We start from the raw sequence: 72,089 nt of genomic DNA, 5'->3' as shown, positions 1-72,089 counted from the left end.
GTATTTAGTAAGATTGATACCAGAGTTGATTAGACCCTTTACAGCAGCCACTAGCTCTGCATGTCCATCTTCTGGACCTACTAAAACAACGAAACCAAAAGTGAATAATGATATAGCTGTATTACAAATGGAAATTTAACTTCAATATGTTTTTCTTGACACTTAAACCAGTACCATGGAAATCTGCTGATGCACTAATAGCTGAGTGCTTTTGACGAGTATATGCCTTCCGATCAGAAAGTTTCCTGGTTGGTGGACGACCTGCCTTGCTGCACGGATTTCATAGTAAGATTTTAGTCCGTTCCCAAATAAACAACTTCACAATACTTTCTTCAGAGCTTGCATAATTTTTATAACTTTTGGAAATAAATCTATAATTAAAGGGTATATGTTCTTTTAAAAAAACACAAACAGGCCCTGTAGCAATGATTTAGAAAGAGGGATTCTAACCTTTCACTCTTTTCAAATCCTAGTCTTGAACTTCTGAGCTGCTTTACGGTCCCTATGTTTCCAAGCTTCTCAGATGTCATTGGCGTCAATGACCTTGTAGCAGGAAAATTCCGCCCTGTTCTTCCTTGCCTCCGAACACCGTCTCCACGTTCTTCCCTGGATGCAAGCTTATTTTTTTTCGTTGGAGGAACCATGTTAGAAACCTTTTGAACATTTTGTCCAGCTTTCTGGTCTATCCCATCCGGTTTCCTGCCCTTCTCTTTAGGCTTCATCTCAGCCACCCCTGACTCTTCACTTTCAGAGAAGGCAGCTGAAGATGACGGATCGCCTTTTAATCTTATTTGCTGGGGAGAACCGCCAGACAAACGTTTGGCAACTCCTAACCCAAGATCACTGCCAGACGCATCAGACACAGAATCCAAAGCAGGGGAATCGGCATTACTTGAAACAACGGGAATAAAATTTGTTCTTCTGGCAGTACGGGAGCTCTTGTGTGGCGGCTGCCAGAGGGGGGCAACAGGTGGAGAAGATGAACGCGCTGATGCTGCACGTTTGCGATTATTTGTGCTAACACCAGCAGGGGGCTTGGTTGTAGTGGTACAATTAGATAGTTCCCAATCATTAGGAACAGTTTCTCTGTTAACAACTGGTGACATCTTGGAAGCAGAAACTCCTGAACCTGATCGTGGCGCCCGAATAGATGTATTCAATTTTGCGCTTGAATTAGGGCTAGTTGAATTGAATTCATCACGGACCGTTGCCCTGGGAATATAAAAAACATAAAAACTAAATCAATTATCAATTATAAAATATGTTCAAAAGAAAGACAGAGATCATCCTTTAAGAAAAAAGTAAAAGTAAACAACTAGGACCGATAAACATCAACAAACTATAGTTACACTATCCCACAACAAATTTCAAACATAAACCTCTTTAAAAAGACGAAACCAACCACTTATTCTTATCCTAGAGCAGTTGCTTAATTCAAAACATCTAATCAATTAAAGAATTAAAACACAATAAAGAAGGTAACTATCAATACTGATGACAGTTCATAAGGATCGACAAATACACGGAAATGAAACAACTGAACAACCCCGCAAAAGCAAGGAAGGGGCAATATGAACATGATGTGGGGAAAATTGTTGCTACGGATAAAATAAAGCTTTCTTTCCAGAATCAATAAATCATAAGGCTCTACAGTGTGCTTACTTGTTAGCAGCTCTGAAATTCATCCTTTCCTTGTCTGAATTAAGAGGACGATCCCGCCTATCACTGACAGCAGAATTGCTATCGGTGTCATTTCTAGGAGTAGAGACGCGTGTGCCCAACCCAGCTTGCTGAGAGATGCCATCTGATTTTCCAGCTCCAGCAGTTCCATTAGGAAGGCCCAACCTAGACAAAATACATGAAATTTTCATATGCATAGCCTACAAATTACAAAAAATCAATTGAAATTCAGAAGAAAAAAAAATTACATGTCATCTCCCATTGAAGATACTTAAAATCATTGAGCAAAATCTCTCCAGTAATGTCCAATTTATAGACTAAGCCTTTCGCCATAAAAGGAAAATTTGTTTATTTTTTTAATTTTTAAATACAATGTATATATCCTAAAACGTAATTGGTAACAAATTACCATTGGAAGACTAAGTAGAATGTATATAATTTAAAATGTATTTTTTAAATTATATTTTTTTCTGATCAATATTTACGATGGCAATTCTTTATTGGCACTATAGTCGACTAATGCCAAATAATAAGTTGACCAAATTGCATAAATATTTGATATAATAAGAAAAACCAATTACGTTTTAGGATATATACATTGTACTTGGTCTTCCAATGGTAGTTTGTTACCAGTTACGTTTTAGGATATATACATTGTATTTAAAAATTAAAATAATAAACTAGAGAGCCGTTGCAAATTTTCCTTTTATGGCGAAAGGCTTAGTCTATAAATTGGACATTACTGTGAGTGATTATGCTCAATGATTTTAAGTATCTTCAATGGGAGATGACATGTACATATTTTTTCTTCTTCTGAATTCCGATTGATTTTCTATAATTTGTAGGCTATGCATATGATATTTTCATGTATCTTTGTCTAGGTTGGGCCTTTCTACTGGATCCATTAGAAAGGCCCAACCTAGACAAAGATACATGAAAATATCATATGCATAGCCTAAGAATTAGAGAAAATCAATCGAAATTAGAAGAAGAAAAAATGTCTACATGTCATCTCTCATTGAAGATACTTAAATCATTGAGCATAATCCCTCACAGTAATGTCCAATTTATAGACTAAGCCTTTCGCCATAAAAGGAAAATTTGCAACGGCTCTCTAGTTTATTTTTTAAATTTTTAAATACAATGTATATATCCTAAAACGTAATAGGTAACAAACTACCATTGGAAGACTAATTACAATATATATATATATATATATATATATATATATATATATTGGTTAAATATATTTTTGTTTATTAGTACATTGCATCTAAACCACAATGCGTATTGTGATTTAGATGCAATGTACTAATAAACAAAAACATATTTAACAAATATATATTGGAGAATATTTATATACATTGGGAATATATATATATATATGGAGAATATTTATATACATGGGGAATATTTATAAACGAAATTGGTTTTTCTTATTATATCAAATATTTATGCAATTAAGTCAACTATTATTTGACATTAGTTGACTAGTGCCAATAAAAAATCGCCATCATAAATATTGATAGGAAAAAAAATGTAATATAAAATTTACATTTTCACTGACTGAGAAAAGACAAAGTGTATTAGTACATTGCATCATTAATTGTGGTTTAAATGCAATCTACTAATACACATTGTCTTTTTTCAACCAATATAAAACATTGTAGTTTGAAAATGTAAATTTTAAAGTTAATTTTTTTTCTATCAGTATTTATGACGTCAATTTTTTACTGTGCTATAGTCATTTAATGTCAAATAATAAATTGACCAAATTGCATAGATACCTAATGTACTCAGTCTACCAATGGTAATTTATTGGATTCTCTTCCATTCATGGACAAAATACAATCATAAAAAAAAAAATAATAATAATAATAATAATAATAATGAAAGTCATTTCAATTTTTCATTTATATTGTAAATGGTGAAAGGCTTCAAACCCTTCTTTATGTATAAATTGGACATTACTGTTAATTCATCCTGAATTGGTGCATGTAGTACTAATATCACAGTTTACCCAGCAATGGAATTCCGCCAATGAAAACCTCATCCTAAGAACAATCATTGAAAATTTTCCTCTACTTGAAGTTCAAAATGCTAAATAATACTTTATCAGAGCATATATAAGCTGATTCTTTGTTTATGAAAAGATAAAGGCACACAATTACACTCATACCTGAAAGAATGAGAGTCGTTACTCAATTTTGACCGAGCATCAGTGGCTAGTCTTTGTTGCATTCCTTGCTTAGTTTCCTGGAAATTGTTAACAGGTTTTGCCGATGTTGTACTTGAAGACCCGTCTGGTTTGATGCCTGAACGCTTCTTCTTTGTTTTAGACTTTTCCCAACCATCACCTACAATGGGAAAAATCCGTTCCTCGCCATGAACTGTACCATTATTAGCAAGTCGTAGGATATCCTTCTCTCTATCTACAGTTCCAGATGATCTAACGAGCGAATTAGTCCGCACATCCATCTAGAATTAAACACGCCCCAAGTCAGATTTGCTCAACAGAGTTTGAAGCATACCAAGTTAATATGTAATATGACACTCCATATAAAGAGTAGTACAAACAAAGTTGTAAAGCCATATTAAAACAAAAAAACCATAAAATATAAAAGAATATTCGACGCTTCTTTGATTGTGTTTTGGATTTAGTTTTTAAAATTTGTTTGGTAAAATAGTTTTTCAAAACTGTTTTCCAAAACAAGTATTATTTGTTTGATCTTTTTTTTAGTTTGAAAACAATAAAATAAGGATGAAAGAGTTCATTACAGACATACATACATACATGCTTAAGGGTGAAACACATATATGCAATAAACATAAAAATAATTTTAGAATAGTCAGCATAAATCTTTTTGACACATGCATTCAATTACACCTTACCACGTAAACATTTATGGAGATAGTTTAGGAACTGACATAACAAAGTGACATCATGGTGATTTGATTGGATGCATGTGTAAAAATAAATTACACTTATAGTGCATAGCCATTCATCTCATAATTTTATAATAGGTTTATACACATAAGGTGGTAACTCCACCAAATAACAGAGGTAAAATGTTATAATTCGCAACTTATGCAAAGACAAACATAAAACAGGCTTCATGTCAGACAAAGATATATCGAACTTTTTGGATTTTATGAATTCAGTTTATATATAGTCATATATTATTGCTTACTATCATGCATTATTAAGTTGAGAGCAGCAAGAAACCAAAGATATACCATTAGGAGGCACAAAAGACGAGAAATACCTTGACATCAACCAAAGAAGTTCTAGTGCGCTTGTTTGGAACAGCAGTTTTGGTTCTTTCTTCCAACTTTTGCTGGTCATGTTCAAAACTACCCGTTACTGCATGACCATGAATGCCAATTTTACCTATGTTTGGGCCCAAAACTGGCCGATCACTTAATGTAAAACTAGAACGATCAGTAGAAAAATTTTCCGAACGAGCTCTCTTCTTTGAATTTATATTTGGGAAATCTTTGTTGAATCTAGATAAGGCTTCACTGAACATTTTAGCACGATCCCTGTTGAGTTGTACAGTGTTATTAAATAGTTGTAACTTCAATGCAAGTAAAAGAGCATTTAAAAAACTACCTTGCCCTCCTAAAGTTTGCATGTAAACCATCCCTGAGTCTTTTGATATCTTCTGGTACTATGGATGTCAATTGCTTGCCTTTTGCATAACTAGATGGAGATTCATCTGGTGAAATTCCCAGAGCAGCACTGACATGTCGTTTATAATCCATGGGACGATTAGACTTATGATCTAAAGCAACTAATTTTGGATCAAAACGCACACAACTGAAGAAGTTCATCACATCCCCTTGTGTCGCTGAAGAACTGCTTCGTGACATGTTTGGAAGAGAGGACAAAATTGGATTTTCTATGCCTTCACGAAAGCTACCTGATCTATCTAATGAAGCAGCTATGTGGGATCCTCGCTGCCCAGTGTACAAAGGTCTATCTGGGCTGGTGGAAGATACGTCAAACTTGTTGGATGCTGCCATTGCACTAATTTCCGCACATCTTTTAAACAAAAAATACAGAACAGAGAGTATTGCATGACACAGATGTGGCACTATAGCACATAAAGGGCAAATTTGATTCGCAAGGGAACAATTGGACAACGTACCTGAAAGGTTCAAATTAATAGCAGAGAATCAAACTCCATTGGATATGATGCAGAGATAATCATGTGGACAATAAATAAAAGGTTTAAGAATCAGCTCTGTTAACTTCAATTTCAGAGTTAACATCTAGTACAAGATTTTATTTTAATAGATATACCCTAAAGACTGATAATACAAAGACTCCATAGACAATGAACCTTGAACTAAGTTTAAATCAGCTATATGATATCTAAGTAACAGTTTAATTCAGAAACAATGAAACATTTTTGCAAAAAAAAAGGTCCAAGTTATTAGATACGGTATAAATATCTCTAGTCTTATTGACACCACTAGAAACCCTTTCTGATATAAATGAAAAAATCTTTTGTAACAGAAGATTATTGAATGAAAAAAAACTTTCTGCAAGTTCGTCTCAAGTCTCAAGCTCGTCACATGGATTGTAAATATATAATAAATCAAATAAATACACAACCAAACTTGGCTTACACAAGTCTAATAATGACAGCATAGTACCATGCAGAAATGTACTTTAATAGACATAAATGCTCAACACAGCATCAAGACGAAAACTACATTATTATGACAAATGTTATAAAGATTTTGTCAACAACAAACTTCATTCAAACCAAATACTACTACAACTCACTGTCTACACTTCAAAAACCAATTGCTACAACAGTGTACAGTTTCAATTTCTAACACCAATTACTACAACTTATTATCGTCTGAATTTGAAACACAAGTCATGGCCCTATTAACTAGACTTCATTATCATACTTCCAACAAAAAAACAAGTAGTCAATCTCATGACAACTACTGTTTCGTTATCTAGAAACTATCAAACATTCCCTAACATTCACTTTACAAATGAACCCATCAAAACATTTGAATTTTACTCCTGAATTTGTCAGCCTGTATGAAAACATATAGAACACCATTGATTACAAGCTATAAAACACTGACACAGACATGAACACGACACTGACTCATTAACACCGGTAATTTTTTTTGAAAAATTAATTAATTGAACTTAATCACATGTGCCGTTGTCGTGTCGGTGTCAAACACCAGACATGCCTTCCATTAGTAGTGTCCGTGCTACAGATGTTAGAAATGCATTATTTTCCCTCCAACACCAACTCCAGTCTACTTTTTCGACTATGTTTTTTCCTCTGATCAAAGCATTATTTGCCATCATAACATGAAATCACCACACAGTATAAAAAAAAAACCTACTCCTCTGATTAACCTCAAGCTTTTTCCTAATCACAAATTTCACTATACAAAGTAATCAGATAAATACCATTAAAATTAAATTAGATCATGAATTTAGCTTAATTCATACAAACAGATACTATTCAACCTCTACTTCATAAAATTCAGTTAATTCATAAGTTCAAGTTCATAATTCAAAACAAAAAAAAATACATAGAAAATTAACAACATAAATAAACCCTAATTATACAATCAATACAATAAAAACGAAGAATTTAATACACAAACTACCCCAATAAAGCTAAAAATCAATACCAATTAAAAAATCAAAACCCTAGAAGTTGAAATTGAAAACCAAATTGAACAAAAGCAGGCTCAAAATTGACGCAAAAAAACAAACAAACACGTAAAACAAACCTCAAATCTTGCAATGGTGTAATTGAATAATCGAATTCAGAAAACTGGGAAAAAATTGGGGGAAAACGTGTTAGAATTTGATTTTGCTTCAAGCTTCAAATCCATGGTGGACGAACGAGCCTCTGGTGTTTTGATCGGCAATGTATTGGGTTGAGTGGAATTTACATTTGTGCCCATGGGTTTGTTATTTTGGAAAATTGGAATTCGTGTTTTGTAAAGGGTGTTTTGGGGAATGAGTGAATTAATACGGTATAACTGGCATAGAGTTATACATGTGATTATATATGCTATGCTACATCAATCATCAATGATGTGGTATAAATACAACTATAGTGATAATTATCACAATTTATAATTTTTTTTTTGAAGAATCACAAATTTTCAAATATATATGGTATATTTTCATGAATTTAGACTTTTTTAATTATAGTTCATGAATTTAGACTATTCATTATGAAAAAAAAATTATCTAACTTTTACCTTTTTTTACAATATTTGATTTCACATTTTATCACAATTTATCAACTTTTTTTTCTTTTTGAAGAATCACAGATTTTAAAATATATATGGTATATTTTCATGAATTTTGACTTTTTTTGTTAAAGTTCATGAGTATAGACTAATCATTATGAAAAAATATTTTGTCTAACTTTTACCTTTTTTTACAATATTTGACTTCACATTTTATCACAATTTATCAACTTTTTTTTTTGAAGAATCAAAAAATTTCAAATCATATAAAATTTTTCAAATCATATGGTATATTGACATGAATTTTGACTGTTTTTATTAAAGTTCATGAATATAGACTAATTATTATGAAAAAAAATTTGTCTAACTTTTACCTTTTTTACAATATTTTATTTCACATTTTATCACATATTTATCACAATTTATAAAAAAAAAATTTGAAGAATCACAAATTTACAAATATAAATGGTATATTTTCATGAATTTTGACTTTTTTTGTTAAAGTTCATGAATATAGACTAATCATTATGAAAAAATATTTTGTCTAACTTTTACCTTTTTTTACAATATTTGACTTCACATTTTATCACAATTTATCAACTTTTTTTTTTTGAAGAATCAAAAAATTTCAAATCATATAAAAATTTTCAAATCATATGGTATATTGACATGAATTTTGACTGTTTTTATTAAAGTTCATGAATATAGACTAATTATTATGAAAAAAAAATTGTCTAACTTTTACCTTTTTTACAATATTTTATTTCACATTTTATCACATATTTATCACAATTTATAAAAAAAAAATTTGAAGAATCACAAATTTACAAATATAAATGGTATATTTTCATGAATTTTGACTTTTTTTGTTAAAGTTCATGAATATAGACTAATCATTATGAAAAAATATATTTTGTCTAACTGTTACCTTTTTTTACAATATTTGATTTCACATACTTATCACAATTTATAAACTTTTTTTTATTAAGAATCACAAATTTACAAATATATATGGTATATTTTCATGAATTTTGACTTTTTTTGTTAAAGTTCATGAATATAGACTAGTCATTATGAAAAAAATATTTTGTCTAACTTTTACCTTTCTTTACAATATTAATATTTGATTTCACATTTTATCACATATATATAGTATATTTTTTACAATATTTGATTTCACACATATATATAGTATAATTCATGAACCTTTCTTTACAATATTAATATTTGATTTCACATTTTATCACATATATATAGTATATTTTTTACAATATTTGATTTCACACATATTTTTTTGATTTCACACATATATATAGTATAATTCATGAATATAGAATAATTTCTTTTGTGTATCTTCTAGTTATATTTATTCTATTAATTTCATTTTGTATCACTCTTTTCTAATATTTTCATATGGTATATTTTCATGAATTTTAGACTAATCATTATGAAAAAATATTTTGTCTAACTTTTACCTTTTTTTACAATATTTGATTTAACATTTTATCACATATGTATAGTATAATTTAATGAATATAAAATAATTTATTTTTCTATCTTCTAGTAATATTTATTCTATTTAATTTCATTTTGGATCACTTTTATTTATTTTATATTTTACTAAATGTTAACTAATATTTACAAAAAAAACAATTGTTTGTATTTTAGTTATATATATATATATATATATATATATATATATATAAATGTTCATGAATTTTGACTAACATTTATGAAGAAAAAAAAATCATCTATATTTTTGTTATATTTATTAGTCTAAGTTCACGAATGAGTGGTGTTCTCATGACTTTAGCTCAGTTGGTAAGAACAATACATAATATATGCAAAGTCCGAGGTTCGAAACCCGGACACCGTCAAAAGACAAAAAATATCATAAAAATTAGTCTAAATTAACGAAAAATTTAACGAAAAATACACTATATATGTGTGTGTGAGTGATTAGTTGTAATTTTTCAAAAAACTAAATTGATTAGCCTAAGTTCATGCATATATAAAAATTAGTCTAAATTAACGAAAAATACACTATATATGTGTGTGTGAGTGATTAGTTTTTTTTTTTGACAAGAGAGTGATTAGTTGTAATTTTTCAAAAAAATAGTCTAAATTCATTAAAATACACTATATATATGTGTGTGTGTGTGTGATCAGTCGTGATTATTCAAAAGACTAGATTCAATTCATGAAATTATACTTTAACGAAAAATACACTATATGTGTGTGTGTGTGAGTGATTAGTTGTAATTTTTCAAAAAACTAAATTTATTAGCCTAAGTTCATGCATGTGTGTGTGTATATATAATTTAGGCTAGAAAATTATAAAAATTAGTCTAAATTATGTGATCAGTCGTGATTATTCAAAAGACTAGATTCATTTTTTTTGAGGGAAGCATATATTATGCATTGTCCTTACCATTTGAGCTAAGCTCACGGGGACTATATATTATTCAAAAGACTAGATTCATGAATATTGGTTTAAATTCATGAAATTATACTAATATTCATAGTATAATTTTATGAATTTAGACCAATATTCATGAATTTAGTTTTTTGAAGATCTAGAAATTGGGTGGAATCTAGTTTTTTGAAGATCTAGAAATCGGGTGGAATCTATATGTGACGATTATGGGGAAAAATTTGATGATGAGGAAGATATTGTCAGAGTTTTTAATGATTTCTTTCAAGATCTTTTCTCTACAAGTCACCCAGAAAGAATTACTGAAGTTGTGAAAGTGGTCAAAGATAGATTGTCGGATGCTATGCGTAACATATTGGAAGCTGAGTTCACAGAAAATGAGGTTTTCCTAGCCGCTAAAAATTTAAAGCCTCATGCTGCCCCAGGGTCGGACGGAATGCCTGCTTTATTTTATCAACAATTTTGGAGTACAGTTGGCAAAGATGAGACTTCTTTTGCTTTGAGGATTCTCAATGGTGGTTGAAATCCGAGCAACATTAATTATACATATATTTGTCTTATTCCAAAAAAGAAGAAGTCGAAGGTGCCAGATGATTTTCGACCTATTTCTCTTTGCAATGTCATTTTTAAAATAATTACGAAAACAATTGCAAATAGGTTGAAATTGATTCTTTCGGATATCATTGGAAAATTCCAAAGTGCTTTTGTGTCAGGACGTTTAATTACTGATAATGCCTTACTAGCTTTTGAATCTTTCCATTATATGAGGAAAAAAAGAAAAGGCAAGACGGGGTGTGTGGCGTTAAAGCTAGATATGTCAAAAGCATATGATCGTATCGAGTGGAAATTTTTGATTGAGGTGCTTCAGTCTATGGGTTTTTCTCAGAAATGGCAGAACTTGATTTTCAATTGTATTTCCACTGTTTCTTTCTCTGTGTTGTTGAATGGCAGTCCTTGTCAGAAGTTTTATCCTCAGCGAGGTCTCCGTCAAGGGGACCCTTTATCTCCTTACCTATTTATCTTATGTGCTGAGGTTTTTTCTGGGCTTCTAAATAAGGCACAAGCAGAAAAGGGCCTTCATGGAATTCAAATAGCTAGAGGAGCTCCAAAAATTAATCATTTATTTTTTGCAGATGATAGCCTCATTTTCTGTAAGGATTCTTTTCAAGATTCTCAGACCATTCAAGAAATTCTTAATACTTACCAATCTGCTTCTGGTCAACTTATTAATTTGGACAAATCTGAAATCTCTTTTAGCCGAAATGTACCTGATGATCGAAAAATTTTGTTCCAAGGTTGGATGCAAATTAAGGCTGTTGAGTGTCATTCAAAGTATCTGGGGCTGCCTGCTTTTGTTGGTAGGTCTAAGAAACAGGTTTTCAATTTTGTCCAAGATAGGGTGTGGAAGAAGTTGAAAGGTTGGAAAGAAAAATTTCTATCAACTGCTGGGAGAGAAGTTTTGATCAAATCAGTGGTTCAAGCTATTCCTACGTATGTGATGAGTTGTTTTCTACTTCCGATGGGTTTATGTGAGCATATTGAAAGTATGATTAGTAAGTTCTGGTGGGGTAGCAAGCAAGGTGAACGTAAAATCCATTGGATTAAATGGGAGACATTATGTAAGGAAAAAAAGAAAGGTGGAATAGGCTTTCGAACATTTCATGAGTTTAACCTTGCAATGTTGTCTAAACAAGGTTGGCTTTGGATTGGATCAGTTGGTTATTTATTTTTATTTTTTTGAGATAATATAATTTTTAGTTTCCAACATTAAAATCGAGTTTTTTTTACAAAGCTATGATACAACATATTTCCAGTTGTGTTTCTAACAATGATTTAAATTTCATCCAACATTACAATTTTATTTTCACAAAATAATATGGATGAAATTAAAAAGGTGAACAAAAATAATCACATTATGTAAGAAATGTAAAAAACTAAGATTAATCATTCTATAAAATTTTAAGTAGCATATAAATACATTTTTTAAGTAAAAAGCAAAGAAGAAACTTAGCAAGAGAACAAAATGTCATTTTATAAAAAAATTCATCGAGTTTCTTCAGTATTGGTTTAGGTGACATAGGTTCAATTAGCGTTTTTCTTATGTTGCGGTTTGGTTCGGTTGATAAGATACAAACCACAAACTGAACCAAACCATGCGGTTAAGTAAAAGTGATCTGAATACATTGCGTTTTCGGTTTTGATTGGTTTGGTTTGCGGTTTTCTCTAGTGGATTGGTTCGGTTTTGAACACCCTTAGTTGGAGCCCTTGTGAGGCCAAAGTGGTAGTTGATGGACCGTGAAGAGAATGGAACCGGCATCCCTCTGACCATTGCTGCATCTTGCTTCTGAGTCAGAATTTAGGATTAAAATTTCTTTACCCATGTTTCATTATAGGAATTTTGATGGGACATCATATTTTTCCAATGCAAGCTATCAAGGGTTGTAGCTAAGAAGGTGGATAAAAGGTACGGGAATGGAATGGAGAAATCCACCCCTTTTCTGAGAAAATCTCCCTCTTATCTATTTAGCCTGGAATTTAGTGAGGGTCAGGTCATTTTGGAAATGGGATTCAACCGCTTGGAGTTGATTCATATCACCAGAATGCAAAGATGTATCCTGGTGTTCAAACGATTCACTGCGTGAGAGGGCTTGTGAGGCTCTTGAAGTGGTGGCTTTGGAGAATTTCATTGTTGTAGGAAGAGCAATAATCTTCAGGTTTTGTGGTTTGAGAGGATTCGAAAGAAAGTTTAAGTTTTTAGGGAAATTTCGCAAACAAGAAATGAGGGAGAAGAGCTTTCAGAGTTGGTATTTATAAGGGTTGGATTATAAATGAATCGGGCAGTGGAATGGTTGAAAAGTTGACACTTTTCAGAGAGGAACAATGGTTTTGAAAGTTGTAGGGGTAACATATTTATGTGTAGGTACTGATGAATGGAGTTATAGCTCTTGGGAGTAGTGAGTGCGTGAAAAATGGAAGATACAGCTTCACAATCCTCCAATGCAACGTGTCCGAGAGAGTACCCCCTCTGCAGTAGTGCACAAACCATATCCCTTTGTAATTACAACTTTGAACCACGATCTAACCATTTCAGTTCCTCTCTTGTCATTTCAAATCTGGTTATCCCCCAATACCAACAATGTGACATGCTATAGCTCTAAGACCACGCTGTTGCGTCAGAACCAAAGCTATATCTCTCACATGTTTTAAATCAAACTAACAAAAACTGTAACAGCCCGATTTTTTGCTAGATTTATTTTTAATTGTTTCGTTATGTGTTATGTGTGCTCATATGTGATTATATGCCTCTGTGTGTATTTTTGGTCGAGAATTGTAGAATTCGGTGTTAGAAGGGTATTTTAGTCATTTTGGACTTAGGGGCATTTTGGTCATTTTGAGAGTAGGAGTAATTTTGTAATTTTGCTGAGGATTATTTTTAGTGCTTAGTGAGAGTTGTTATTTTACTAAGCCACTAGAGTGAGTGTAGTAATTATTTTATAACCGGTAAGTGACCGTTAATATTACATTTTATCGTTAAGTGAGTAGTAACATTTTGGGTTAGAATAGAAATGGGTTAGACCCATTAAGACTTTGTGAGTTGAGCCTATTTAGGTGGAACCTATATAAACTCTTGTTTGTAGAGAAAATATGGTTTTTACCATCATTTTTCATTATTAAGAGAAGAGGTAGAGAGAGAAAGAACAAGAGAAGAGAAGGGCTGAAGAGGAGATCTAGAGAGAGCTAGAGGAGGCTAGAGATTCAAGCTTTGGGAGCTAAAGTGAAGCCTTAGTGTTGATTTTGAAGAATTAAGGTAAGAGGGTTAGTCTTTAATCATAATCTAGTAGTTTAATTTCTACCTTAATTCTTTTGCATAATTGTTGTTAAGTGGTTAATTTGATTTTAGATGTAGAAATTCGTTTTTAATTTTGATGATATGATTATATGCATGAATTGAATGATAATTGTGTTGTTGTTGTTGAATTTGTATGTCAAAATAGGTATATATGAACATGATGAGTTTTTGTTTGAAATTGATGATGAATAATGTTGTGGTTGTTAGATTGATGATAAATTCATGTTCAAATGTTGTTGTTGTTGTTGTTTAAACATGTGTTGTTGATGAATTGATGCATTGGGAATCATGATTTGGTGACTTATGAGGAGATTTGTTGTTGTTGTTGAAAGTTGTGAGAGTTTTGGTGAATTGGTGAATTTTGATGAATTGATGTTGTGATTGCAAGTTGTATGCATGTTTAAGTGTTTTGAAGCATATATGACCTATAAACATCTTTGGGATTGAGTTTTGGGTTTGGAGTGATCAAAATTGGGATTTTTGGGTGATAAGGGGTTAGAACCCGTAAGTGTTCATCAGAAACATGGCCCAGTTCGCTTAAGCGAAGCCCCAAGCGAATTTTCAAGCGAAATTGGGTTTTCTCTCGACATTGATTTCGCTTGCGCGAGATTGATTTCGCTTAAGCGAAATGCTCTCTGACAGCATTCCTTGTTTCGTGTTCTTACGTCTTTTTCACACGTGTCTGTTTTGAATTGGTCTTCGGTGTAAACATGAAAGTTGTAGATAATTTTGTTAGCTTTCCAGTGGCTTTGGTTTTACTTGAAAATGATTTTTAAATTTTGAGTTATGAGGAAAATACTCCAAGGAGGTCTTAGGGAAATTTAACGAAAAATCCGCATAACTATTTCTAAGTCGACGCAAACCTTAAGGATTGTTTCTAAACTTCGAAACTCGAGTTTTATGAGTTCAATTAAGGTGTTTAATGGTATTTAAACAATGATATGATCGATCTAACTTGTTTTTATTTTGAAATAGAAATTTCTTGAAAGGTGATAAAGGAGACGGACTTTGAGATTCTCATGAATTCGTCGTATTTAGCCGGTGAAATGTAAATGTATTCTCTACTGCACTTATATGTGGCCTAGAGGTATACTTAGTTGAGGCGTTGGATCTTGTTTACTTGGTTTGGTTCAATTGCTTCAATTATTTTGAAAATGGTAGAATGATAGACGAACTTTTTTGAAAATGGTTCTTTTGAGCCGATTACTTTATAAATCTTTAGTGAATGGTTTCATATGGTTAATTGAGGATATGTGAATGATTGTTAGGTGTTGAATATGATGTTTATCATGATGTGTTGTATTTTCTCCATTAATTGAATTGTGAGGATTGGTATGGAGTTGTGGAACTATATGATATAGTTGATGTTGATGTATGTTGATAAGTACGATGATGATGATGATGTTGATGTTTGTTGATAAATTATGTTGATGATAATGTGGTGATGACTCTTAATTGAATTATGACTTGATTGATTGTGTGGACGTAAATGCTTGATAATGCAATTGTTGTTGAGTTGATTAATGTAAAAGGAGATGTACTTTTACATTGTTGTTGGTGGATATATATGTTAGAGTTTTTGCATTATTGCGTCTTTACTTGTATGTCCATGCATCATAGTCATATTGAGTCATATGTTGAAATGTAAAAGGAGGTGTACTTTTACATAATTGGTTGTAAGAGGAGGTGTACTCTTACATGTAAAAGGAGGTGTACTCTTACATATGATGTTTTTGTTGCATCATGGGTGACGACTTTGAGGAGATTTGGTACCACATGCATATATGTGTCGAGTATAGGCGCATTGCATATTGAAATGTTATCTTGTTGTTGCATGTGAATGGTGATTCTTGATGATAAGTGTGTTTGATGAATACATACTTGTGACATTTGGAATTTAATGGTTGATGGGTTGTGACATAATTGAATATGTGACTTGATGAATTGTGTATCGGTGAAATTTGGTGAATGTTGTGATTGTGTGGATTGGTGTATATGTACATTGGTGGATTTTGTTGATGGTTGTGAATAATTGAACTATGTTCTAATTGCATGTCTCACTTGCTTGTACTTATACACTTGGTGAACCTATTTGATGATAGTTACTTTGATAATAATGATGAAGTGAGAATTGTATATGTATATACATATGATGTGGTGATCTCTTTATTGATGATGATTACTTGCTTATAACTTTAAAATGATGAATTGTACTTGTTAAGTTAAGCATGCTAGATGAGTAATGAGGTGAATACTATTTTAATTGGTTGATGTTGATAATGATGAACTCTTGCCGATGACTTGATTAGAGATTAAGTATGTCTGTTTTGTTATGATAATAATGTGATAGCTTGAGGTGCAAGTAATGGGGGATAATAATCGTGTGATGCTTGTATTCTAGGAGGGATGGTTATGTATATGTGATATATATGAATCCTTGAATGCTTATGTTTTCATATGTTGATTATGATTAATGTAAAGCTTACCCCAAGTGGTTTTTGCCGCCTACCTGTCTGTATGGATGGGTAGACGTTGCGCAGGAGTAGTTGGTTTGTGGCGAGTGCTTGATAGCGGGAGCTTTCTCCGTTATCGTCTGGAGTCGTAGTTTTAGGCTCTGATTAGGTCGTAGAGTCTTTTATGTCTTGTTGATTCCTGTTTTATCTTGCTGATGTTGTCCATTTGTCGGACATGAAGGATTTTTAGTTGAGGTTGTATTTGACCATGGCATGCATGTATATGTTGGAGTTATTTGATTTGTATCCGCTGCGACTGTTGAGATATTATATATATATATATATATATATACACACACACATGTATGTTTGGATTTTGGATTTTGTGTTAGACGTAGCATCTATTTCTTGAATATTTGTTATATCCGCGTGTTTTATCGCTTTAATAGAAATATGGCGTTACAAGTTGGTATCAGAGCCGTGGTCGGTCTTGTCCGGACTAATATTCGTTGAATTTCCTGTTTGTATGCGACATGTACAAAAGTATTGTCGGAACTTGTTGTCTTGTTCCGTTCTTTTAGGTGGGTTTGAGCATAGTGGGGGAGTAGCAGGTTGCTTCTAGTGTGTTTGGTCTGGCAAGGGAAGATATCTTTGGCTGTAGAGGCTTAGTTGGTTGTGGTTTGTGTTAAGGTTCCTGTTGATTTTGAGTTGGAAGAATTGCTTGAGAAGCAGTTTATCAGGCCGAGTGTTTCTCCGTGGGGTGCTCCTGTGTTGTTGGTTAAGAAAAAGGATGGAAGCATGAGGTTGTGTGTGGATTATCGGCAGTTGAACAAGGTGACGATTAAGAATTGGTATCCGCTTCCGAGGATTGATGATTTGATGGATCAGCTAGTTGGTGCGGAAGTGTTCAGCAAGATTGATTTTAGATCATGATATCATCAGATTAGAGTAAAGGCGGAAGATATTTCCAAAACTGCGTTTCGAACAAGGTATGGACACTATGAGTATTCTGTGATGCCATTTGGAGTGTCTAATGCGCCAGGTGTCTTCATGAAATATATGAATAGGATATTTCATCCTTTTCTGGACCGTTTTGTGGTGGTGTATATAGATGATATTTTGGTGTATTCGAAGTCGGAAGAAGAGCATGCCGAGCATTTGAGGGTTGTGTTAGGTGTCTTGAAGGAGAAGAATTTGTTTGCTAAGTTGTCGAAGTGTGAGTTTTGGTTGCGGGAAGTAAGTTTCCTTGGTCATGTAATTTCTAAAGGTGGTATTGTCGTGGATCCGTCGAAGGTTGATGCAGTGTTGCAGTGGGAATCACCTAAGTCTGTTTTTGAAGTTAGAAGCTTTCTTGGTTTGGCAGGTTATTATCGGAGGTTCATTGAGGGATTCTTTAAGTTGGCGTTGCCATTGACGCAGTTGACTCGGAAAGGACAAGCTTATGTTTGAGATGCCAAGTGTGAGAAGAGTTTCCAAAAGTTGAAGAAGAGGTTGACTTTAGCTCCAGTGTTGATTTTGCCGAATCCGAAGGAATCGTTCGTTCTGTATTGTGATGCTTCTAAGATGGGTCTTGGTGGTGTGCCTATGCAGAATTGTCAGGTTGTGGCTTATGCATCGAGGCAATTGAAAGTGCATGAGAAGAATTATCCGACTCATGACTTGGAATTGGCAGCAGTGGTGTATGTGTTGAAGATTTGGAGGCATTATCTGTATGGTTCTAAGTTTGAAGTGTACAGTAACCATAAGAGTTTGAAGTACTTGTTTGACCAGAAGGAGTTGAATATGAGGCAGAGGAGATGGTTGGAGCATCTTAAGGATTTCGATTTTCAGTTGAGTTATCATCCTGGAAGGCGAATGTTGAAGGTGACGATTAATATTTTGCAAGAGATTAAGAATGGTCAGAAGGAAGATTTGGAACTTGTAGATCGAGTGGTGTTGGTTAACCAAGGTAAAGGTGGAGATTTTAGATTGGATGAGAACGATGTTTTGATGATTCGTGATCGTGTTTGTGTACCAGATGTTCTTGAGTTTAAGAGACGGATTTTGGAAGAAGGTCACAAAAGTAGTTTGAGTATTCATCCAGGAGCGACTAAGATGTATCAGGATTTGAAGAGGTTGTTTTGGTGGCCTGGAATGAAGAAGGAGATTGCGGAATTCGTTTATGTTTGTTTGGTTTGTCAGAAGTCTAAGATTGAACATCAGAAGCCGTCGGGTTTGATGCAACCGTTGTTTGTGCTAGAGTGGAAGTGGGATAATATCTCTATGGATTTTGTTGGAGCTTTGCCGAAGACTGTTAAGGGTTTTGACTCGATTTTGGAGATTGTTGATCGGTTGACGAAGTTGGCACATTTTGTTCCTATTAAGACCGGTATGTCTGTGGCGAAGTTGGCTGAGATCTACATTGAGCAGATTGTTAGATTGCATGGTATTCCTTCTAGTATTGTGTCGGATCGGGATCCGAGGTTTACTTCTAAGTTTTGGGAGAGTTTTCAAGTTGTTTTGGGAACTAAGTTGAGGTTGAGTTCTGCTTATCATCCCCAGACTGATGGTCAGACGGAGAGGACTATTCAGAGTTTGGAAGATTTGTTAAGAGCTTGTGTGTTTGAGCAAGGTGTCAGTTGGGTCGAATGTTTACCGTTGATTGAGTTTAGTTACAATAACAGTTTTCATTCTAGTATCGGAATGGCACCGTTTGAGGCTTTGTATGGTCGGAGATGTAGAACTCTATTGTGTTGGTATGAGTCAGGTGAAAGTGCTTTGTTAGGACCGGAGGTTGTGCAAGAGACTACGGAAAAGGTTAAGATGATTCAAGAGAAGATGAGAGCATCTCAGAGTAGGCAGAAGAGTTATCCTGATAAGAGGAGGAAGGACGTTGAGTTTCAGGTTGGTGATCATGTGTTTTTTAGGGTGAATCCTGTAACCGGTGTTGGTCATGCTTTGAAGTGTCGGAAGTTGACTCCTCGTTTTGTTGGACCGTTTGAGATTATTGAGAAGGTCGGGTTTGTAGCGTATCGGATTGCGTTACCACCATCTTTGTCGAATCTTCATGACGTGTTTCATATGTCTCAGTTGAGGAAGTATGTGTATGATGCGTCTCATGTGATTCAAGTGGATGGTTTGGAAGTAAGGGATAATTTGACCGTTGAGACTTGACCAGTTAGGATTGAGGATCGGGAGGTGAAGCGTTTGCGTGGCAAGGAGATCGTTTTGGTTAAAGTGATTTGGGTTGGACCAACTGGTGAGAGTGCCACTTGGAAATCGGAGAGTAGGATGAGGGTTTCGTATCCAGAGTTGTTTCCTTCAGGTAATTTTCGAGGGCAAAAATTCTTTTTAGTGGGGGAGAGTTGTAACAGCCCGATTTTTCGCTAGATTTATTTTTAATTGTTTCGTTATGTGTTATGTGTGCTCATATATGATTATATGCCTCTGTGTGTATTTTTTGTCGGGAATTGTAGAATTCAGTGTTAGAATGGTATTTTAGTCATTTTGGACTTAGGGGCATTTTGGTCATTTTGAGAGTAGGAGTAATTTTGTAATTTTGCTGAGGATTATTTTTAGTGCTTAGTGAGAGTTGTTATTTTACTAAGCCACTAGAGAGAGTGTAACAATTATTTTATAACCGGTAAGTGACTGTTAGTATTACATTTTACCGTTAAGTGAGTAGTAACATTTTGGATTAAAATAGAAATGGGTTAGGCCCATTAAGACTTTGTGAGTTGAGCTCATTTAGGTGGAACCTATATAAACTCTTGTTTGTAGAGAAAATAAGATTTTTACCATCATTTTTCATTATTAAGAGAAGAGGTAGAGAGAGAGAGAACAAGAGAAGAGAAGGGTTGAAGAGGAGATCTAAAGAGAGCTAAAGGAGCCTAGAGATTCAAGCTTTGGGAGCTAAAGTGAAGCCTTAGTGTTGATTTTGAAGAATTAAGGTAAGGGGGTTAGTCTTTAATCATAATCTAGTAGTTTAATTTCTACCCTAATTCTTTTGCGTAATTGTGGTTAAGTGGTTAATTTGATTTTAGATGTAGAAATTCGTGCTTAATTTTGATGATATGATTATATGCATGAATTAAATGATAATTGTGTTGTTGTTGTTGAATTTGTATGTCAAAATGGGTATATATGAACATGATGAGTTTTTGTATGAAATTGATGATGAATAATGTTGTGGTTGTTAGATTGATGATGAATTCATGTTCAAATGTTGTTGTTGTTGTTTTAACATGTGTTGTTGATGAATTGATGCATTGGGTATCATGATTTGGTGAGTTATGAGGAGATTTGTTGTTGTTGTTGAAAGTTGTGAGAGTTTTGGTGAATTGGTGAACTTTGATGAATTGATGTTGTGATTGCAAGTTGTATGCATGTTTAAGTGTTTTGAAGCATATATGACCTATAAACATCTTTGAGATTGAGTTTTGGGGTTTGGGGTGATCAAAATTGGGATTTTTGAGTGATAAGGGGTTAGAACCCGTAAGTGTACATCAGAAACAGAGCCCAGTTCGCTTAAGCGAAGCCCCAAACGAATTTTCAAGCGAAATTGGGTTTTCTCTCGACGTTGATTTCGCTTGCGCGAGATTGATTTCGCTTAAGCGAAATGCTCTATGACAACATTCCTTGTTTCGCGTTCTTGCATCTTTTTCACACGTGTCTGTTTTGAATTGGCCTTTGGTGTAAACATGAATGTTTTAGATAATTTTTTTAGCTTTCCAGTGGCTTTGGTTTGACTTGAAAATGATTTTTAGTTTTTGAGTTATGAGGAAAATACTCCAAGGAGGTCTTAGGGAAATTTTACGAAAAATTCGCGTAACTATTTCTAAGTCGACCCAAACCTTATGGATTGTTTCCAAACTTCGAAACTTGAGTTTTATGAGTTCAATGAAGGTGTTTAATGGTATTTAAACTATGATGTGATGGATCTAACTTGTTTTGATTTGAAAATGGAAATTTCTTGAAAGGTGATAAAGAGAGACGAACTTTGTGATTCTCATGAGTTCATCGTATTTAGCCGGTGAAACGTAAATGTATTCTCTACTGCACTTATATGTGGCCTAGAGGTATACTTAGTTGAGACGTTGGATCTTGTTTACTTAGTTTGGTTCAATTGCTTCAATTATTTTGAAAATGGTAGAATGATAGACGAACTTTGTTGAAAATGGTTCTTTTGAGCCGATTACTTTATAACTCTTTCGTGAATGGTTTCATATGGTTAATTGAGGATATGTGGATGATTGTTAGGCATTGAGTATGATGTTTATCATGATGTGTTGTATTTTCTCCATTAATTGAATTGTGATGATTGGTATGGAGTTGTTGAACTATATGATATAGTTGATGTTGATGTATGTTGATAAGTACGATGATGATGTTGATATTTGTTGATAATTATGATGATGATTATGTTGATGATAATGTGGTGATGACTCTTAATTGAATTATGACTTGATTGATTATGTGGACGTAAATGTTTGATAATGCAATTGTTGTTAAGTTGATTAATGTAAAAGGATGTGTACTTTTACATTGTTGTTGGTGGATATATATGTTGGAGTTTTTGCATTATTGAGTCTTTACTTGTATGTCCATGCATCATAGTCATATTGAGTCATATGTTGAAATGTAAAAGAAGGTGTAGTTTTACATAGTTGGTTGTAAGAGGAGGTGTAGATGTTTTTGTTGCATCATGGGTGACGACCTTGAGGAGATTTGGCACCACATGCATATAAGTGTCGAGTATAGGCGCGTTGCATATTGAAATGTTATCTTGTTGTTGCATGTGAATGGTGATTGTTAATGATAAGTGTGTTTGATGAATACATACTTGTGACATTTGGAATTTAATGGTTGATGAGTTGTGACATAATTGAATATGTGACTTGATGAATTGTGTATTGGTGAAATTTGGTGAATGTTGTGATTGTGTGGATTGGTGTATATGTACATTGGTGGATTTTGTTGATGGTTGTGAATAATTGAACTATGTTCTAATTGCATGTCTCACTTGCTTGTACTTATACACTTGGTGAACCTATTTGATGATAGTTACTTTGATAATAATGATGAAGTGAAAATTGTATATGTATATACATATGATGTGGTGATCTCTTTGTTGATGATGATTTGTTGCTTATAACTTTAAAATGATGAATTGTACTTATTAAGTTAAGCATGCTAGATGTGTAATGAGGTGAGTAATATTTTAATTGGTTGATGTTGATAATGATGAACTCTTGTCGATGACTTGATTAGAGATTAAGTATATCTGTTATGCTATGATAATAATGTGATAGCTTGAGGTGCAAGTAATGGGGGATAATAATCATGTGATGCTTGTATTCTAGGAGGGATGATTATGTATATGTGATATGTATGAATCCTTGAATGCTTATGTTTTCATATGTTGATTATGATTAATGTAAATGTTACCCCCAGTAGTTTTTGCCGCCCACCTATCTGTATGGATGGGTAGTGTAACACCCCGTTTTCCCAACGTAAAAATTTCATAACAATTATCAGAGTTTTTCATCACAAAACGGAATGTCACATTTCATAAAAATCATAAATGAATAAATAATAATTTATCCTTCAATCAACAAAGTACTTAATATCTTGCAGCAGAATTATTCAACATCTAAAAATAGTCTTTGGCACACAAACCTCATCATAAAAGTCTCATAAATAGTCTAAAACATAATAATTAGTTCAAATCCAACAACTTCATTATGAATCTCCTAAAACAATACGTAAGGAATAGAAAACAGTGTCAAAACTCCCATCCCGTTACGTATCAGAGCACCTAAAGACACACTGTGAGGAGTCCACTCACGACCACGCCTAATCTTGATTACCTGCAAGTTACTCATACGAAGAGCAACATTTTCAAGCTGAAGGGGTGAGATTTCTCAAACAATAATATTAAACTCATAAATCATAAATTACATTTAACAATATAAACATCTTATAATTTAACAATTATAATCAAATACATAGACATCATAATTTCATCTTAGCAATATATCATCATATAGCAGTCACAATCATCGTCACATATCATCATACTAAAAGACATCACAAGGTAATTCGTTAAAACATCACAACTTAACAACTTGACTTGACAATGCATCTAGACTCGACTATGCAACTCTTAACGTCTTAAACCATCTCGAATCATCATGAAATGCAAATGCATATGGTACCATTATAGGGCATAAGCCCTCATCGTCGTGGGTTGAGCATAAATATACTCCTAGGGCATAAGCCCTCATCGTCGTGGTTGAGCAAAAGATCTCATCGTCGTGGTTGAGCAAAAGCTCTCATCGTCGTGGGCATGAGCCCTCATCTTTAAATGAGTATGCATGGACTCAACATCTTACGTCTTAGAAACTTCATGAACATCCTATAACTTCTTGACTTAGACCGACATTTTCATCTTAAATAAGACTCAGCAGTATATAAATAATTCATATCACATCAGCATCACATCATAACAACATCAAATGGTAATCAACAACATCTTAAACATCGCATCAACATAAGCATCATAATTAACACATAGTGCATAAATAACAATATCACATCCTTATATAACCCATCTTTAAATCACTCATCTTCAAATAACACATCTTTATATAACACATGGTCAATTATTTTATTATTTACACATTGTCAAATAACACATCAATTACATTATTAAATAACACATCAATACACATCATCAAATAATTCTTCTAAAACTTATTATTAAAATCACATTTAAAATAGTAGAATTAATTTTCTTTATATCAATTATCTTTATAAAACTACTTCTAAAAGAGAATATATTATTCTTAACTAATATAATAGCAATTCCTTGATTAACACGTATGTATGTATATACAGAATATAAATTGGTATAAAATAGATAAGGTGTAATACTAAATCATACATGTATGTATCTCATAAACTATATAAATCGGTTTCTTTCTAAAATCATGCTAACAAATAATTACTCTAGTCCAAAATATAAATGATAAATCAATAACTTATTAAAACAAAAACTTAGAGAAAGAGGTAATAAGTCAAAGGACATAGGCATATATGTATAAGGATAATGCACTTGGAATACAAAGTAGCAACTAGTCACAATTATTTATCCATATATTCAAAGAGGTACAAGTAATAACGATTAATAATTGACTGCATTTAATATATGAATCTCATGATAGCTACATGTAAATATGCAAGGTATATAACTTCTAATATCGAAACAGTGCCTGGAATTGATAAACAATAACTCATAGGATAGTATATTAAAGGACATATAAAGGACACGGAGAACATATATACCAGACTAGTGACGTGAAGTGCATATACACATATATTCAATTCACAATCCAAAACTTATCATATAAGATTGATATCAAATCAGTTTTTAAAATTAAACAATAAATCGAACAAACTTATTTTCCAAAAGCATTAAATCTAATTTCACAAAAAGGTCAATTTACAAGGAAGCATCGAAAATCTCAAGAAAAATATAACAAATATTCATTAGAAGATTCATTAGAAGGTCATGAAAAACAATGAAAAACAAAAACTCTTCACTACCCACATGTTCATACAACCCTTATGGTGAATAGAGAATCCCCCTTACAAACTCATCCTAAAGCATGTTAGATGCAATCTAATGATTCATAGATCTAATGTTATTGAAGGATAGTCTCACCCTTACCTTAACAATCGATGCAGCCTCTTCTCTCTTCTCTTTATCTTCTCTTCTCTTCTCTCCTAGTTCTCCTCTTTTCCAAAAAACGGTTTAACATAAAAACTCTTTTTAACCTAAGCTTCCTTATTTATAATACTAAATACTATTCCTAAATTTGTTTAGGCCCAATAACTCTTTATTCTTTCTATTCTAACCCCCAAATCTACTTACTATAATAATTCTCATATTCTAATAAATAATAGAATAAAGCCACTTAATAAAATACCAACACCTCACATATTTAAAATAAATCACATAAATAGACTATAACTTAATAAAAATAATTAAATATCAAAGTGGGCATTACAGGTAGACGCTGTGCAGGAGTAGTTGCTTTGTGGTGAGTGCTTGATAGCGGGAGCTTTCTTCGTTATCGTCTGTGTAACGCCCGTCTTAATTATTTAATTATTTTAATGAGTTTTAGCATATATTTATATGATTTATATGTGTGATTTATATGATTTATGAATTTAAGAGATTTACATGATTTATAGATGAATTATGTGATTTTAAGATTTATGTGAAGTATATGATTTTTGTGAAGTTATAATGATGGTGTGACTTATTTTATTATTAAATAAAATAAGACATGAAAATAAAATAAAATATTAAGTTGTGGGGTTGTTTTATAAATTTAGAGAGTTTAAAGGTAGAAAGGGGGATATAAATAGAAGAGATTAGGTTTAGAAAAGTTTTACACAGAACGTACGTTTTTGGAGAAAAAGGGAGAAAAGTCAGAAAAGAGGAGAACAAGAGAGAGAGCTGCGTTTTTCATCAAACAAGGTAAGGGTGAGTCTAACTTTCAACATTATTAAGTGTATGATTCTGAAAAATGGATTTAGCATGAATTAGGATGAGTTTTGTGAGAATTAGGGATTAGGGTTTATGACCGATTTTGATGATTGAACCACAAAAACTTGTTAGATTGATGTGGAACTTGTGTACAGACCCTAGATATTCCATAGGGCAATAATTAGATGCTGTTTGGATGATAGAACCATGAGATTTGATGAAAATTGAGATTCTGAGAAAAAGCGATTTTAAGTGTTTTTGAGAAATAAGTGATTCTGGGATAAGCTGTTTTGGAGATTTGAAAATATGATTTTTTTTCCAGTAAAATATAATAAGATTTGTCGAATAGAACGCATCGGCGAAAACGGAATCGGATTTGGAGTAACGGTTAGGTTTTTACGGACGAAACGGTGAAACCGAAAAAAATGGGACTGCACAGAGCTGCAGCGCAGGTGGGCTACTGCCTTCCCACGCCTGGGCGCAATTTGCCACGCCTGATGTAACGCCCACTTTTTCATAATTATTATTTGAGTTATTTATGGCTTTTTATTAGAATATTATTATTATTATATTTATATTGGTGGAATATTTGTTAATAGTTAATAAATAAGTATTATTCTTAAGTGGGGGAGAAATATTGTTATTAGTAGAAATAATTAATTATTAGGGGAAAGAGTAAGTTTGTGGTGAGAAGAGCAATAAGGGAAAAAATAAAATCTGTAAGTGAGAAAGAAAAATTAGAACGCGTACAACTGAGAAAAGAGGAGAGAAAGAAGAGAAGTCAGAGAGAACCCTAAAGAACGAAGAACGCGGCTGTTGGATTTCAGAAAGATAATCTAAGGTAAGGGTGAGACTAACTCTCATTATTGTCAAGTTTTGATTCATAGGAAGTGGTCAATTGTTGTAGGTTTAAGGGATTGGGATTAGGTCAAAAATCATTAAATTTGGAAGATTTAAGTGAATTGTTGTGTAATTTGATGTAGAATGATGTTAATCAATCATAGAAAACGTTTAGATGTTGATTCCTAACAAATTTGGGGCCTGGGTAGTGAAATTGGATGACTGAGATGAGAGAAACAGAGCTGCGACAGAACCCTGTTCTGTCATCGCTCGCCCCCAACTCGCCATTGTGAGTAACCTTGCTCGCCGTTGCGAGTTTCCCTGTTCAGCTCGCCATTGCGAGTGTTTTTGTGCGCCGTTGCGAGCTTCCCTGTTGAGCTCGCCGTTGCGAGTAGAGTAGCTCGCCATTGCGAGCTAGTGCAGTGCAGACCTGTTCCTTTGCGAAATTGTGTCCTTCCGCCCGTTTCTTTGATGAATTAGCTTCTGATGTTTACATTAATGATGATGCTGTTAAATATGATGTTCAAGTGATGCTGTTTTGATGTAATGAGTCCTTGTGAATATTTGTTAATTAATTTAACATTAAAAATGAAGTTGTTGCATTTAGAGTCGAGTTGTTGCATAGTCAGCGATGGGGGCTTAATGCCTGACAGGTTCCTTATGACCTTAGCGATGGGGGCTTAATGCCCGACAGGTCCAAATATGACCTTAGCGATGGGGGCTTAATGCCCTGGTGGTACCACATGCATGTTGAAGTTGTCTAAGTTGTTGTTGAAGTTGTTGTTGCATTGTAGAGTCATCATAACTTATAATAAATGATGAATGCTGTGATGATGTTGCTGTCTTGCCGTTGTTGTTGCTGTCCTAACATTAATAAATTATATAAATGATGAGTTATAAGAATGAATATGTTGCTTTTGGTAACTAAGAAGTTGTTGACTACTTAGCTTTGTTAAATGATGTTAAAATGATGATATTAACGTTAGATATATGTTGGTGGTTATCTTTTTATGAATTATTATTTGTTAATTAATGAATGTGAAATCTCACCCCTTGTTCTTGAAAATGTTGTCCTTCGTATGGGTAACTTGCAGGTAACCAGGACTAGCTGTGTTCGTGAGTAGACTCCTCACATCGTGTCTAGGATGCTCTGATACGTAACGGGATGGGGATTGTCTGATGTTTGTTTTTCCTTGTTACGTATTTTATTTTAATAATGTTGAAGTATTTTGTGAAGACTAATTTAAATGTTAAGTTGTGGCCTTTAATGCCAAGAATTTTATGAGACGATGTAAACTAAATTCCGCTGCATTTGATTATTGAATTTTATAAAGACAGGTTGCTTAAATAAATAGTATTTCCTATTATTATATTTGTTGGAAGTGATGTATTGATGTATGTGATGCTCCGTTATGTTGATAAACTCTGATAATTTTTATGAAATTTTTAAGTTGGGAAAACGGGGTGTTAAAATTGGTATCAGAGCAGGTCGATCCGTCCGGCCAAGTAGAGAGTCGAGTTGTGTCTTTTAGCAGTTGGAATACCATTATTATGTTATTCTAATTGTTGTGTGTTGCGCAGAGTAGAGACCTGGAGGCTGCAAATCTTATCTGTTATAAGAGGACTAGAATGGCTGGAAGAAATGATGTTGCGATTGCTGCTGCTTTGGAAGCTGTAGCCCAAGCTGTGGGACAACATCCAAATGCTGGTGCTGGTGTTAATGCTGATGTGAGAATGCTGGAGACCTTTCTGAGGAATCTTCCCCCTACTTGATGGAGCACAGACGTGGCTCAAAGAGGTTGAAAGAATTTTCAGAGTTATGCAATGTACTGATGATCAGAAGGTGCGTTTTGGTACGCACATGCTGGCCGAGGAAGCTGATGACTGGTGGGTGAGCATTCAACCTACCCTAGAGCAGAATGATGCGGTTATTACTTGGGCTGTGTTTAGGGAAGAGTTCCTAAACAAATATTTTCCTGAAGATGTTCGCGGAAGTAAAGAGATCGAGTTCCTTGAGCTGAAGCAAGGAAACATGTCGGTGACAGAGTATGCAGCGAAGTTTGTGGAGCTGGCTCAGTTCTATCCACACTATACCGGAGACAATGCTGAGTTTTCTAAGTGTATCAAGTTTGAGAATGGTTTGCGTGCTGATATTAAGTGAGTCATTGGTTACCAACAAATCCGTGACTTTTCTGCTTTGGTGAGCAGATGTAGAATCTATGAAGATGATTCAAAGGCTCATTATAAGATTATGACTGAGAGGAGGGGTAAGCAGCAACAGAATCGTAGGAAGCCTTATAGTGCTCCAGCTGATAAGGGCAAGAAAAGGGTGAATGATGAGGGAAGACCTAAGAAGAATGAGACTTCTGCTGGGATTGTTTGTTTCAAATTTGGAGAAAAGGGTCACAAGAGTAATGCTTGTGGTGCTAATGAGGAAAAAGGATGCTTCCGTTGTGGGTCAAGGGGCATACGGTTTCAAAAATTAAGCACGACGACATTATTTGTTTCAATTGTGGTGGAAAGGGGCACATTTCTGCTCAGTGTACTAAACCAAAGAAGGCCCCGGCCAAGGGTAAAGTGTTTGCTTTAGCTGGTACTCAAAGTGAGGACCGTTTGATCAGAGGTACTTGTTTTATTAATAATATTCCTTTAATAGCTATCATAGATACTGATGCCACGCATTGTTTTATTGCTACTGATTGTGCTTCGAGGTTGAGTCTTGATGTGTCACCAATGAATGGAGAGATGGTTGTCGAAACCCCATCTAATGGTTCGGTAACTACCTCTCGAGTATGTTTGAGTTGTCCTTTGTCTATGTTTGGTAGAGATTTTGCTATGGATTTAATTTGTTTGCCATTGAAAGGAATGGATGTAATTCTTGGTATGAATTGGTTAGAGTATAATTACGCTCACATAAATTGTTTCAACAAGACGGTGCGATTTTCTTCTCCAGAAGAGGAAGCGGAGACCGAATTTATAACTACTAAGCAGTTGAAGCAGCTGATGCTTGATGGAAGTCAATTTTTTTCTTTGATGGCGTCCTTGTCCATTGAGAACCAGGCGAAGATTGATAAGTTGCAAGTTGTGTGTGAATTTCCAGAAGTATTTCCTGATGAAATTCCTGACGTGCCGCCAGAGAGAGAAGTTGAATTTACTATTGATCTTGTTCCAGGAACGAAGCCTGTGTCTATGACGCCTTATCGTATGTCAGCTTCAGAGTTAGCAGAATTAAAGAAGCAGTTAGAAAAATCGATAGACAAGAAGTTTATAAGACCAAGTGTATCACCTTGGGGAGCACCAGTGTTGCTAGTAAAGAAGAAGGACGGAAGTATGAGATTGTGCATTGACTATCGTCAGTTGAACAAAGTAACGATAAAGAATAGATAACCCCTCCCCAGAATTGATGATTTGATGGATCAGCTAGTGGGTGCACGTGTATTTAGCAAAATTGACTTGAGGTCAGGTTATCATCAGATTAAAGTGAAGGATGAAGATATTCAGAAGACGGCCTTTAGGACGCGTTACGGACATTATGAATATTCTGTAATGCTGTTCGGAGTATCTAACGCACCAGGTGTGTTTATGGAGTACATGAATCACATTTTTCATGACTATTTGGATCGTTTCGTGGTTGTATTCATAGATGATATTTTGATATATTCGAAGTCTGAAGAAGAGCATGCTGAACATTTGAAGATCGACCTGCAAGTATTAAAAGAAAAGAAGTTATATGCCAAGTTATCTAAATGTGAATTCTGGTTGAAATAAGTAAGTTTTCTTGGCCATATTATCTCTAGTAGTAGTATTGCAGTGGACCCATCCAAAGTAGATGCAGTATCAAGATGGGAGACTCCAAAGTCAGTTACCGAAGTTACAAGCTTTTTGGGGCTAGCAGGTTATTACCGAAGATTTATAGAAGGATTTTCTAAGTTAGCACTTCCGTTAACACAGTTGACGTGTAAAGGCAAAACCTTTGTGTGGGATGTTCAGTGTGAGAACAGTTTTAATGAGTTGAAGAAACGTTTGACGACGGCTCCAGTTTTAATTTTGCCAAAACCTGATGAACCTTTTGTGGTGTATTGTGATGCGTCCAAGTTGGGCTTAGGTGGTGTGCTTATGCAAGATGGCAAGGTAGTGGCTTATGCTTCGAGACAGTTGAGGATACATGAGAAGAACTATCCTACACATGATTTAGAGTTGACTGCTGTGGTTTTTGTGTTAAAAATTTGGAGACACTATTTGTACGGTTCCAGATTTGAGGTGTTTAGTGATCATAAAAGTCTGAAATATTTGTTTGATCAAAAGGAGTTAAACATGAGGCAGAGGAGATGGCTCGAGTTACTGAAAGACTATGATTTTGGGTTGAATTATCATCCTGGAAAAGGTAATGTTGTTGCAGATGCATTGAGTAGGAAGACTTTACACTTGTCAGCGATGATGGTTAAAGAGATGGAATTGCTTGAACAGTTCAGAGACATGAGTTTGGTTTGTGAAGTGTCGCCAAAGAGTGTGAAATTGGGGATGTTGAAAATCAACAATGAATTTCTGGATAGTATCAGAGAGGCGCAGAAAGTAGATGTGAAGTTGGTAGATTTAATGGTTGCAAGCGATCCTGCTGTAGTCGGTGACTTTAAGGTTGATGAGCAAGGAGTGTTGAGGTTTCGAGGAAGAATTTGTATTCCTGATAATGATGAGATGAAGAAGATGATCCTTGAAGAAGGCCATAGAAGCAGTTTGAGTATTCATCTAGGAGCTGCTAAAATGTATCAAGATTTGAAGAAAATGTTTTGGTGGTCTGGTTTGAAGCGCGACGTGGCACAATTTGTGTATGCATGTTTGACTTGTCAGAAGTCGAAAGTTGAGCATCAGAAACCTGCTGGGTTATTGACACCGCTAGAGATTCCGGAATGGAAATGGGATAGTATATCCATGGATTTTGTGACGAGTTTGCCGAATACCAACAAAGGGAATGATGCAATTTGGGTGATCGTAGATAGATTGACGAAGTCGGCTCATTTCATTCCAATTAATATTACTTTTCATGTGTCCCAGTTAGTAGAGATTTATATGAGAGATGTTGTGAAGCTACATGGTGTCCCATCGAGCATTGTGTCAGATAGAGATCCGAGGTTTACGTCAAGGTTCTGGAAGAGTTTGCATGAGGCTTTGGGTACTAATTTGAAGTTGAGTTTAACGCACCACCCGCAGACAGATGGACAGTCGGAAAGGACAATTCAGTCGCTGGAAGATTTATTGAGGGTTTGTGTGCTTGAGCAAGGTGGAACTTGGGATAGTTATCTACCTCTGATAGAGTTCACTTACAACAACAGTCACCATGCTAGTATTGGAATGGCACCTTTCGAGGCTTTGTATGGTCGGAGGTGTAGGACTCCGTTGTGTTAGTTTGAAACAGGTGAGAGTGTGGTTTTGGGACCAGAAATTGTCCAGCAGACTACCGAGAAGGTAAAGTTAATTAGAGAAAAGATGAAAGAGTCACAGGATAGGCAGAAAAGTTATCATGATAAACGCAGAAAGGATCTTGAGTTCCAAGAAGGAGACCATGTGTTTTTGAGAGTCACTCCGGTGACGGGTGTTGGACGTGCATTGAAGTCAAAGAAGTTGACTCCGAGATTTATTGGTCCGTATCATATTTTAGAAAGGATTGGAACGGTTGCTTATAGGGGGGTTTGCCACCACATCTTTCGAACTTGCATGATGTGTTCCATGCATCGCAACTTCGGAAGTATGTGCCGGATCCATCCCATGTGATTCCAAGAGATGATGTGCAAGTAAGGGACAACCTTACCATCGAGACCTTATCAGTAAGGATAGAAGATCGTGAAGTGAAGAGGCTGAGAGGCAAAGGAAATATCTCTTGTGAAAGTAGTGTGGGAAGGAGCAGCTGGTGAAAGTTTGACGTGGGAATTGGAGAGTAAGATGCGAGAATCTTACCCAGAGGTGTTTGAACAAGGTACATTTACGAGGACGTAAGTATTCTAAGTGGGGGAGAGTTGTAACGCCCACTTTTTCATAATTATTATTTGAGTGATTTATGGCTTTTTATTAGAATATTATTATTATTATATTTATATTGGTGGAATATATGTTAATAGTTAATAAATAAGTATTATTCTTAAGTGGGGGAGATATATTGTTATTAGCAGAAATAATTAATTATTAGGGGAAATAGTAAGTTTGTGGTGAGAAGAGCAATTAGGGAAAGAATAAAGTCTATAAGTGAGAAAGAAAAATTAGAACGCGTACAACTGGGAAAAGAGGAGAGAAAGAAGAGAAGTCAGAGAGAACCCTAAAGAACGAAGAACGCGGCTGTTGGATTTCAGAAAGATCATCTAAGGTAAGGGTGAGACTAACTCTCATTATTAACAAGTTTTGATTCATAGGAAGTGGTCAATTGTTGTAGGTTTAAGGGATTGGGATTAGGTCAAAAATCATTAAATTTGGAAGATTTAAGTGAATTGTTGTGTAATTTGATGTAGAATGATGTTAATCAATCATAGAAAACGTTTAGATGTTGATTCCTAACGAATTTGGGGTATGGGTAGTGAAATTGGATGACTGAGATGAGAGAAACAGAGCTGCGATAGAACCCTGTTCTGTCATCGCTCGCCATTGCGAGTAAACCCCAACTCGCCATTGCGTGTAACCTTGCTCGCTGTTGCGAGTTTCCCTATTTAGCTCGCCATTGCGAGTGTTTTTGTGCGCCGTTGTGAGCTTCCCTGTTGAGCTCGCCGTTGCGAGTAGAGTAGCTCGCCATTGCGAGCTAGTGCAGTGCAGAGCTGCTCCTTTGCGAAATTCCGTTTATGATTTAAATACTCTGATTTATTACGAATTTTTATGTTGGGAAAATTTGCTGTTACAATTGGTATCAGAGCAGGTCGGTCCGTCCGGCCAAGTAGTTGAGTTAAGTAGTGTCGTTTAACAGTTGGAATACCATTATTATGTTATTCTAATTGTTGTGGGTTGTGCAGAGAAGAAGTAGAGACCTGGAGACTGCTAATTTCATCTGTTATAAGAGAACTAGAATGGCTGGAAGGAATGATGTTGCGATTGTTGCTGCGTTGGAAGCTGTGGCCCAAGCTGTGGGACAACATCTTAATGCTGGTGCTGATGTTAATGCTGAAGTGAGAATGTTGGAGACCTTCCTGAGGAATCACCCCCTACTTTCAAAGGAAGATACGACCCTGATGGAGCACAGACATGACTCAAAGAGATTAAAAGAGTTTTCGGAGTTATGCAATGTACGGATGATCAGAAGGAGCGTTTGGTACGCACATGTTGGCTGAGGAAGCTGATGACTGGTGGGTGAGCCTCCAATCTACCCTAGAGCAAGATGATGCAGTTGTTACTTGGGCCGTGTTTAAGAGGGAATTTCTGAACAGATACTTTCCTGAGGATGTTCGCGGAAGAAAAGAGATCGAGTTCCTTGAGCTGAAGCAAGGCAACATGTCGGTAACAAAGTACGCAGCAAAGTTTATGGAGCTAGCTAAGTTATATCCGCACTACACTGGTGACAATGCTGAGTTTTCCAAGTGTATCAAGTTTGAGAATGGTTTGCGTGCTGACATCAAGCGGACCATTGGTTACCAGCAGATCCATGACTTTTTTGAATTTGTAAGCAGATGCAGAATCTATGAAGATGATACTAAAGCTCATTTTAAGATTGTGAATGAGAAGAGAGGTAAGGATTAGCAGAGTCGCCCAAAGCCTTACAGTGTTCTGGCTGATAAAGGAAAAAAAGGAGAGCTAATGATGATAGAAGGTCGGGTAGGAAAGATGCTGCTGCGTAGATCGTTTGTTTCGCTTGTGGCGAGAAAGGTCATAAGAGTAATGCTTGCAAAAAGGATATTAAACGGTGCTTTCGTTGTGGCAGTAAGGGACATACACTCGCAGAGTGTAAGCATGAAGACGTTGTGTGTTTTAACTGCAATGAAGAGGGTCATATTGGGTCTCAATGCAAGAATCTGAAGAAGGCTCGGACCAAAGCAAAAGTTTTTGCTTTGACTAGTACTCAGACTGAGAATGAAGATCGCTTGATCAGAGGTACTTGTTATATTAATGATACTCCTTTAGTTGCTATTATTGATACTGGTGCTACGCATTGTTTTGTTGCTTTTGATTGTGCTTCTAAGTTGGGTCTTGCTATGTCTGATATGAATGAAGAGATGGTTGTCGAAACTCCGGCTAACGGTTCGGTGACTACTTCTCTTGTTTGTTTACGATTTCCTTTGTCTATGTTTGATTGAGATTTTGAGATTGATTTAGTTTGTCTACCTTTGAGTGGAATGGATGTAATTCTTGGTATGAACTAGTTAGAGTACAACCATGCCCACATAAATTGTTTTAGTAAGTCGGTGTATTTCTCTTCTGCTGAAGAAGAAAGTGGAGCAGAGTTTTTGTCTACTAAGCAGCTGAAGCAGTTAGAACGCGATGGAATTTTGATGTTTTCCTTGATGGCATCCTTATCTTTGGAGAATCAAGCAATGATCGATAAGTTGCAAGTGGTGTGCGATTTTCCTGAAGTTTTTCCTGATGAGATTCCTGATGTGCCGCCAAAGAGGGAGGTTGAATTTTCTATAGATCTTGTTCCGGGAACGAAGCCTGTGTCTATGACACCTTATCGTATGTCAGCTTCTGAGTTGGCTGAGTTGAAGAAACAGTAGGAAGATTTGCTTGATAAGAAGTTTATAAGACCGAGTGTTTCACCTTGGGGAGCGCCAGTATTGTTGGTTAAAAAGAAGGATGGTAGTATGAGATTATGTATCGACTATCGACAGTTGAACAAAGTAACTATAAAGAATAGGTATCCACTTCCAAGAATTGATGACTTGATGGATCAGTTAGTGGGTGCACGTGTGTTCAGCAAGATTGACTTGAGGTCGGGTTACCACCAGATTAAAGTAAAAGATGAAGATATGCAGAAGAAGGCTTTTAGGACGCGTTATGGACATTATGAATATAAGGTGATGCCTTTTGGTATTAGTAATGCGCCTGGCGTGTTTATGGAATATACGAATTGCATTTTTCATGCATTTCTGGTTCGCTTCGTGGTTGTGTTCATCGATGATATTTTGATTTATTCTAAGACGGAAGAAGAACATGCTGAGCATTTGAAGATTGTTTTGCAAGTGCTGAAGGAAAAGAAGCTGTATGCTAAATTGTCTAAGTGCGAGTTCTGGTTGAAGGAAGTAAGTTTTCTTGGCCATGTTATTTCTGGTAGTGGTATTGCGGTCGATCCGTCCAAAGTTGAAGCAGTATCAAAATGGGAGACTCCTAAGTCGGTTATAGAGATTAGAAGCTTTTTGGGTTTGGCAGGTTACTACCGAAGATTTATAGAAGGATTTTCTAAGTTAGCACTTCCGTTAACGCAGTTGACGTGTAAAGGTAAGACCTTTGTGTGGGATGTTCATTGTGAGAATAGTTTTAACGAATTGAAGAAGCGTTTGACGACGGCTCCAGTTTTGATTTTGCCGAGACCTGATGAACCTTTTGTGGTGTATTGTGATGCATCCAAGTTGGGCTTAGGCGGTGTGCTTATGCAAGATGGTAAAGTGGTTGCTTATGCATCAAGACAGTTGAGGATTCATGAACGAAATTATCCTACTCATGATCTTGAATTAGCGGCAGTTGTATTTGTGCTTAAGATTTGGAGACATTACTTGTATGGTTCGAGATTTGAGGTGTTTAGTGATTACAAGAGCTTGAAGTGTTTGTTTGATTAGAAAGAATTGAATATGAGGCAGCGAAGGTGGCTCGAATTGTTGAAAGATTATGACTTTGATTTGAAGTATCATCCGGGTAAAGCTAATGTTGTTGCAGATGCCTTAAGTAGGAAGACTCTACATATGTCTGCTATGATGGTTAAAGAGTTTGAATTGCTTGAACAGTTTAGAGATTTGAGCTTAGTCTGTGAAATGTCGTCTCGGAGTGTTAAGCTAGGAATGCTGAAAATTGATAATGATTTCTTGAAAAGTATTAAAGATGCGCAGAAAGTTGATGTTAAATTTGTGGACTTGTTGGTTGCTAGTAATCAAACTGAAGATAGTGACTTTAATGTTGATGATCAAGGTGTGTTGAGGTTTCGAGGTAGGATTTGTATTCCAGACAATGATTAGATGAAGAAGATGATTCTTGAAGAGAGTCATAGGAGTAGCTTGAGTATTCACCCGGGAGCTACAAAGATGTATCATGACTTAAAGAAGTTGTTTTGGTGGTCTGGAATGAAACGTGATGTAGCACAATTTGTGTACTCTTGTTTGATTTGTCAGAAGTCGAAGGTGGAGCATCAGAAACTTGCTGGGTTGATGACACCGTTAGATGTACCATAATGAAAATGGGATAGTATATCCATGGATTTTGTGACGAGTCTGCCGAATACTCCTAAAGGGAATGACGCTATTTGGGTGATTGTTGTTAGATTGACGAAGTCGGCACACTTTATTCCGATTAATATTAGTTTTCCTATAGCTCAGTTGGCAAAAATTTATATTCGAGACATTGTGAAGCTGCATGGTGTCCCTTCAAGCATTGTGTCAGATAGAGATCCAAGATTCACTTCTAGATTTTGGAAGAGTTTGCAAGAGGCCTTAGGCTCTAAGTTGAGATTGAGTTCGGCTTATCATCCTCAAATAGATGGTCAGTCGGAAAGAACGATTCAGTCACTCGAAGACTTGTTGAGAGTTTGTGTACTTGAGCAAGGTGGAACTTGGGATAGTCATCTTCCGTTGATAGAGTTCACATATAATAACAGTTATCATTCAAGTATTGGGATGGCACCTTTTGAGGCTTTGTATGGTCGGAGGTGTAGAACTCCGTTGTGTTGGTTTGAAACAGGTGAGAGTGTGATTCTAGGACCAGAAATTGTTCAACAGACTACTGAGAAAGTGAAGATGATTCAAGAAAAGATGAAAGCATCGCAGAGTCGACAAAAGAGCTACCATGATAAGCGTAGGAAAGACCTTGAGTTTCAAGAAGGAGATCACGCGTTCTTGAGAGTTACTCCGATGGCCGGTGTTGGTCGTGCATTGAAGTCGAAGAAGTTGACTCCGAAGTTTATTGGTCTGTATCAGATATCGTAAAAGAGTTGGAACAGTGGCGTATCGAGTGGGTTTATCACCGCATTTATCGAATTTGCATGATATGTTTCATGTATCGCAACTTAGGAAGTATGTTCCAGACCCGTCTCATGTGATCCAAAGAGATGATGTGCAAGTTAGAGACAACATTACGATTGAGACATTACCAGTGAGGATTGAAGGACGTGAAGTGAAAAAGTTGAGGGGCAAAGAGATACCTCTTGTGAAGGTCGTTTGGGACAGAGCGACTGGTGAAAGCTTGACATGGGAGCTAGAGAGTAAGATGCGGGAGTCTTATCCAGAGTTGTTTGCTTGAGGTAAATTTTCGAGGACGAAAATTCTATAAGTTGGGGAGAGTTGTAACGCCCGTCTTAATTATTTAATTATTTTAATGAGTTTTAGCATATATTTATATGATTTATATGTGTGATTTATATGATTTATGAATTTAAGAGATTTACATGATTTATAGATGAATTATGTGATTTTAAGATTTATGTGAAGTATATGATTTTTGTGAAGTTATAATGATGGTGTGACTTATTTTATTATTAAATAAAATAAGACATGAAAATAAAATAAAATATTAAGTTGTGGGGTTGTTTTATAAATTTAGAGAGTTTAAAGGTAGAAAGGGGGATATAAATAGAAGAGATTAGGTTTAGAAAAGTTTTACACAGAACGTACGTTTTTGGAGAAAAAGGGAGAAAAGTCAGAAAAGAGGAGAACAAGAGAGAGAGCTGCGTTTTTCATCAAACAAGGTAAGGGTGAGACTAACTTTCAACATTATTAAGTGTATGATTCTGAAAAATGGATTTAGCATGAATTATGATGAGTTTTGTGAGAATTAGGGATTAGGGTTTATGACCGATTTTGATGATTGAACCACAAAAACTTGTTAGATTGATGTGGAACTTGTGTACAGACCTTAGATATTCCATAGGGTGATAATTAGATGATGTTTGGATGATAGAACCATGAGATTTGATGAAAATTGAGATTCTGAGAAAAAGTGATTTTAAGTGTTTTTGAGAAATAAGTGATTCTGGGATAAGCTGTTTTGGAGATTTGAAAATATGATTTTTTTTTTAGTAAAATATAATAAGATTTGTCGAATAGAACGCGTAGGCGAAAACGGAATCGGATTCGGAGTAACGGTTAGATATTTACGGATGAAACGGTGAAACCGAAAAAAATGGGACTGCACAGAGCTGCAGCGCAGGTGGGCTACTGCCTTCCCACGCCTGGGCGCAGTTTTCCACGCCTGAGCACAGCAAGGCAGCCCCTCATGGGTGACTGCTTGTTGTGCTTTCGTTGCATGCTGTCAGAACTTCGATTGTTGCGTTCTTGTGTCTTTTTCACCCGTTTCTGTGTTGAATTAGCTTTTGGTGTAAACATGAAAGTTGTAGATAATTGATTTAGCTTTCTAATGGCTTTAGAGTGACTAGAAAATTATGTGTAGATTTTGAGTTATAAAGAAAATAGTCCAAGTGGGTCTTTAGAAAACTTTAAGAAAACTTAGCATAATTAATCCTAAGTTAGTCCAAAAACTTATGGTTGGTTTCCCAACTTCAACTTAAGTATTAGGAATTTAGTTGAGGTGTTTTATGAGTATTTGGCTTATGTCTCATTGATCAAACTTGATTTGCTTTTGAAGAATGTTTTGGACTTTCATACGAATGTAATTGATTAATGTATATGTGGTTATTGTTGTTGATATGTTGGAATACATTATGTGAGTATTGTATGATGCATAATATTATGATGTTTTATGATGTTAAGTTGATATGATTCATCCCTTTAATGATGATATGTTATTCAAGCACTATTATATGCTGCATTTGTCGTTGTTTGCTGCTGTTGACCATTTAATGTCACAAAGTCGTATGAGTCGGTCCAAGTTGTAAATATCTAAGAAGTGGTCCATGTTAATGGAATTATAAGAGATGTTCATGATGTTGTCTAAGTCGTAGGAAGATTGAGTCCATTGCATACTCATTAAAGATGGGGGCTTGAGGCCCAGCAGCTTAATGCTCAAACTACGTTGGGGGCTTGAGGCCCGACAACTTTTGCTCACTCTGTTGAAGAGCCTATTTACGCTCATATATGTTGGGGGCTTGATGCCCTGAATGGTACCACATGCATTTGCATATCAAGAAGTTTTTACGAAGGTTTAAGATGTTAAGAGTTGCATTGTCAAGTTGAGTCCCATCGTCGAGTCAAGTGTCGAGTTGAATAAGATGTCTGATGATTTTAAGATGATATTTGATTACGATTTGATATGATGCTAAGTGATAAATGTTTGATATGTTAGTGATGTTTTATGTTGTTAAATGCATTTTGATGAATTATATGTTTAATTTGTTGACCGTGACATCTCACCCCTTCTGCTTGAAAATGTTGCCCTTCGTATGGGTAACTTGCAGGTAATAAAGACTAGTGGCGGTTTTGAGTGGACTCCTCACATTGTGTCTAGGTGCTTTGATACGTAACGGGATGGGGCTTGCTTTTACTTCTATTCCTTACGTGTCATTTATGAACTTTTTTATGAATAAATATTGAATCAGAACTTATGAGATTTTTCTGATGAGGCCTGCGTGCCAAAGACTTTTATTAATATGTTGAACTAATTTCCGCTGTGAAGTTTCAGATTTTATGATGTTGAATTTTGAAGGTTAATTGTTATTATCCACTTTATGACTTTCAAGTAGTATGTGACATTCCGTTTATGATTTAAATACTCTGATTTATTACGAATTTTTATGTTGGGAAAACGTGGTGTTACAGTCTGGAGTCGTAGTTTTAGGCTCTGATTAGGTCGTAGAATCTTTTATGTCTTGTTGATTTCTGTTTTATCTTGTTGATGTTGTCCATTTGTCGGACTTGGAGGATTTTTAGTTGAGGTTGTATTTGACCATGGTATGTATATGTTGGAGTTATTTGATTTGTATCCGCTACGACTGTTGAGATATTATATATATATATATATATATATATATATATACATATACATATATACATGTATGTTTGGATTTTGGATTTTGTGTTAGACGTAGCGTCTATTTCTTGAATATTTGTTATATCCACGTGTTTTATCGCTTTAATAGAAATAAGGCGTTACAAAAACTACAAAAACTAGAAAAAAGAGGAGGAATGTAAGAATTCCTCCTTATTGCCAAAGGTTTTCCTCCCTTCAAAGCGCTTAGTTTAATGTCCTTAGACTGACGATTATGGTCCCTAAAGGATTCATATCATGATGATTGAAGTTGCAAAAGCACCAATTGGGAAGTCACCCCAATAGTGATTCCTTTCTTTATCATTCACCTTTAACTCATGATTCGTTTCATTCTTTAGAGATATAGCTCCAGTGGGAGATACAGCTCCAAACCATCCATATTTATATTTTTCTAAGAAATAGCTTTGGTCTAGAGCCTACAATTTCCTCCCCCACTACAGGCTTTCTCTTATGAAGTTTGGAACACTTCCATTTCTTAACTTTGGACTTAGTAAAATGATAGTCAGTGGTAAGTTTGTGTTTGACACCATATTTATGCAATATGCTTTCATACACTTTTTTGTCAAAATGAATGCCCCTTACTATTGATAGCTCTAGGTGTATCCCATTTTGACAATCTGCATTTGCTTAAAAATTTGGGTATCACCTTAGCATCAACAGTGGGAGATGCCACTACCTCACTTACCATTCCTTTTTTAGACAAACATTAAACAAGACTAACCCACTTGATGACTTCTTCTCTGCTTTCAACTTCTCTCATGATAGGACTCACCTTCCCCTGAGCTTCAGTACTCTTCCTTGATCATTTTTCAGGTGAGCTCCTATGCATCCAGATGGTTAAGTTAATTGCTTTCATGTTTGACATATGCCAAGCTATAGCTTTGCGATGTTATCAGTCAAGAGATTTAACAAGTTCTTCCTTCAAGTCTTCAAGTTGCTCTGCTTCAATATCTTGATTGGATTCATGAGCCAAAAGGTCTACAATGCTTATCATGGATAACACCTCTATATGATCATCTGCAAACCCTATGGCTTTTGGCATGTTGAACTTTACTTGTTGATCATTCACTTTCATAGTCAACTCTCCTATGTACACATAAATAAGAGTCCTTCTAGTTGCTAAGAAATGTCAATAAGAGTCCTTCTAGTTGCTAAGATATGTCTCCCCAAAAGCATATAAACATTCTCATAAGCTTCAAAATCAAGTATGATAAAGTCTGCCGAAAATACAAACTAATCCACTTGTACAAGTACATCATCAATCCTTCCTTTAGGGTGGACTAGAGACCTATCAACAAGTTGAAAATTCACAGTAGTAGGCTTGGCTTGACCAATTCCCAGTTGATTGAAAATTGATTTAGGCATCAAATTTATGCTAGCCCCTAAATCATAAAGAGCTTGCCCACAATAAACCCCACATATAGAACAAGGAATAGTGAAGCTACCTAGGTCTTGCATCTTTGCTAGCATCTTATGCTGGATCAACATGCTGCTTTCAGCGGTCATGGATACTGTCTCAAAAACTTAGCATAATTCGGCATTTGTTGCAGAGCTTTTAGCAAAAGAATGTTGATTTGGAACTACTTCAAGACCTCCAAGAAATTCTTGTATTGTTTCTCCATTGAAGCTTTCACCAACCTTTAAGGGAAAGGTGGATCAAGTGGTCGAGTGTATTGGCTGAAGTTTGGAGATGTAGCTTGGCCACTGGTGGAATTCTCTTCTGACTTAGTAGATGAAGTGGTCTGCATCTCTGGTTGTGTTGGCCTGAGAGATACATCAGTTTGTATAACTGCTTATTCTAAGTTGGGATTTGCAGCGGTATGCATCTCTATTTATGAACCGACTTCTTCCTCTATGGTCATGGGCTTTGGATTCACAACTAACTCCATTTCCTTCTCAGCACTGTCAATTTCTTTACCACTCCGGAGTCATATTGCATTGACTTGCTCCTTCTTCTTCTCCTTAGTAGCTGCAGTCTCAGTTTGACTAGGTCGAAAACAAGTATGTCTTTCAAATACAACTTTATGGATTTGTCCTAGTCGATTCTCCATAATCTTCTGAGATGCAGCTATAGAAACTAAGATTTCTGCAGTTTTTGAGCTGGTGGACTCATTCCCGGTGAAAAATTCCTTGAAGAGATTCTCCATACTCTCTTGGAATGCACTCTTTGTTGTAGGGTTTGGTTTGGTAGCTGGAACATTTTTCTTTTGACCAACCCATGAGAAGTTAGGGTGATCTGCCCAGCCATGATTATATGTGTTGTAGTAGGGGTTGTATGCCCTATTTGGTTGACTTCCAACATAGTTGGATGAGACTGGTTCCCAAGACATTCTTCATACTCATGCCCTCCCCCACAATATACACAATAGACAACATTAGCTATTGCTGGAGCCCCAAGAGTAGTTGTATTGGAAGAAGAATATCTTGGTCTTCTCCAGTCTCTAAAAATTGCAATATCCAACGACTTGCACAATTTTATGTTAGAAACGGATAACAAGACTTTGGTGGATGCTCTTAAAGCTCACAATGTTCCTCTTAGCACATGTTTAGTGTAACACCTCGTTTTCCCAACGTAAAAATTTCATAATTAAAAATCAGAGTAATTCAACTTTAAACGGAATGCTACACTTCTTAAAAATTCATAAACTGAATAAATAACAATTTATTCTTCAAAATCATTTAACATAAGTAATTCAAACTTCGCAGCGGAATTAGTTCTTTCAACATAAAAAGTCTTTGGCACGCAGGCCTCATCAGAAAATCTCATAAGTCTTAGTTCAATATTTATTCATAAAAGTTCATAAACAATACGTAAGGAATAGAAGTAAAGTCAAGTCCCATATCCCGTTACGTATCAGAGCACTTAGACACACATGTGAGGAGTCCACTCACGACGCCTCTAATCTTGATTACCTGCAAGTTACCCATACGAAGAGCAACATTTCCAAGCAGAGGGGTGAGATTTCTCAAAACAAAAATATTAAACATATAAATCATATAAAGTACATTCAACAACTTAAACATCATTAACATATCTTAAACTCCATTAACTAGCATCATTAATCTCCTACATTAGTTATACACTTCATCTTATATCATCTTAATTATAGACATAAACATCATCATCATATAACATCAATTACTAATCATAAACATCAGCATACATCATCAAATATTAATTACAAACATCAACACATATATTAATCACAAACATCAACGTCTAACACCAAATATAATCATAAGCATCATCATGTAATACACATAAGTATCATTATCAAAGCTTATCATTTATCGAAAACAACTTCATAATTAAGTTCATAATCAACTTCTTAAACAAACATCATCATTAAATCATAATCAAAACATCATCATCGAACATCACTTATCAAATCATCATTAAATATAAGATATGACGACTCTACAATACAACAACAACTTCAACAACAACTGACCACTTCGACAACAACTTAGACAACTTCAACAACTTAGACAACTTCGACAACTTCAATATGCATGTGGTACCACCAGGGCATTAAGCCCCCTTCGCTAAGGTCATATTTGGACCTGTCGGGCATTAAGCCCCCATCGCTAAGGTCATCAAGAACCTGTCGGGCATTAAGCCCCCATCGTTAAGGTCATCAAGAGCCTGTCGGGCATTAAGCCCCCATCGCTGACTATGCAATAACACAATCTTCCTACAACTTGGACAACAACGTGAACATCTTATTCAATTCCATTAAAATGGACAACTTCTTAAATCATGACAACTTAGACCGACTTGTACATCTTCGCTAAAACTCAACAGCAACATAGACAGCGTATGGACAGTTCACAACATATGATCATCATTGAATGCATTACACTAACTTTAAACATCATAAGTATTTACTTAATGTATTTATAACACGTCACTTTACTTATAACATTAAATCAAGGTTCAACAACAACAAACAACGACAAATACAGCATATAACAGTGCTTGAATATCATATCATCATTAAAGAAATGTATCATATCAACTTAATCATCAAAAAGAATCACATAAAGCATATTTATCAATATCATATTGATCAATCATAAACAACTTCATATAACATCGTATTTAAACATCGACAATAATTCACTATGAATCTTTGTAAAAACATAATAAATTATCCACAACATATTTTCATGTCAAACCAAAGCTACTGGAAAAATATCACAAATATCAACAACTTTCATGTTTACAACAAAGATCAATTCAAAACAGAAACATATGAACAAAACGCAAAAACATGAAACAGAGAATGCTGTCACCGTACAATTTCGCTAAGACCTCCCTGTAGTATTTTAATCATAACTCAAAGACCAAACATCATTTTCACGTCAAACCAAAGCCACTAGAAAGCTAACAAAATTATCTAAAACTTTCATGTTTACGCCTAAGACCAATTCTGTACCGATCAATACCAGTTTTCATTTTAAATTCGGAAAAGTTGTGCTGAAAGTCCATAAAAATTCACTGTGACCTACATGCAGTAATTTGACCATAACTCAATTTCTATATATTGTTTTGACGTGAGACCAACGGCATTAGAAAGCTAACATCCATACCTACAACTTTCGTGTTTACACCTAAGACCAATTCGGCACCGATCAATTCCAGTTTTAATATCAAAATTCGGGGAGAATGCAGATTTTCTCCAAGTTTCACCTAATCTCATGGTTCTAACCTCAAAACTACTTCCAATAATCATCCTATGGATTATCTAAGGTATGTACACAATTTCTACAACAATTCAACAAGTTTTCATCATCTAATCATCAAATCTCTCTCAAAACCCTAATTCTCAAATTCTCACAAACTCTCCCAAACTTGTTAGATGTAATCTAATGATTTAACAACTTAATATTAATGCAAGATAGTCTCACCCTCACCTTAGATTAATTCTTGAATCAGCAGCATCGTTCTTCTTTCCTAAGGTCTTCTCCTCTTCTCTTCTCTTCTCTCTTCTCTTCTTTCTTATTCTCCTCTTTTCCAAAAAGCGGTTTAAGGTAAACTCTTTCTAACCTAAGCTTCTCTATTTATAATATACTAAAATATTCTTCCCAAATCTATTTAGGCCCAACAACTTATTCTTCTTTCTATTCTAACCCCCAATTCAACTCACACTAATAATCCTCATAATCTTATTTATTTCTAAATTAAATATATCTCTCACAAATAACAAATATATTTCTACACCAAATAACAAATATATCTCTAACAAATAACAAATATATTTCTATACCAAATAACAAATATATCTCTAACAAATAACAAATATATTTCTATACCAAATAACAAATATATCTCTAACAAATAACAAATATATATTATTCTAGTAAATACCAACATATAACATAACAAAATATCACTCATCAAAATAAATCGACTAAATCATAAAAAGACATCTAATCTCAAAACTACCTCCAAATCTACTTACTCTAATAATTCTCATATTCTAATAAATAATAGAATAATGCCACATAATAAAATACTAACACCTCATATAAATAAATAAATCACATAAATAGACTCTAACTTAATAAAAATAATTAAATAAAAAGGAGGGCGTTACATTTAGTTTCCAAGCAATTCCACTGCGGAAAATAGAAGTTAAAAACACTAGCTTCATTCAAGATGTGCGTTTAGTGGCTTGGGTACTGCAAAAACAAACATGCACTTAATGAATTCAGTGTTTTGGTATATAAATGTAAGAGCCTCTTATGCAATAATCTCGACTATATAGTGTCGTTTGTCAGGAGGCAAGCAAATAAGGTACTCATAGTATTGCTATCCCATCATAGCCCCCATATTTTTCATAATGTACCTCCTACTTTGTATCCCTTGATTATTAATTTCATTATAACATCAATTTACATTTTAATTCACATTTTAATTTCAATTTATATAAAAAATCCCTTATAATAGTTTAACTTGATAATATATTGCTACGTTAGCTGACCATATATTTTCATTATAACATCATAAACAACTTATTTGAATGTATAATAATGTATTGTAAAATTTGAAAAATGAACTCTAGAAATGATGTTAATTAGTGTAATATTTTACAAAATATTTTGGTGTCATGATATATTTTTTTAAATTTTTTGTAGTGATCAGATCATAGATTCAGTCTAATTTATACCTATACAATTTTGTAACTGAATCAACCGATTTTATCCGGTTCATTTATGCGATTTAACCAACGACTCCATGGTTCAACTATTGATCCATTGACTCAATGACTTTGCTGTCTTAATTATAACTTTTTTTTTAAAAAAATCTATTAAAATCTAGGGTTAATTATGTTTCTAGTCCCTATAAAATAGCGACCTTGTAAGTTTAGTCCCTACTTAATTTTAATAGCATTTTTAGTCCCTATAAAAAAAAATTTACTTATAATTTTAGTCCCTGCTAAAACAAAGTTTGATTAATTATCCTTAAACTGATTTTTTTGAGACAAGATTAGAACACTATGAAAGGTTCGTTTACTAAAATTTAGAATTTTCTGACATGAAATGAATTAAATATGAATTTTTTAAAACGACAAAAGTTAAAGATAAAAAGTAATAAAATCTGGATGTAGAAATCAAATTTTGCAATAATTTTTTGCGGACGAACTTTTAGTAATGTTCTAAACATGTCTGCAAAAAATTGTTCAAAAATTTAAGAGTTTAAGCATAAATTAAACAAATTTGAATTGAGTAGGGACTAATACTCAGTGCAGAAAAACAAAATTAGAGACTAAAAATGCTATTAAAATTAAGTAGGGACTAAACTTACAAGGTCGCTATTTTATAGGGACTAGAAACATAATTAACCCTAAAATCTAACTAGCCTAGAAAAATCGAATGGTTTTCAATTTAGAGGTGAAATTCTAACTAAGCGATTACCTAATAAAAAAACAAACATCAAAAAAGAAAAATGAACAACTAGCGACAAACCTATCTATCAATCATCGTAGCTAACACACACTGTTCCGAATCCTTCTTTGGGCGATTGTAGACGAAGAAGAAGAAGAAGAAGAAGAAGAAGGGTTCAACTTCGAAAATTTTCATACACGATTAAATTCAAGGTTATTTCTTTTCCCATTTCAATCCTTCAATTCGATTATGCTCAATTTTCATAATCTTTTCTAATTGCACACCACCTGTTTGATAAAAGTACCCACTCATTATTTTCTCAACATAAACGGTGTTTTAGTGTTTTTTTGTTTGTTTATGAACTATTAATTTATTTAGAGTTGTTAATGTTGAATGATTTGATTTGAAAATTTATTTAATTTTAGTTGGGTTTTTGTTTTTTCCAGTGTGATTTTTTGTAAAAATTGACCCTTTGTGCTGAAAATTGATCTGTGGGTTGTTTTTGATGGATTTCAATTGAAGGTTGTTTTGGTTGAGAGGGGTGTTTGTTTGAAACTGTGGTTTGGAGAAGGAGAAGATGGAGGGTGAGGAAGGAGGAGGTGTGAGGCTGAGCAAGAGATTTAATGATGATAAGGGTGGAGGGGAAGTTGATTATAAGACGAAGTCGGGTACTGCGTGGAGTCATAATTTTCTTAACCAAAAACCATGGCATCCTTTATCTTATCCTAATCAACGCCGTAAGTGGATTGCTGAACAAACCCATGCTCAACGTGAACGTCGAACTGAAGAGGTTGCTCGTGAGGCAAGTAGCTTCCGTGATACCCTTCCCCTTTTAACCAATTCAGTTCTGATTCTAATTTGATAATCCTCTTGTTGCATTTTGCAGTATGCTCAGGAGCAAGAGTTTTATCGCACCACATCTCTCATCTCGAAGAAGGACAAGGAAAAGGTTCCATTTTGCACCCCAACCTTTTCTTATTATTCGTTTCCCCTTTATGGGCCGCAATCGATTTTTTCATGTTTGTGGTTTGTGTATGTATAGGTGGAGCTTATGCAAGCTGTTAGCTTTATGTATGTTCGTCCTCCTGGTTACAATCCTGAAAGTGCCAAGGCTGCGGAGTTGAATGACGAGAAGAAAAAAGAAGATATGGTGAATAATGAGCCTACCCAAACCAATCCTGATGGACCTTCCTCTTCATTGTACTTCCTCCTCACTTTGCCTTGTTTTTTCCCCAATAATCTAATTTTCGGTGATTTGTTTTCATTTCTCGTGTCATTGAATGTGTTTGTGAATCACTTGATTCCTAGGCCGCCACATGGAGAGAAGAAAAAACCGAGGCCTAAAGATGTTTTTGGCCGTGCTTTACCAACTGAAGAAGAATTCGAAGTTCTTAAAAATGCACCAAGGTATGTCAATTAGTAATTCTTTTTTACTTGCAAGGATTAGTTTTTATCGTGGCATTCTGTTTAGTTAGGTTGCTTTGTGACGCATATTAAGGAGTTTTGCCAATCATACTAGAATCTTGAACGTATATATTTTTTTTATTGCACAAGCCTGTGTATTGAATATGACCAGATTACAGGGTCAAGCTTAAAAATGTATCACTGACTCACTTGGTTGGCTATTGTGTCTCTGTGTGTGTTTTTTAATGTGGCTCAGAACAAATTAAAGATGAAGAATAGACTGGAATTGTTGGTGACAAATGTCCCAACCTAGATACTAGATAAACATGGATTTGATTCTATGTCCTGTCTAATATTGGATGGATAGAGTAGACTAGTTTATTTCAAAATCTTTTATTTTCCCCCTGTTAAGTTAATGATAAAAGAAAGAATAAATTAATTTCACCATATATGAATTATACTTCCTTTTTCTATTTTGAAAACTTGCACAAGTCCCTTTAATTGGTATGTACCATAATGAATATAATATCTTGGTTTTTTAAAATTTATTGGAGGTACTATATTCACAAGGGGGTGCTATTCTTTCATCATGCTTTTAAAAACATCCATGTCAACATAATCATAGAAACATGCATTTTTATTACAAAGAATTAAGTTAGAATTCGCACCACCGAAACACTCAAATGGTCCCACCTCTTAAGGCTCTCGCTTGCTCTTCCGTTTTCAACACCCCGATCCCTGTATTGGTGCCATCACCCTCACAATCGTCAATTATTTATTGTGTCCCATGAAAGGATCCCCCTAATGCACTTCCCCATTGCTTGACAGCATTTCTCCTCTCTATTTCAAATCTGATTACACTTGGTCTTGTGTGGTTGTGGGCTAACCGACTTGCAACCTAGAGAATGCTGACCAATGTTCTCCACTTGAGAGCATGGGAGGAAAAAAATATCTGTTCATCAAAGAAGGGAGATAGGCAGTCCAATATAGGTTTTGAAAATGACTGAAATCTGTAGTATGAGGTGCATCCTAGATCTCTTTTTTGGTGGTTGATGTAGGGATATAGTTTCACCTGATAACCACAATTTTTTTACCTTTTATTATTGATTTTGGGAAGATGGAACTCCACTCTATATTTCTGACACGACAATGTGGTCTTGAAGTTAAAATATCTGTTGTGAAATTCCATGAATTATTTTGAATTTAATTGTACTTTTAGTAACTGAATATTATTTTTTAGGCATGAAACAGGAGTTGCTGCAAGGGCAAAACCTTTTGGAGTTGAAATTCGCAATGTTAAATGTTTAAGATGTGGGAACTATGGTCACCAAAGTGGTGATCGTGAATGTCCCTTGAAGGATGCTATAATGCCAAACGAGGAAAGTAGATTGAAAAGAGATGACCCTTTGAATGCTATCCTTGCCCACACAGATCTTACTGAGGTCAGCTACTCTTTCTATTGAATTCTTGTTTGAGAAATTTTACAATTTAGTCCTTGACATTGTGGAACGATACATTTATTTATGCCTGCATCATGTTTGGTTTTATTGAATGTTTATATTTTTTTATTTAATTTTTTTTTTTGTGGACAAATTTACTTGTTTAATTCTGTGAGTATAATTGTTCTACCACACTTCCATTAAATAATTCACACACTATGATTCTACTCAATTACATCTCGAAGCGACTAATCTGATTACGATCTGATCAGTTATATGCTATAACTTCCTGATAAGAAAATATGCGCTGTATCATAATGAGACAGCTTACATCTGTTTCACAAACTGACTGCATTTGGTGAGAATCACAATTCCAAGAATACCATTTCTTCCTGTCTTTCGTCTATGTCAGTCTCAATCTCTAATTAGCTTAAGGTTACCGGGACCTAAATTCACATGCAACCAGTAATTGAATGTAAGAGAATTTATGTACGCAATTGATTATTTTCCACCTGTTTCTAGCAATTATTGTACAGTCCAAAAGAAAGTGCTTCATATCCATAGTTCCTTGCATTTTTTATCCTTTATAGTTTTGCTTCATCATGGTAATGCCCATTCTCTGATGAGTTTGTGTTTGAGTAAGCTTATTTTACTATTGTAAAGCTGAAAACAAAAATACTGGGGAGGGAGATTTTCCCTGGATTCTGGATCTTTGTGCCAGTTTAGAGACTCATGCTTCAAGCAAGAGTGTGGAAAGCTCAAGATCCGTGAAGTGTAACAAACAGGTTGTCCAAGGGTTTAGGTTTCAGGAGGAAAAATGGTTTAGCATAGAGCAATAGTGAAAACGCTGGGCAAAGCCTGTTTTGAGCAGGAAATTTTTTCGTAGGAGTTGACCCTTGTCCAGCTATGACTTTGTTTTACTATGTAGTAAATAGATTAGAATCATAGATATATCAATAAATAGAATAGAAGGAAATAGATTAAAGCCAAATTTGCACAAATTTGGACAATAAAATTAGTTAAGACCACGGAAAGGAAAAATTTCCCCACAGGACTTTAGATTAAGGAGAGTTTGAAAATTCAACCTCTATCATGATTTTATCTTGCCTTCAGATTATCTGTACCCTGAACTAAAATTTAGCATCTGTATGTTCTTGTCATATGTAAATTATATAGTCTAGATGTGAACATCTATAATACTCATTCTCCTCTCCCCCAAAAGTCGGCAATATTGATAATTTGATATTGATTTTGTTGTTTTGTTTGGGAATGATGCAGCCACTAAAATGGGAGCTCAAGCAGAAGCCAGGAATCAGTCCTCCTCGTGGAGGGTTTAAACCAGACGACCCCAACCAGCAGATAGTTGCTGAGGAAGAGGATATATTTGATGAATATGGAGGTATCTGCTATCAGCTCTTATTTTTAAAGTGATTTTATATGCCTTGATGACGCCTCAGATGTTTCTCCAACCACAATTACTCCCGATTTTACAGGTTTTCTCAATATGGGTGATATCCCTGATTTATTGACCAACTTATCTAAAAAACCAAAAAAGTCCAAAAAGAAGAAGCACAAAAAGCAGCAGCTATTGCATTCAGAAAGGGAAGCATCTTTAGATGATGGAGAGAGTAGATCTAAGAAAAAAAGAGTTAAGGAAAGCAAAAAGAAGCGAGATTATAAAGAGTCAAGTTCATCAGGCTCTTCTGCCTCTGAAAAAGATCATGGAAAGAGCAGAAACAAGCATTCTGATGATTCTGATAGTGACAGAAACGATCCAAGTAGAAAAACTAAACGAGAACGTTCACTTTCACTCAAAGATTATGATCATCCTAGGCACGGTAGGAGTAAACATGGCAAGCGAAGGCATTCCTTTTCATCTGAGGAGTCTGGCCCTGATTTTTACAATGGAAATTATAAGAATAGGGATAGGAGTTCGTATTCATCTGAAGATCCTGACAGTGACAGGGATGATCGAGGTAGAAAGAATATTCAAAAGCACAAGAGGAAACATGGCAGAAAAAGACATTATAATTCTGATGAGAAGGATTCTGGTCCTGCCGCTTATTATTTAAAACAGAAGGGCAGAGATGAGCATTCTTATAAATCAGATGATCGTAATCATCAATGTCAACCCGAGGATAAAATAAGCAGCCATAAGTATTCATCAACAATCCACTGCGATTCTCAATGGCATCATGTAAGTTTTAGTCATGATCGATACCGTGGAAGTCAGAAGAGCAGGTCTGAACATTCTTGTTCTTCTAATGATTCTGATGTTGAAAAGAATGATCAAAGTAGAAGGATCAAAGAAGAACGTGGAAGTCAAAAGAGGAGAGCAGAACATTTATATTCTTCCGATGATTCTGATGTTGTAAAGAATGATCGAAGTAGAAGGATAAAAGAAAAACCTGGATATCAAAAGAGCAGAACTGAGCATTCTTATTCTTCCGATGATTCTGATGTTGAAAAGAATGATCAAAGTAGAAGGATAAAAGAAAAATATGGAAGTGTGAAGAGAAGAGCTGAGCATTCTTATTCTTCCGATGATTCTGACGTTGAAATGGATAGTCGAAGTAGAAGGATCAAAGATAAACATGGAAGTCAGAAGAGAAGAGCTGATCATTCTTATTCTTCCGATGATTCAGATGTTGAAAAGAATAGTCGAAGTAGAAGGATCGCAGAAAAACATCAAAATCAGAAGACTAGAGCTAAGCATTCTTATTCTTCCGATGATTCTGATGTTGAAAAGAATGATCGAAGTAGAAGGATAAAAGAAAAACATGGAAGTTTGAAGAGAAGAGCTGAGCATTCTTATTCTTCCGATGATTCTGACGTTGAAAAGGATAGTCGAAGTAGAAGGATCAAAGAAAAACATCGAAGTCAGAAGAGCAGAGTGGAGCGTTCTTATTCTTACGATGATTCTGATGTTGAAAAGGACAGTCGAGGTAGAAGGATCAAAGAAAAACTTCACGCTACGCCTGATGGTTTTGAACATGCTGAGATTGATGTGCGCCAACAGAACAGAGAAAAGCCTTCATATCATAGAAGTGAAAAGAGTTCCAATCATCATGAAAAACATAAGCTGAGAAAAAGCTTTCACAAGCATTGAATAACTCATTTCAACTCAATGTGCATCACACAAATTGTGGAGCAAGGGACAATTTTTCACAAACTTTCATCGAAGTCTTCCAAGAGGTTGTCAACATATTGAACATTTTCATTATTATAGTCACTGTGCTCATCAATCTGATCATATGAAGTTGTTTCATGTATTAAATAGGAAGCAACAATTTACCGCACCATGAATCTGTTGTATATCAGTTATATGATAGTAGTGCTTTTCACAAGCTCCAAGCCTCCAATCCGTGTTTGAGAAAGTTGATTTCAAAGCGACTATCTTCAATCAACAAGTAACTACTAAATTACTTTCTCTAACTTGCCTCGAGTCTGAACTGTAAATATTGCTATTGTTTTTTACACTGAATCAATTCAATTTTGAATATTTCACTCCGGTTAGGTTGATTTCTTGTATTAGGGAAATAGATGATTTACAAACAAAATCGATTGGATTATGACGGTTTAACTGAAACAATCTATTAATCAATCTATCAATTACAATATTTATATTGATGGATATCCATTCCACCCATAAATATATTTTATAATAATTTAATTACAATATCAGGACTCAGGCTGCCGGGACTTGCACTGTTCTCGGCTGGCCCTTGACTGTCAGGACCCATTTTGTTGACGACATCGCCCTTGGCAGTCAGATCATTTTCTGTTAGTCTGTTTGAAACCAAATCTGTTGAGCGCCAGGCCATAGGCCTGTTGGTAGTTGGTAGCCAACCCATTGGTTGGTTTGCATGTAGCAGGCCTATAGCCATGCTTCATGTTGGAGGGTTGTTGGAAGTTGGGATGTTGATCAACCTGCCTATAGCCGACCTTCATGTTGGAGGGTTGCCATGCTGCTGGTCGGTCAAATGGATTGAGTGAATGGTGGACAACCTTCCATCATAGTTGCTGGTATACTTTGGTATTCTACAAACTTGTAGCATAGCAACCAGCCCATAGAACATTCTTGGAAGCAGAACAGCCTCAAAACAACTTAGAACACAATACAATCACAATCCTGGAAGTTGACTAACTGATTGAAAAATCTGTGAAACCAAAAAAAAAAAAAAGGAAGCTATTGAAAAATCTTGACCATTTTATTATTTGCCATGATTATTATATATTTAATGAATGCAAGTTGTACCTTGTTCATGTATCATTTGACATTTGACATAATATTTTGATATCTCCGATTGACAGCTAAATCTTTGTTCTAATACAAACACATCAACTTGAGATGTTTAAATTCAAAATAACCCTATTGGTGTCTAAATTCAACATGATACCAGCAAAAGTAGAGTTTTATTGTTTTGTTTGGTACATATCAAAATAAGAAAGGTTGAGTTGAATTAGAAAATTATGTACTAAAAGCAATAATTTTAACAAAAGGAATAATTCAATCAAATCGATTCTCAAATACAAATATAAAAGCCGATGTAACTCAAATTTCAAAATGAATCATAGTATAATCACAGTAGTAACATAATAAAGCTAACAAATTCCTAGGCTGTCTAAACTGGTACTTTTTTAAAGATTTTTTAGATTAAGTTAATTGTATTTGACTTATTTGGTTTGATTAGATTACATTTTTATAGTTTGATCAAGATGTATGTCAAAGAATAATAACAAAAATAAATAAATTGGTTGAGCTTAACATGATTTCAATTGAATTAGATGGAGTTTACATCTTGAATCAAAGTAAGTGAGCTGTTTTTATTTCCCCACACCTTTGTTTGAAAACTGATTCCATCCGGAAGTACTGTTCCGGATGGACAAGAAACACTATTTTTTCCACTTCTGACTGAGTGAACCCAGAAAAAAAAAACCATGTTTTTGCTCCTCTAGAACGGGGGATCGGTTTTCAGACAAAGACGGGAGATAAAAACAACTATTTCAAAGTAACTTAGTATTTTAAGAAAATTAAAATTAGACCACATTTGATCTTTTCGATCAAAACCCAGTCCAATTGAATCCATAACGCTTGAGCATATAGTGAAAACCCAATAGTGTTTCCTTTCTTCTCTCAGCCTCCTTGCATTCCATAAACTCAGACAGAAATTTGACATCCTCTTTAATATCTCCACTGACATAAATGAGAGACCAACTTGGATTTCTTGTTTTGGTCCTGTCATGGTTGGCCATTATCCTTTCAAAGCCTCGTAGCATAGGGTATTTCAACTCATATAAAATCTCTACTTTATTCCATTCATGCTCTAAAAATGATCTTTCCGCTAGGCCCACTAAATCACACATAAGTATTTGGTCTGATTTGCTTCCTGCAGAAAATATGTAGTTACATGAAGAACTGAATTGCTTAGTGCCATTGATGAGTAAACACAACTTGAAATCCAATACCATATTGTCTTTATACATAGGAGGTTCTCCAGCACAACATAGAGCTATCTGAGGGAATTTCTTTCGAAACCAAAAACATAACGATGATTCCTCGATTCCTTGCTGGTACCAATTTACCTTCCCTTCAAAAATCCCTTTAAACACGAATCCAAAATCATTACTGACAAACGAAAGCTTACATACTTCTATGTCATTGTTGGCACAGATATTAAGAGAACACACATCGAGCAGTGTCTCCTTTCCTTCATTATAAACAAGCATGGCTTTTGGAAATACTTCTGAACCCAATTTTTCTTGATCCTCAAACAATTGAAATCCTCTACAATCATAAACCATTATTATCTCAAGCTTAGGCAATCTACGAATACTATCCGGTAGCTGAGTAAGGCTCTTGCATTCCCTCAAGAACAATCGTTCGAGGCCAACAAGATTTCCAATTGAAACTGGTAACTTATCTATGGAAGTCTGGTCTAAATAAACATCTCTTATATTCTCCATTACTCCCAATACTTCAGGGAAGCTCTTGAGACGCGAGCAACCCCTCATATCTAGAGTCTCTAGTGATGGAAGGTTGATGTTGGGCACCAAAAGTTTTAGCTGGTTGCATCTTTGAGTACTCAACAACACGAGTTTATTGAGAAAACCAACTGACTTATGAATCACGATTAAATTAGTGCAATCATCAAGACACAATGCCCCCAAATTTACTAGTCCAGATAAGCTAGGTAGCTCAGTTAATAACTTGCATCCTTCAAAATCCAGAAAGCTCAAGGACTCAAACACCTACAAACCATAAAAACAATGAAATGAAATTATACGATTTTTACTCGAAACACACATTATAGTTTAAGACCAATTGAACGTGTTAAAAAAATACATACCTTGAGCGATTTGAACGATATGAGGAAACTTTCATGTAGGCTAAGTATCATAAGCTTCTTAGGAATGAAATCACCAGGCAAAGATTGTGATGAATATCCACTCCAGTCTAAAACTCTCAAACTATTTGGTAGTTTTTTAGGACCTCTAGAAAAGCGTGCACTTCTAATTACAAGAATTTTCAGTTTTTTCATCTTCTCGAAGGCTTCTCCACTCCACTGCACTTCTTTGTCATCGTACAAGTTGATGATTATGACTTCAATTGTATCAGTGCCCTTTCAATTCCAAATCATTATTTCATCAGAATGTAAAGTTTAGGAATACCATCATCTACATATTTCAAGAAATTACTAATTCTAAATAATAATATCATTTTCTAATTAAAATAAGCTTCATTTAGCATTTTTGACTGAGAATGGATAAATAAGAATCTAGAAATTTAGTAGTTGTCAATTAGAAGAACAGCATGTATGTTTTGAGGTTCGCACATACCGTATTCTCTTCCAAAACATGAATTATATCATCATCAAACCATAATCTACTACGTTTTCCAGGCTCCGAAGCTGATTCCTGCCGCACGATTTCTCTGCCCATGTCTTGTACTAAGTCATGCATTCTCACACAACCGCTATCATCAATTTTCATGAGGGATTTGTCAGTTAGCACTTCAATTCCATTTTCTGCCTTAAAACCATGTAGGTATAGCATTTCTTTGACATAGCTCATTTTATAAGAGTTGAAAAAACAAGCGATGTCAAGAAAAATACCCTTGTCGTCTTCATCCAAATCATTATAGCTAACTTTAAGAGTTTCATGAATATCTTTATGAGGAATTTCTTCATATTTATCTAATGCATCTATCCATGCACACAAACTTCTTCCACATAAATGAGAACCTATCACCTCCAAAGCCAACGGAAGGCCACCAGCATAAGAAACTGCACGTTTTGAAATATCGCCATAACACGGATCAACTTTGTTGTTTTTAAAGGCATACCAATTAAACAGCTCAAGAGATTTTTCATGATTTAACTGTTTAACCTCATAGAAACTTAGAATCCCATTAACAGCGAACAAATGTTTGTCTCTTGTAGTGATTATGATCTTGCTGCCGGAGCCAAACCAATCATGTCCACCTGCAAGTACTTGTATATGCTTCTCTTTGTCAACATCGTCAAGAACCAAAAGTACCTTTTTTCTTTGGAGCCTTTTTTTTATGATTGAAATTCCTCTGTTGACATTACCCACTCTAATATCCTTCTCACAAAGTATTTCAGAAAGCAGTGTTTCTTGGAGTTGCACAAGACCATGATTAATTGCATTTTCTCTTATATCATCAAGAAAACACACACCATCAAATTGATCAGAAATTTGGTTATTATACACAGCACGAGCCAATGTTGATTTTCCTACACCACCGGTTCCATAAATGCCAACCATGTTGGCTCCCTCATCAGATCCGATCCCTAGAAGAGATGCCACTTCTAACACTGGAGATTCTAGCGCAACTGGGTTTTCAGCGACATGTAAAGGAGTGCGATTGATCTTCTTAGTGACTTCCTCAACGATATTTCCAATAAATTTGTATTCTGATTGTGGCCTACACGTCACAGAAGTACGCATGATTTGAAACAGCAGCACTGAATTGATTCTTAGTACTTCATCTTAGTAAAAATTAGTTACAGGTAAAATATAATTAGGTCTTTAGAATTTGCAACCTCCATTACTTTGGTTAGTCACATAATGTGTCAACTTATCACAAATATGTTTTTTTGGTTTCACAATTTCACAAATTCATCATTTTATTAAGTAAAGGTCTAAACTGGTCATTGAGAGAAAACAAAGAGACATATTTGGTTCCAAAGAAATAAAATACCAATTCGGTTCTTAAAAGTCTCCAATATCATGAGTCAAATTAGTGTCTGACCAACCATTACTCAGAAATCAATCTGTGTCTGTTATGTACAAGTGAACTTCTGGAGAACTTGACGTATTATGAGGCTAACTTGTGCACATAAAGTACAAATAATCATGCCAATTTACTTTCTATGTTCCCTTCATCTAGAATTGAATCTGAGATTTCTTTGGCATTATAAAATCATCTATATAAAAACTATTAAACAAGCAAAAGAAGGGTAATTAAAATAAATGGGTAAAAGTATGGTATGAGATTAAAAAATAATATACCCAGGTTGGAAATGCCAGCCAGAAACATTAGCAGCTTGACATAAAGCATCCCTCCATTTTTGCACCTTATCCTTATCATCACAAAATCTATCCTCATGTTTTCTCAAAGCTTCACCATAAGCACCACTTTGGTGGCGAACTTGTGATGGATCGACATCATAAAAGACCGGCAAAAACAAGCGTCCATGTGTGTTGGAACACTCAAGGATCATGACAAGTTCATTCAAGCAAAAAGTAGAGGAAGCATAGTTGTTAGAGAAAACAACAATGAAAATCCTAGATTGATGAATTGCTTGAAGAATTGATGGTGTGATTTCTTCTCCATTTTGAATTTCTTCTTCATCAATGAAAGTGTGAATACTCTTTTGATCAAGAGAATTGTAGAGGTTACCAGTGAAAGTGTTGCGTGTATCTATGCCTCTAAAACTGAGGAAAACATCATAAGTACAATCATAGGTGAAGCTGGAAGAGACAGACAATGATGGATGTTTCATGATATGAGAATTGAGGAAAACTGATTTGTCTCTGAATCTATGTGTTTGTTTATTTGTATATTATTTATGATGTTGGCAGCTTGTGAGGGATTGACTTGGATTTTTGCAAGCGAGGCATTGAATTGGCAAAACAATAATTTTTTATTTTTTTATTTTAAAAAAATATGGGTTGGGTTGGTGACTTGGTGTGGCTATAGTTTTATATAGTCTTGGTATTAATTTTTTTATTTGGTCACCAAGCCTTGTCCACAGGTGATATATAGTTTTATATAGTCTTGGTATTAATTTTTTTTATTTGGTAATTATTAACATATTATATTGTATTTTCATTAATACATATATCTCTTTGTCAAAAATAAAATAAAATTAATACCTATATCTTATTTAATTTTTTGCGAAACTAAAAACAAAAAGATAACGCTTAATAGTACGAAGATAATCAAATACCAAAAGAAAAAATTGCAAACCAGCCAAAACAAAATTATCACATGAAAATATAAACCACATATCAGAAGAAAGTAACTACATTTTGTCCACTTCCTTAATCTTAGAGCCAGCACCAACTGCACAAGAAGGAGCATCATCATCACCTGGAGCAGCATCCATGTCAGGACCTGCACCACCTTGGTAGATCTTGGCAATGATAGGATTGCAGACACCTCCCGGTTCTTTCATCTAGTCCTCAAACTCATCTGCCTCTGCAAGCTGGTTGGCGTCTAGCCACTGGATAGCAGCCTCAATGGTGTCCTCAATCTTCTTGCCTTCAGAATCAAGCTTTCCTGCAATCTTTTCATCCTTACTGGTGTTCCTCATGTTGTATATAGTTTTCCAATGCATTGTTGGCCTCAACCTCCTTCTTATGCTCTTCATCTTCCAACTTGTACATCTTTGCCTCTTGAACCATCTTCTATATGACTTCCTTTGAAAGTTTACCCTTGTCATTGCTGATGATGATTTTGTTCACCTGCCAAGTGGTTTTGTATTCAGCAAAGACATTCAATATACCACTAGCATCAATGTCAAAACAGTGATCTGTGGAACACCCCTAGGAGCACGAGATGCCGGAAAGTTGAAATTTTCCCAACAAATTGTTATTCCTAGTTCTTGTTCTCTCTCCTTCAAAGACTTGGATAAACACACCAGGCTGGTTATCAATATAGGTTGAGAAAATTTGTTCATTCTTTGTTGGAATGGTGGTATCCCTTGGGATTAGAACAATCATCACACCACCAGCAGTCTCCAGACCAAGAGATGGCGGGGTGACATCCAAAAGGAAAGGAGAAGATCCTGAACCTTCTATTGCCCTCACCACTCGAGATTGCAGCCTGAACAGCAGTACCTTATGCAACAGCCTCGTCGGGATTAATGCTATTGCATAGCTCCTCTCTGTTAAAGAAATCCTGCAATAGTTGTTGCCTTTGGAATTCTGGTAGAACCTCCCACAAGGACAACATCATGGACACTTCTTTTGTCCATCTTATCATCTCTCAAACATTTATCAACAGGCTCCATACATTTCCCAAAGAGATCCATGTTGAGCTCTTCAAATCTGGCACGAGTAATGAGTAGAAACCAATACTCGGTCTCCTTGCTCTCTAAATCCTTCAGAAAATTTATTTGTTCTTCTTCTGGTACATGCGAAGATTCTAACTCCTTCTCTAACACCCAAAGCCTGAAAATAACAAAGTCCCGTGAAAAGGAAAGAAAAGCAAAACAAGATAACCAAGTAAATGTCCAGTCCCATCTTTGAATGCATTTTTATTACTATTTCAAAACAAAAAAGAAAATAATCTCTTATGGATGAATAAAGCTTCACATCCTCTGTCCCATATTATAAGAAATTTTAACAAAAAAGAAATTGTCTCATGTTATATGCTGTTCTGCAATATCAATGAAGTATCCGTTACTTTTTCCTACCATTCGCTTAATAAATGTTTCATGAAACCTGTGATATTAATCGCATTTCTAATTTCATGTACTAAAACCTTAAGCGACTTATAATATGAGAATTGAAATCATTTTTATGTGTGGATGCATGTACTTGTTTGATTGTCAAAGAATTAGGACTGTCAAACTATGATGAGTTGAAATCATAAAAGTTGCACACATACATTATTAAGCAGCACGGTATGGGTGAACATTGATGATGAAAGGGAATTATTATAATATGATACAATAAACTTCAAATTTTCTTAATGTCATAAATAGATCCATGAACAATTTGTAGCACGAGACAAGTGAGAACAGGGGACAGAATATATAAATTTTCTTAAGAATCAAATTTTCCCACATTTTGCCGCGATATCAAGGTTCGCAGATCGTGACCGCAATATAGAACCATGAGGAAAAGAACAAACATTCATATTGTTAATGAAAATATGAAAGCCTCACCTGTCCCCTGCTGAGCATTTTAGACTTTTTCAACTTTTTCATGGCATATATATTACCGGATTTCTTCTCGCGACAAAGTCTTACCTGTGAAATCACTTTGTATCAGAAATCGCACAATTTCACCATAGAAAGTATAAAGAGAAAAAAAAAATGAGAGTCCAAAGAAAATATATGAATATATGTAAAAACCAAAATAATGTTAACAAAAGAAGAATCTCCTACAAGGACAACATCATGGACACTTTTTTGTACTCACCATTCAAGTATGCAGCGTAAACTGCAGCACCATATGCAACAGCCTCGTCGGGATTAATGCTATTGCATAGCTCCTTTCCGTTAAAGAAATCCTGCAATAATTGTTGAACCTTTGGAATTCTGGTAGAACCTCCTACAAGGACAACATGATGGACATTTCTTTTGTTCATCTTAGCATCTCTCAAACATTTCTCAACTTGCTCCATACATTTCCTAAAGAGATCCATGTTGAGCTCCTCAAATGTGGCACGAGTAATGGGGGAGCAGAAATCAATTCCCTCGAATAGACAATCAATTTCAACGGTGGTTTGGACAGTAAATGATAGAGTTCTCTTGGCCTTCTCACAAGCAGTTCTCAACCTCATAAGAGCTCTTGGGTTATCACTAACGTCCTTCTTGTTCTTTCTCTTGAACTCTTGAACAAAGTGGTTCACCATTCTGTTATTAAAATCCTCACCTCCAAGATGGGTGTCTCCGGATATAGCTTTAACCTTAAAGAAGCACCCTTCACATTTCTTTATCATAGAGACGTCAAAAGTACCACCGCCAAGGTCAAAGATCAAGACATTCTTCTCTCCAACGCTGGTTGCCTTCGTGTCAAGATCATAAGCAATGGCTGCAGCAATGGGCTCATAGATAATTCCCCTGACATTAATACCAGCAATAACACAGGCAACCCAAGTGGGTTGTATCTGAGAATCACTAAAGTAAGCGGGGACAGTAACAATAGCAGTCTTAATGGCAGTGCCAATGAAGGTCTCAGCAATCTCTCGCATCTTCATGAGTACCATGGAAGAGATCTCTTCAGCGGAAAATTGCTTATCTTCACTTTTGTAGTTAACACCAATCATTGGCTTATCATCCGGGCCAGAAATAATCTTAAAAGGCCACAACTTCATGTCACTCTGAACAGAGGCATCACTGAATCTACGGCCAATCAACCTCTTAGCATCGAAGACGGTGTTGATAGGGTTCCTGGCGACTTGATTCTTAGCGGCATCACCAATGAGACGCTCGGAGTTGGTAAAGGCGACGTAAGACGGTGTGGTTCTGTTACCTTGGTCGTTGGCGATGATTTCAACACGGTCATGTTTCCATACACCGACGCATGAGTATGTGGTTCCAAGATCGATCCCGATAGCTGGTCCCTTTAACTTTTCGAACATTTTAAAATTTACTTCGGTGTGAATATAGACAGTTTTCTTTTTTGTTACGAAAGATCTGAAAGGAAGATAAATATAATGTTTATTTAATATTTGTTATATTATATATTACATATAACAAACTACTTACGTATTATATTCTACCTTTAGAAACAAAAAACTACATATACTTAATTCTTTTAAAATGAACTACATACATGACGATACTTAATCCTTTTAAAATGAACGTCGTTTAATGTTTTTGCACACATATTAAAAAGTACAATGATTAAAATAACAACCAAATTATCATTATTAACTATAGATATGTTTTCCATAAAATCATTAAGGAGTAAGTTAACAACCTAAACTCACTTGATTATTTACATTCACTTTTATAAGTTTTATAAAATTATTTACGATTACCTTGCTAGTTATTTACACCCACTTTCATTATTCAATCGTTACCCGCACAAGTTTTTGTTGGATAAACAAACATAAGAAAATGGATGTAAATTAATATAATGGGTGTTAAATATTTATTTAATGAAAAGTGGGTGTAAATTACCAAAATGAATGTTAATAATTTAAAGAAACTCACAAAACAAACCCTAAACTACAAGTTTTAAATAACAGAAGGTTAGTGGTTTTTTAGTCAAAGTCAAGTGGATGTAAATTGTTAATTTACTCCTTAGTGATTTTAGGTGAGTGTAAATAAATAAATAAGCTAAAGCATTTCAAAATCCAGTTATTTTTGAATGGATTAATTCAGTAAATGTCTACATAAATATTCATAAATTCATTTTTAGTTCCTACAAACAAAATTGCACTTTTTGATATTTTCTTTTAACATACTCAAAATGCTGACAGAAAATTTTAAAGAGATTAAAAAATGCAATTTGTTTTTTATATACTAAACAAGGATCATTTACTTAATAACTATTTCTGAATTCTCAAACAAACCTTGCGTAACGTACTGAAGAAAGCCAAAAATATGTTATATTTCTTCTGTGCTGCTCTTCCCGTTCCACAAACTCGGACAGAAATTTGACAGGAACTTTGTAATCTTCATAGGCATAAATGAAAGACCAACTTGGATTTCTTGCTGTGGTCCTGTCATGGCTAGCGAATAAAATTTTAGAGCCACATGACATAAGGTATTTAAATTCATATGAAATTTCTACTTGATTCCATTCATGCTCTGAATATGATCTTTCCACTTTGCACTCTAAATCACACAGAAGAATTATTTGTTTAGCAGAAAATATGTAGTTACATGAAGAAGTGAATTGCTTAGTGCCATTGATGAGAACACTTAACTTGAAATCCAACAACATATTGTCTTTACACACAGGAGGTTCTACAGCACAACACAGAGCTATCCTGGGGAATTTATTTTGAAACCAAAAACGTAAGGATGATTCGTTGCTTTCATGTTCATACCAATTTCCTCTCCCTTCAAGAATCCCATTGCTGATGAAATCAACATTCATACCAATAAATGAAGAACGAAATACTTCTATGGCATTATCGGGGCATATGTTAAGAGAGGACATATCAAGCAATACCGGACTTCCTTCTTTATAAACATGCATGGCATTTGGAAACACTTTTGAACCCACTTTTTCTTTATCCTCAAACAATCGAAATCCTATACAACCATAATCCATTATTATCTCAAGTTTAGGCAATATGCGAATACTATCCGGTAGCTGAGTTAGGCTCTTGCATTCCCTCAAGAACAATTGTCGGAGGCCAACAAGATTTCTAACTGACAATGGCAACTTATTTATGGAAGTTTGGTCTAAATAAACATCTCTTATATTCTCCATTACGCCTAATACTTCAGGGAAGCTCTTGAGACGCCAGCAACCCCTCATATCTAGAGTCTCTAGAGATGGCAGGTTGATGTTGGGCACCAAAAATTCTAGCTGGTTGCATCTTTGAGTACTCAACAACACGAGTTTATTGAGAAAACCAACTGACTTATGAACTGCGATTAAATTAGTGCAATCATCAAGACACAGTGCCCCCAAATTTACTAGTCCAGATAAGCTAGGCAGCGCAGTTAATAACGTGCATCCTTCAAAATCCAGAAAGCTCAAGGACTCAAACACCTACAAAACATAAAAACAATGAAATTATGAGATTTTTATTGGAAACACAAATTATAGTTTAAAACCAATTGAACGTGTTATAAAAATACATACCTTGAGCGATTTGAACAATGTAAGGCAACTTTCATGTAGGCTAAGTATCATAAGCTTCTTAGGATTGAAATCATCTGGCAACGATTCTGATGAATATCCACTCCAGTCTAAAACCCTCAAACTATTTGGTAGTTTTTGAGGACTTCTAGAAAAACGTGCACTTCTAATTATAAGAATTTTCAGTTTTTTCATCTTCTTGAACGCTTCTCCACTCCACTGCACTTCTTTGTCATTGTACAAGTCGATGATTATGACTTCAACTGTATCAGTGCCCTTTCAAATCCAAATCATTATTTCATCAGAATGTAAAGTTTAGGTGTATCATCATCTACATATTTTTTTTCAAGAAATTATAGATTCTAAATAATAATATCATTTTCTTATTAAAATAAGTTTCATTAAGTATTTGTAATTGAGAATGGATAAATAAGAAACTAAAAATTTAGTAGTTGTCAATCAGAAAAACAACATATATGTTTTGAGATTCGCACATACCGTATTTTCTTCCAAAACATGAATTATATCGTCATCAGACCATAATCTACTGCGTTTTCCAGGCTCCAAAGTTGATTCCTGCCTCACGATTTCTCTGCCCATGTCTTGAACTAAGTCATGCATTCTCAAACAACCACTGGCATCAATTTTTATGAGGGATTTGTCGGTCAGCACTTGAATGCCATTTTCAGCACTAAAACCATGTAGGTATAACATTTCTTTGGCATAGCTCATTTCATAAGAATTGTAGAAACAAGCAATGTCAAGAAAAATACCCTTGTCATCTTCATCCAAATTATCATAGCTAACTTTAAGAACTTCATGAATATCTTCATGAAGAATTCTTTCATATTTATCTAATGCATCTTTCCACACATCTAATCTTTTGCCAAACAAATGAGAACCTATCACCTCCAAAGCTAATGGAAGGCCATGAGCATAAGAAACTGCACGGTTTGAAATATCACTGTAACATGGATCCATTTTTCGGTTTCTAAAGGCATGCCAATTAAACAATTCAATAGATTTTTCTTGATTTAACTGTTTAACCTCATATAAATTTAGAATCTCATGAATAGCCAACAAATGTTTGTCTCTTGTAGTGATTATGATCTTGCTGCCGGAGCCAAACCAATCTTGTCCACCTGCAAGTACTTGTATCTGCTTCGCTTTGTCAACATCATCAAGAACCAAAAGTACCTTTTTTCTTTGGAGCCTTCTTTTTATGATTGAAATTCCTCTGTTAACATTACCCACTCTAATATCCTTCTCACAAAGTATTTCAGAAAGCAGTGTTTCTTGGAGTTGCACAAGACCATGATTAATTGCATTTTCTCTTATATCATCAAGAAAACACACACCATCAAATTGATCAGAAATTTGGTTATTATACACAGCACGAGCCAATGTTGATTTTCCTACACCGCCGGTTCCATAAATGCCAACCATGTTGGATCCCTCATCAGTTCCGATCCCTAGAAGAGATGCCACATCTAACACTGGAAACTCCAGCGCAACTGGGTTATCAGCAACATGTAAAGGAGTGCGATTGATCTTCTTAGTGACTTCCTCAACGATATTTCCAATAAATTTGTATTCTAATTGTGACCTACACATCACAGAAGTATGCATGATTTGAAACAGCAGCACTGAATCGATTCTTAGTACTTCATCTTAGTCAAAATTAATTACAGGACAGATAAAATACAATTAGATCTTTAGAATTTGCATCTTCTGTTACTTTGGTTAGTCACATAATGTGTCAACTTATCACAAATCTGTTATTTTGGTTTCACAATTTCACAAATTCATCATTTTATTAAGTAAAGGTCTAAACTGGTCATTCAAAAAAAAAAACAGAGAGACATGTTATAAGGCAAATTTGTGCACATAAAGTACAAATAATCATGTCTATTTACTTTCTATGTTCCTTTCATCTAGAATTGAATATGAGATTTCTTTTGCATTATAAAATCAACTATTAGACAATTAAAAGAACCATAATTAAAACTAATAAATAAAAGTATGGTATGAGATTATAAAATACTATACCCATGTTGGAAATGCCAGCCAGAAACATTAGCAGCTTGACATAAAGCATCTCTCCATTTTTGCACCTTATCATTATCATCACTAAACCTCTCCTCATGTTTTTTCAAAGCATCACCATACACACCACTTTGGTGGCGAACTTGTGATGGATCAACGTCATAAAAAACTGGAATAAACAAGCGTCCTTGTGTATTGGAACACTCAAGGATCATGGTAAGTTCGTCCAAGCAAAAGGTTGAGGAAGCATAGTTGCTAGAGAAAACAACAATAAAAATCCTAGATTCTTGAATTGCTTGACGAAGTGATGGTGTGATCTCTTCTCCTTTTTGAATTTCTTCTTCATCAATGAAAGTGTGAATACTTTTTTGTTCAAGAGAATTGTAGAGGTTACCAGTGAAACTGTGGCGGGTATCTATGCCGCTAAAACTGATGAAAACATCATAGGTGAAGCTAGAAGAGACAGACAGTGAAGGTTGTGTCATGATATGATGCAAGAATTGAGAAAATCTGATTTGTGTCTGAATGGTGTTGCTTTTGATGTTTCTTAATTGTCTTTGTTTCTATAATATGTTGAAGAAAATAAGTTGATATATGAATGAACTGAATGTGTGGTGGTAGAAAAGGCTGAGCTGTGACGGGAGTGAGGCATTGACTTGGCATTTAGCAGCTAAGTTTTCTCTAAGGGTAGTGACAGTAACCATATAGTCAGAAATGTACTCTTATTGACTTGGAATTCTACACCCTTACATGTGGCTCAAATTAATCTAAAATAATCAATACATGGCAGCTCACAAAAAAAAGGGAAAATAAAAAAAAATTCTGCAAGTTTCTTTTTATCTTGGCTTTATGACTTGTACAGATCCAAACAACCAGCGTAGCCGCCCCACCGCGCTTCCATTGCCGGCGATGTTTCCGTGACGACGTCGTTCCCTACCTCTTCCTATTTCGTTTCTGATTCCGTCTTCTGCCTCTTCCATTTTCAATGACGACAACGTCCTAGAGATCATGAGTTTTAACCAGGACCATTATGAAATTTTGTTGTACATCAATTTTTATATATTGTTAGTAGATAGTAGACCTACTTAATGTAGGACCAACTACATACTTTTCTGAGAACTTTCAACTAATCAATGATCGATGTTTCATTGAACTTTCAAATACAATTAAATAACAACTAAGGGAGTATTTTTAGAAGATGATTAATGAATATAATAAGATATCAAAATTCAATAAGAATTTACAAAATATAATTAATCACAATTTTTTTTTGTCAAGCATTAATCACGATTTTTAAGTGTGTATATACGAAAACTTAAAAATTTCTCCCTAAAACTAAAAATCAACTATATTTTTTCTAATCGGAATACTTTAGTTTGACATCAAATCTTAATTGTCTGTTTCGATTAATCCAATGATTTGCCTTACACGAGTTTTGCTTCATGGTGCACCCTCATTTTTTATGCTCCATCTGCTTTAGAACAAAGTCTAAAAGAACAACAACGGAACCATTTGTCTTCTCACCGATCTAAATCACACAACATATGATTTCTTGTTTATCGAAAACCGACCACCAATTCCATTTAACTAGACTCTAACCCCTACAATGCACAAGTTTGATAGAGTTTCATATATAAATATTAAATTGGCTATTACTTTTAATGTTAAAAGGGGAAAAGTGCATTAATCATGGAGCAAATAAAGGAGGTGAATGTTTTTTCAAACTAGAGGGGGAGTGGGTTTTGTTCCGGACTAGCCTAAAGCTCAATCCGGCTCTACTCGGTTCTGACTCAAGTCCATTGAACATGAGACACCATACAATGGGCACGCCCTAAAATCTACCAGATTACGGTGCGGGCCGAGGGTTACACATGAGGTCAAGGGGTTGACCACAACCACACAGGCCGAAGCAGCTTCCCAAGGCCGAGGATTACCCATGTCCATACCAATAGGTACGATTTCCTGGATAAGATTTTCCAATCAAACCCTACCTAGCCCCTCTTTTTACCTATGTTTTAGCCTTGGGACAGGTATGACACTTCTTACCCTAAACCTGTGATCTCTCCTCTTGAACCACTCACTGACTTGGGCGCTGTAGTGTATGTTTGTACACAACCCTTTTCCTCTCACTGGGGGGCTAACGATCAACCTCACCAAAGCCATTACATCTCCACAACTCAATTGAACCAGACAGACGGCGGATCCAAGCAGCTCAACCATCCTCTTAGCTCCAATCGGATCAGGTTTCATTTAATAAAACTTTAGAGGATGTGAATGTAATTTGCTCTATAATATATCTTTTTATAATGATCAATTAAAACAACCTCCCAATTTTGTTCATTGACACCTAATCAAATTTGTTCATCCAAGTAAACCAGGAATATGAAAACACACATGAGAATATCCAAGTTATTTTTAAATTTCTGCCTTCATAGTTAGCAGCACTCAGATTAGTATCTAGTTAATACCAATGAGCAACATTACAAGTATCTAGTCCTTATAAATTTATGCCTCCAATTTTTTTTTTTTTTGATTGCATCAAAGCTACTTAATACCAAATATTTTCATCAGCACATGAACAATGAGTAGGTTTACCTCTAGTGAAAATAATTTCAAGTAACTAATGAATGCATATCAGAATCATAACAAAGTTTCCATTGATATTTGATATCAATTTTTTCATTATGTCAACATTACAAATGTCACAAGTCACAACAACTTGAACTTCATCTAAATTCATAGCAGTAAAAAGTTATTTGCTGTTATGTTGCAACTTGAAGACAAGGCATAACAAAAGGAGTTTAAAAAAAAACAGAGAATTGAGGAAAAAGGGTCAGAAGTTGCCACAAGTGATGACACATTTTTCTTCTAATTTGCCAACCTGGGCATCTTCTAGTTTACAAACATTCAACAAGGCTTCAAAATATATATCACAACAAGTGAACCATTCCTCAAGTGGTACATACATAGATATCAATCCCCTGTACACTAGATTCTGCATGATATATGTCCGTTAGCACTGAAATTAAGGCATAAAGACACCATCATCGAAGGTCATAATGTACATTAAAATAAGGTTAGGTCACTCTTCACAAGCACCATAGGGTGCAACCACCTATGCTTTGGTGATATTCATTGAGTATCAGGTGGAATAGTTTATTACAGAATCACCTAGAACAAAACTGGTTGGTTAGAATCACATAACTGAATAAACATATAAGTAGCTATCAAAGTTGAAAAAGGATTTATTACTGTGTGTGGATATCATTAGCTATAAAGGATAAAGAAAGGTATTAACTAATATATCCAGCAAGTGTTTAAATATCGTGATAGGGTTTGATATCGCTTTCCTTATAAATATATCAATTTCACTTTTAGTCATTGTAATTTGTTTTTTTAGTCCTAATACATATTCAAATTTGTTTTTGGTCTTTGTAATTTTAATTTTAGTTCATGTGATATTTGTTCACGTTGATTGTAGTCTTGTAATATGTGGACCTTAATGATTTTAGTACCTAAGTTATGAACCATATAAGGACAAATTCCAACACAAACAGATATTTGGAAGACTATACCGAAAACATGGACTAAAAACAAATTTCCTTATTCTTCAGAGTCTAAAGCAAAACAAAATTTTACAGAATCTAAAAGCAAAGACTGATATAACACAAGTGTGCATGTAGTGAATATGCATTCTAGTCTACACAAATGTATCAGGATCACGTTAGTCCACACCATTATAGGCTACATCAGATGGACTCATATATGTCGAACAATGCCATCAATTTCGTCTACGTAAGGACCAATTTGATGACATTAACTGACAATGAAGGACAGCTATACATCGGGGGAACAAACAATAACATCATGTTAAGTATAGCTTTGGATGATCAAAATATACTTGTGTGCTGATGCTCTTGCAAAATTAGGTTGCAGTTTGGGTTCTACTTTGATTTGTTATGAGTCATGTCCGACTCAAATTAGTCATTTGTTATCAGCTGATGTTGCTGGATTTAGCATCCCTCGGTTGATTTTCGTGTAGTTTCTTTTTTCTTTTGGGCTTAGGCCCTCTTTTTTATCAAAAAAAAAAATTAAAAAAAAAAAATATACTTGTAAGAAACAATAATTTTCA

General features: G+C 34.9%; 4 protein-coding genes and 1 pseudogene across 12 annotated transcripts in view; 1 reads left to right on the top strand and 4 right to left on the bottom strand.

The window, feature by feature from the left end:
* LOC146945922 (uncharacterized) overlaps positions 1 to 7,566 on the bottom strand; it is an 11,864-nt gene extending 4,298 nt beyond the window's left edge. Inside the window, exons 1-8 of one of the 5 annotated variants that reach the window (XM_085744200.1) lie at positions 5,832 to 7,566; positions 5,294 to 5,725; positions 4,947 to 5,223; positions 3,860 to 4,158; positions 1,663 to 1,845; positions 451 to 1,212; positions 175 to 269; positions 21 to 80 (exon numbers count right to left, since the gene is read on the bottom strand). In XM_085744200.1, the coding sequence (XP_085600326.1) occupies positions 21 to 80; positions 175 to 269; positions 451 to 1,212; positions 1,663 to 1,845; positions 3,860 to 4,158; positions 4,947 to 5,223; positions 5,294 to 5,706 (2,089 nt within the window). In that variant the 5' untranslated portion in view covers positions 5,707 to 5,725; positions 5,832 to 7,566. Of the gene's footprint in view, positions 1 to 20; positions 81 to 174; positions 270 to 450; positions 1,213 to 1,662; positions 1,846 to 3,859; positions 4,159 to 4,946; positions 5,224 to 5,293 lie in introns of all 5 variants that reach the window. The other 4 variants (XM_085744198.1, XM_085744201.1, XM_085744199.1 and 1 more) reach the window with 4 other exon arrangements.
* A 40,542-nt stretch (positions 7,567 to 48,108) lies between these two features.
* Positions 48,109 to 54,389, top strand: LOC146945921 (zinc knuckle (CCHC-type) family protein). 4 transcript variants are annotated; one of them, XR_015026550.1, is made up of 9 exons: positions 48,109 to 48,256; positions 48,567 to 48,846; positions 48,931 to 48,993; positions 49,087 to 49,244; positions 49,353 to 49,451; positions 50,689 to 50,890; positions 52,166 to 52,286; positions 52,381 to 54,082; positions 54,168 to 54,389. XR_015026550.1 is itself a non-coding variant. In XM_085744196.1 (8 exons), the coding sequence occupies exons 4-8, from the start codon at positions 49,202 to 49,204 to the stop codon at positions 53,994 to 53,996; spliced, it is 2,070 nt and encodes a 689-aa protein (XP_085600322.1). In that variant the 5' UTR covers positions 48,109 to 48,256; positions 48,567 to 48,846; positions 48,931 to 48,993; positions 49,087 to 49,201; the 3' UTR covers positions 53,997 to 54,389. The 4 variants fall into 4 exon arrangements, 3 of the variants coding, with proteins under 3 accessions (XP_085600322.1, XP_085600320.1, XP_085600321.1); XM_085744196.1 differs by having other exon boundaries at positions 50,700 to 50,890; positions 52,381 to 54,389; XM_085744194.1 differs by having other exon boundaries at positions 52,381 to 54,389.
* A 1,256-nt stretch (positions 54,390 to 55,645) lies between these two features.
* On the bottom strand, positions 55,646 to 60,016 carry LOC146945920 (disease resistance protein Roq1-like). Its single transcript, XM_085744193.1, has 4 exons — positions 59,423 to 60,016; positions 57,728 to 58,835; positions 57,238 to 57,510; positions 55,646 to 57,139 (listed from the first exon to the last, which is right to left on the bottom strand). Exons 1-4 carry the CDS (start codon positions 59,914 to 59,916, stop codon positions 55,952 to 55,954), a joined length of 3,063 nt encoding a protein of 1,020 aa, XP_085600319.1. The 5' UTR covers positions 59,917 to 60,016; the 3' UTR covers positions 55,646 to 55,951.
* Positions 60,017 to 60,277: 261 nt separating this feature from the next.
* On the bottom strand, positions 60,278 to 61,449 carry LOC146945919 (heat shock 70 kDa protein 4 pseudogene; annotated as a pseudogene).
* LOC146945918 (uncharacterized) lies at positions 60,278 to 68,674 on the bottom strand. 2 transcript variants are annotated; one of them, XM_085744189.1, is made up of 8 exons: positions 67,961 to 68,652; positions 66,410 to 67,517; positions 65,915 to 66,187; positions 65,025 to 65,821; positions 64,668 to 64,817; positions 62,564 to 63,783; positions 62,308 to 62,391; positions 60,278 to 61,588 (listed from the first exon to the last, which is right to left on the bottom strand). In XM_085744189.1, exons 1-7 carry the CDS (start codon positions 68,440 to 68,442, stop codon positions 62,360 to 62,362), a joined length of 4,062 nt encoding a protein of 1,353 aa, XP_085600315.1. In that variant the 5' UTR covers positions 68,443 to 68,652; the 3' UTR covers positions 60,278 to 61,588; positions 62,308 to 62,359. The 2 variants fall into 2 exon arrangements, with proteins under 2 accessions (XP_085600315.1, XP_085600314.1); XM_085744188.1 differs by having other exon boundaries at positions 64,668 to 65,821; positions 67,961 to 68,674.
* Positions 68,675 to 72,089: the final 3,415 nt, after the last annotated feature.

This window comes from Medicago sativa, chromosome 2 (genome assembly GCF_051527215.1).
Source record: "Medicago sativa cultivar Bolivia chromosome 2, Bolivia_mono, whole genome shotgun sequence".
NCBI lineage: Eukaryota > Viridiplantae > Streptophyta > Magnoliopsida > Fabales > Fabaceae > Medicago > Medicago sativa.
This window is presented reverse-complemented; position numbering and strand designations above follow the sequence as displayed.

What these genes read in the sequence shown, in the direction of transcription:
- LOC146945921 (XM_085744194.1), top strand. Translation starts at nt 48,622, where the DNA reads ATGGAGGGTGAGGAAGGAGGAGGTGTGAGGCTGAGCAAGAGATTTAAT. An exon ending in GTTCTTAAAAATGCACCAAG is followed by an intron (nt 49,452 to 50,688) that starts GTATGTCAATTA and finishes ATTATTTTTTAG; the next exon opens with GCATGAAACAGGAGTTGCTG. An exon ending in CCCACACAGATCTTACTGAG is followed by an intron (nt 50,891 to 52,165) that starts GTCAGCTACTCT and finishes GGAATGATGCAG; the next exon opens with CCACTAAAATGGGAGCTCAA.
- LOC146945920 (XM_085744193.1), bottom strand. Translation starts at nt 59,916, where the DNA reads ATGAAACATCCATCATTGTCTGTCTCTTCCAGCTTCACCTATGATTGT. An exon ending in GGCTGGCATTTCCAACCTGG is followed by an intron (nt 58,836 to 59,422) that starts GTATATTATTTT and finishes TGTGACGTGTAG; the next exon opens with GCCACAATCAGAATACAAAT. An exon ending in ATGTTTTGGAAGAGAATACG is followed by an intron (nt 57,511 to 57,727) that starts GTATGTGCGAAC and finishes TGGAATTGAAAG; the next exon opens with GGCACTGATACAATTGAAGT.
- LOC146945918 (XM_085744188.1), bottom strand. Translation starts at nt 68,442, where the DNA reads ATGACACAACCTTCACTGTCTGTCTCTTCTAGCTTCACCTATGATGTT. An exon ending in ATGTTTTGGAAGAAAATACG is followed by an intron (nt 66,188 to 66,409) that starts GTATGTGCGAAT and finishes TGGATTTGAAAG; the next exon opens with GGCACTGATACAGTTGAAGT. An exon ending in TTACGCTGCATACTTGAATG is followed by an intron (nt 62,392 to 62,563) that starts GTGAGTACAAAA and finishes GTGATTTCACAG; the next exon opens with GTAAGACTTTGTCGCGAGAA.